This window comes from Gossypium hirsutum, chromosome D07 (genome assembly GCF_007990345.1).
Source record: "Gossypium hirsutum isolate 1008001.06 chromosome D07, Gossypium_hirsutum_v2.1, whole genome shotgun sequence".
NCBI classification, from domain to species: Eukaryota; Viridiplantae; Streptophyta; class Magnoliopsida; order Malvales; family Malvaceae; genus Gossypium; species Gossypium hirsutum.
In genome coordinates, this window is record NC_053443.1 from 54,028,126 (window position 1) to 54,100,214 (window position 72,089).

Here is a 72,089-nt window from a genome sequence, read left to right on the forward strand (position 1 = left end):
GGGTTAATTTGAAACAATTCTGGAAGTTTAGGGAAAATTTCAAAAATACCTAAAAATAGGGGTCACACGGCTGCATGGCCAGGCCGTGTGGAACACCCTAGACCGTTTGACTTTTGAAGTTGGGACACACGGCCGTATCCCAGCCCGTGTGTCTCACTGACTTATATCACACGGTCGTGTCACAGGCCATGTGTCAACCCATGTGTGTAACAGGCCGTGTCTCAGGCTATGTGTACCTAAATGTACCTTAAAACTCAAGTTTACCAAATTGTGTTTACTTAGACACTAAACAACCAATTCACCAATCATTTAACCTATTCAAAACTCAATTAAACATGCTCAAAACAAGCTAAAACAACCATCCTAAGTGCCTAACCAATGTAGCCTCATTGGTACCACATTTTATATCTTCAAACATATTAACAAAGCATCATCCATTCAAAACCTTCATTCATACCAAATTTTCCATAATTGGACTAACATTTAGCTACTTAGGTTACCAAACCTCAAGTTAAACACATACTAAACTTTAAGCTAAGCTATCATACCAAACATAACCTCAACCACAACCATATATACAAATAACCATCATTTCACTTGAAAACCAAAATATTATTACATATCAACAACATTGATCAAAAGACCTCCTAGGTACATGCCATTACAAAAATAAACATCACCACACTTGAGTACGGAATCGTTGCTTATTATTCAATTTAGTCTCTAAACTGAGACTAATTTTAATCTCCACATTTAACTTTATATTTTTATACTAATTTCACCCTAAGCTACATTTAGCTCCCTATTTTCAATTCTACCCTTTAATTTTAAATTATTTGTAATTTAGTCCCTATTACTCAAAATTAACAATTAATTTCACAATTTAGTCATTTTCCACTTCTAACTTAAAAATCTATCAATTTAACCCCTAGTAATTAAACTATTCAACAATGACAACATCTAAAATATTAAACAATACTAAAAATTATAACATAAGTCGGGTAGTTCTAAGTATCGGGATTCCAAAAACGTAAAAATTACAAAAAAAATGACTAAATTGCACTAACTAAATTTGGATTTGATGTCCAAACCCTCCTAAGACGTGAGTTACTTCTTTTCTTCTCCCTGTTGTTTCGAATGCATGTAAAAGAGAATGAAATTCTCTTTCACTCCACTATCAATTATGTTTTCGTTTATTTTATTTTAAAATTTATTATTATAATTTACACATATTAAATTAACATAATATATATTATATATATACATATCATAAATGTTTCATTATGACAGTCCATTAAAAGGAAACAAGGGTATATTTACTTATTTAGTCCCTTTAATTAATTTCAATATATAATTCAACTTTCAACGCCTACGCGATTTAATCCCTATACATTAATAGCTCTTTATTCATGAAAATTACTTGTCCAAAATTTAACTCGCCTCTAATATGACTCTGTAAATATTTAATAAAAATATTTACGGGTTCGATTTGTAGAAACGGAGTCCCAAAAATACACTTTCCAACACCCCTGACTATTAGGTTGTTACAAAAATATTTTACTAAAATTACAATTTAGTCCTTAAACTTTGCTTTAAAAATTAAATGAGCTTTACTTATCAGTTCTAGAATTTTCTTTCAATTATAATCCTTATTAAATTGTTTTATACCGTACATATTATTTAATTATTGAATTACGAATGTTACTAATGTCATATGTTAAATAAGAAATGAATATTAGACTTGTTGGTTTCCATGTATCTAAGCCATCTTATTAGAGTTTATTAAGGGTGAAATGAATTGAAATATTAATATTGAGATTTGACTAGGGATGTTAATTGGGTGGGGCAGGTGTGGGGGGTGCTACCCCTGTACCCATCTTCGCAAAAAATTTTCATCCCCATCCTCACCTCACGACCCACTGCAAGTACAAAACTCAAAACCATCCCTACCCCACCACCCACGTAGGTCCCCAGACCCACCTAATCCTTGCTATACCCACCCTGTAACCCACTTCACATAATATATTTATAAGTATCAGTCAAATAAATATAAACAGATAGTAGTAAAGTAGGAGATAAATGAGATAATGAAGTAAGAGCTTTAAGTTTGCAAGTTGTGGCATAGAGCAATGGTGAGTAATTTTAGGGTTTTCATGTGAAATAGAGAAAGTGAGATGTGTTAAAATTGGGTGAGAAACTATGGAGTGCTCTCCTTTTTTTTTTTTGCAACTCTGGTGGTTTATCTATAAATTATCTGGCAACTTTTATCTACAAATATGTTGTGCATTCACAACCATCTAGCAGTGTATTAACCTGTAACACTGGTGGTTCACCCACCCACATTCTGGCAGCTCTTATCTACAAATATGTTGTACATTCATAACCATCTGGCAACGTATTAACCTGCAACTTTTGTGATTTATCCACAACCAGATGTGTATGATGGACGAATTTTGGAGAACTCTTACTAGGGTGTGTAGTGGTGGGGTAGGATCTTTTATGTTAAACTGAAATTGTATTGCTTTCATAAACATGTGTATACAATTCTGAGATTTCTGAGATGATACATATACATATACATTATTGAGTTGATCTGATATACCGATATTCTAAAATTGCTATGGTGGATTATTCTATGTGATGTAATTTATGTTAATCGATTACACTGATTTGTTTGTGATGGAACTCACACTGAGCTTCATAGCTCACTCCCCTTTTGTTTCCATCTTTACAGATAACTCACCAGGTTAAGATGTAAACACGAAATTCGAAGGATCTTGTCTCAGTTTTAATTTATTAAAATGTTTTAGATTTATTATTCGATATTTTTACATTTTAGAGACTATACATGGGACTTAGGATTTGGGTCCTGCATGACTTTTAATTTGACCTTAAATATTGAAATATGAATCCTAATTATTTTTGCATGAAATATAATTTTTATTTAAATCAATTTAATTATCACTTTTTCGCTGCTAAATTATAATTAAAATTTGGAGTAATAAATAAATTAGTAATTAACTAAGTTTTCAAAAGTAAGTCTTCGTTACCTAAGTTGGTAAATTTAAATCGGTTTTTGACAACTTGAAAGTTTTCCGAAAATAGACCAAGTTTTCATCTAAAATAAAACAAATGTTTTAATATGATCGTTTTAAAAAAAATAATCTGATAGCTTATCGAGCCATTTCGGTGGCTAATGTAGTCTTCCGAATTTGAGTATAATGTTTAGGTCGGGTTCGGAGGTTGCATACACTCCGCTTATACAAGACATTTACAATTTTTCAATAATTTATTTAATTAAATAATTATTATTTTTAATTAAAATTTTATTGATTTAAGTAATTATTTACTTTTTTATATAAATTAATTTATCTAATTGACCTTAAGTTAGTAATAATATTATTAATATATTAAATGTATAAATCAAATTGAGTAGAATCATTTTAAATAAATAATTTAAAATTATTTTTAATGGATTGAATTTGAATATTAAATGAAATTCTAAATAAACCTAAAAAGAATTATTTTATTTAAAAACGTAAACAAGTTATATATAGATTAAAAATATGACTTTTATAATAATATTATATTTTGGTCCTAATTAAAACTAAAATTATTCTAATTTATAAAAATAATTATTTTTAAAATAAAATAACTTATTTTTCAAGTGAATAATGGACAAATATTAAATCGGCCTACAAGTAAATACATGGATTAATTCCATTAAACATATAATTTATAATTAATAAATGTTAGATGTAGTGGTAAAGCACACTGTACTTTTGAAATTTAGGGCCTATTTGGATGTGCGGTATGTTTATCTGTAGTTAGTGTAAAAATGGCGGTAGTGGTGAGATTAAATACTATAACGATACTGTAGCGTGAGACAAAAAAAAGCTAAACATACTGCATTGAAGGCAAACGTCCATTCAAAGGTACCCTTAGTGTTCTTCTTTTAATTTCAAGAATTTAACTCCACAAGGACCAATTAAAAATTAAAATTCAATTGGTAATACTTTTATTAGACTTTATTGGATTTGAATATATGACGTTTTAATATTCAAAAGTTTGATTTAAAAATTAAAGTTCAAATTGATAACTCTTATTTATAGAAGCCAATTAATAGTGTTACAATTGTATTTTAATTTTTAAATCAAACAAAATAAAAAGATTAAATTCCAAAAAAATTAAAAAAAGTAAAAGGACTGATGGATAATTAAACCTTTCTTTTCTTCCCTTCTTTTCCATCCACCAAAACAGAAAAAAGAAAAAGTCAATGTGTCGAAAATTAGAAGCAAAACTTCTGCAGTATCCTATGTATTTTTGTCTTTATATATAATAACATGGAAGAAGAAAAAGGAACCAACTTGCTAGTAGCCTATTTATGTATTTGAAAAAAACAACAGCCGTTAGATCTGGCAATTTAGATATAAATATAATAAGATTAAATAATTTTTTAATGATAATAATTAAATAAAAGGGTAAACTGTAAAAATAGCCATTTTTATTTGCTTCAGATTACAATTTTAATCACTTATTTATCGTTTTATTACGAAGTGGTCACTTTACTTTTAAGCTCTGTTACCTCCTTAACAACAGTCGTACGTGACAATCCAAATAGGTTTTAAATGTCAACTTGGATGCTAGTGACAGTCCGAATTAAATTTATTTAATTAAAAATATATTTTTATATCAATAACTGGACATACGAGTTGGCATTTAAAACTTATTTGAATTACCACATAGGACTATTGTTAGGGAGGCAACGAAGTTAATGATAAAGTGATCATTTCGTAACAAAACGATAATGTGCGTGATTAAAATATAATCTGAGACAAAAAAAGTGACTATTTTTATAGTTTACCCTAATTCTTAAAAAATTTATTTCTTTGACTATTTTCATAGACTATTGAAATTCAACCTTTCTAGAACATTACATTGGGTTCAAACTTAACACGCATTCAATTATTTGTGCACATTTATTTTTTCTGATTAAATAAATAATTTTGTTTGGTTCATCATGAAAAAGATATTTGTTTTTTGGGTTGTAGCTTGGAAAGAAAGACATTCATATTTGGATTACTTTGCTATAAATTCAAACTATCTGACGCCAAAATATATTATCTGATCCTTCTCCACCTTGTCTTTCTCACAGTTTTTCTTGATTTTTGCCTTTCCCAGACTTAAAAGCTTCGGTTTTTATTTTCACTTTGAAAAACGAAAATGGATAAGATTAAGAGTATGATGCGCGCTGTTCAGTACAGTAAATATGGCGGAGGAGTCGCCGATCTCAAGGTAATATACTTGCTTCTTTTGATTATGTTTATTTCTTGAGTTTAAAAGTTTGATTAAAAGTTTAAAATGGAGGTTTAATTAAAATTTGTGATTTAGTCCTTAATCTTATAGAGTTTTATGGATATAAGGCTGGGTGAAGGGGGGGGGGTTAATTAGCTAATTAAATTAGGATCGTTGATTTAATTTTGAGGTACCGACACCATCCGTAAAATCTTGAGATGTGCTGATTTTTCTACACGTGTCTACCTTGATGGCTCATCGTCACCTCCATCGGTGCTGCTCTTCTCATACTGCCGATTAAGACTTCGGATCTATACACTTCTTAATTCTTGAAATTTCTCAAGTTTTTTCTTTTAGGTTTTTTTCATGCTTTCTTTAGGATTTTTATTACAAGTGAAATTAAGATGCCTAGAATAGATGTTGTCTAAGAATCGAATCAGCGAAATGAAATATCGAAAATTTTGGTTGTTTATTAAAATATTAAGTTGGTTTTGAGGTTTGAGTCCAAAGCCGAATTGATTCTTTCACTAACATGGGAAAACTTAAATAATTTTGAGATCAAATTGTAATTTTATTAAACTCATGAAATGGATTCCATTAGCACGGGAATTCCAGTAAGAGTACGAGACTGAGAGATTGACGGCAAAGTCAACTTCTTTTTTTTTTTTTGCATATATGCATTTCCAGCATTTCTTTACTTTGATGAACTTGAAAAAAAAATTGCTAATGACCTGATTTTATAACGAGTGTGAATTTTGTGGGTGTTGCAGCATGTTGAAGTTCCGGTTCCCAGTCCAAAAAAGGATGAAGTTTTGATCAAAGTAGAGACAGCTAGTATTAACCCAATCGACTGGAAACTACAGGATGGGGTAGCTCGGCCATTTTTACCTCGGAAATTCCCCCACATTCCTGGTACTTTACTTTTCTCTGGATGGTTCAACTCTATGGGTTAATCCGAAGCATCAAAACTTTTCTTTCTGTGATTGCTTGTTTATCAATCATTTGCTAAACAACTTTTGGTGGAGCAGGTACCGATGTAGCAGGAGAAGTCGTACAAGTTGGATCAGAAGTCCAGAGTTTCAAAGTTGGGGAGAACGTTGTTGCCGTACTTGGTGTAAGTACTCATTCTTATTCTGAAGTTTGTTGCATACTTGCATGAGAGAAACATATGTATGTTTGATACATTGGACAGTTTGTTGCTTCAAGCTATACAACACTCAGGCCATAGATTCTTTTTCACCTTATTATTCATTTCCTTGTTTTATGTGTTATCTAGCATCATTTGTGTCCTGGTTCTTGCCAATATCTTATTATTTGAATATATTTTGCAATTACAGAATGGAGGTGCACTAGCTGAATATGCTGTGGCTAATGAAGGTTCCACAGTTTCAAGGCCTCCAGAGGTATCAGCCCGTGAAGCTGCAGCTTTGCCAATTGCTGGCCTCGCAGCTCACCAGTCACTCACCCAGCTTGCTGGGATCAAACTCGATGGAACCGGCCCAGAAGTGAATGTATTGGTTACCGCTGCTTCAGGTGGTGTAGGTCAATATGCCGTTCAACTCCTAAAGCTCGCTAATGCACACATTACAGCCACTTGTGGGGCTCGTAACATAGATTTAGTCAGGAGCCTGGGGGCTGATGAGGTTCTTGACTACAAAACTCCTGATGGGGTGGCTCTCAAGAGCCCTTCTGGTCGAAAATACGATGTAATCATCCACTGTGCACACAACATTCCTTGGTCTACCTTTGAGGCTAACTTGACTTCAAAAGGGAAGGTAGTAGATACCACTCCTGGTTTCGGCACTTTGATGAGTGTTGCTTTCAAAAAGATAACATTCGCAAAGAGGCAACTCATACCATTGTTTACCTCACCTAAGAAAGAGAACCTTGAATTTCTTGTTAAGTTGGTGAAAGAAGGAAAGCTTAAGCCAGTAATTGATTCAGTACATCCTCTAAGTAAGGCTGAAGAGGCTTGGGCGAAAAGCATTGACGGCCATGCCACTGGCAAGATTCTTGTGGAGCCATAGGTTATGAAGGTTACCTGATAAATTGCACTAGTTTTTCAGTTTCTCATTGAGTGGTGTAGCTCACCGTTTCTAAGTTCACAAAGTACTCAGTATCTTGAACAATTCCATGTTGGTGTGTGAGTTTCCTAATCTTTCTTGTATTTTGCTGGTGGTATAAACAATGTTGTGTGATATCTAATGTTACTGAGCACTGCGTTTTCTTGTGAAATTTAGAAATTTTTGTTTTGTTTTGTTTAATGTAATTCAAATTGCAGATGATTATACAGAAGAACAGAACTTTCCTTGTTTTTGAACCCTTTCGTTTTCTGTTTAATGCTTAATAAGTATACAAAAATACTGCAAATTAGCTTGTGTACATTGATGGGTTATGTAGAGAAGGTCGTTTTTAGCTTTTCTTCCGAGATATTTGGATTTAAGAAATCATTGGGGGTTAATTTTGATGCTCACAGTTTCACTGCCATAATTACAAAATCTAAACTTCATTTTATCATAAATTTTAAAAATAATAGTAATATATTAATATAATAATAATTTTGGGAAAAAAATTTGTGGGAGTCTCGTGATGAATAGTAATAAAAAGAAAAAAAATTGATTATGGTGAGTGTTAGAATTAAGTGATCCAAATCCTTATTTAAATAAAATACTGTGGTAAAATAAAATAAAAGTAGAATCCCTATAAAATTATACTTCTTTTATTTTATATTAGAATAAAGTTTTTTAAACCTTATTAAACTCCATCTATTTGATATTATTTGAATAAAGAGTTTCACTCCTATAGAATAAGGTTTACAAGCCTATAAATAGGCATAATTTACTCCTCTTGTAATTAATACGAATTCAACATAGTGAATTTTCTTCTCCTCTGCCCGTGGTTTTTTCCCGAAAGGGTTTCCACGTAAAATTTGTGTGCTCATTATTTTTTTATTTCTATTTTTCTTTGCGATATATTGTCATTACCGACATTATATTTTTCACAAATTGGTATCCGAGCTTCCGAGTTGTTCATCTCAATCACGGTAATGACGTCTTTGAAGTACGAAATTTCGCTGTTGGATCGCAATACCAGATTTGCGTTGTGGCAGATAAAGATGCAGGCAGTTCTTAAACAGATGGACTTAGAGGAAGCCCTATTAGGGGTAGATAAAATGCCTTCAACATTGACGGAGGAAGAGAAGAAGCGCAAGGATCAAAAGGCGTTAACACAGTTACATCTGCATTTGTCTAACGAAATTTTGCAAGATGTGATGAAGGAGAAGACCGCCGCTGGATTATGGAAGAGGTTGGAACAAATATGTATGTCGAAAACTCTAACTAGCAAGCTGCATATGAAGCAGCGTCTTTATGCTCATCGTTTGGAGGAATGTGCATCTGTGCACGAACACTTAACAGTGTTTAAAGAAATTCTCTCAAACTTGGAGGCCATGGAGGTTCAGTATGATAAGGAAGATCTAGGGTTGATTCTACTTTGTTCATTTCTCCCGTCTTATTCAACCTTTAGAGATACGATTTTATATAGCTGCAAGTCTCTCACAGTTGATGAGGTTTATGATTCTTTAACCTCGTATGATAAGATGAAGCATCTTGTGGTTAAAACTAACTCTCAGGGAGAGGGTCTTATTGTTTGTGGGAGACAAGATCGGAATGTTGATGATGATTGTGGAAGGACACATGAACGGAATCCTCGCAGTAAATCTAAGGGTAGATCAAAGTCTTTAAACAGAGGTAAAACTTGTAACTTCTGCAAGAAGAAAGGACACATTAAATTTGAGCGTTATAAGCTACAGAATAAGATCAAAAGGGAGGCTGCGAATCAAAATGGAAAACAAGTAGAAAATTTCGGTAAAGCTGATGTTGCAGAAGACTACAGCGATGGTGAACTTCTAGTCGCTTTTGTCAATAATTCTAAAGCGAGCGAGGAGTGGATCCTTAATTCAGGTTGCACCTTCCACATGAGTCCCATTCTAGACTGGTTTACAACTTACGAAACAGTGTCTGAAGGTATTTTTTTGATGGGAAATAATGCTTTATGTAGAATTGAAGGTGTTGGAATTAGAGTTAAGATGTTTGATGGAGTCGTCAGAACACTTAGTGACGTACGACATGTTCCAGAATTAAAGAGAAATTTAATTTCGTTGAGTACTCTTGATTCAAAAGGGTATAAATACACAGCTGAAAGTGGAGTTTTGAATATTTCCAAAGGTTCCCTCATTGTGATGAAAGGGCAGAGAAAGACTGCCAAGTTATATGTTTTGCAGGGTTCTACTATTATTGGTGATGCAGCTGTCTCATCCTCTTCCTTGTCAGATAATGATATTACTAAACTTTGGCATATGCGCCTAGGGCATATAGTGAGAATGGCATGGCAGAATTGAGCAAAAGAGGACTTCTTGATCGAACTGAAGTTCTGTGAGCACTGCATTTTTGGGAAGCAAAAGAGAGTTCGATTCACCAGAGGAATCCATAACATGAAGGGAATGTTGGAGTATATTCATTCTGATATGTAGAGGCCATCTAAAGTGCCTTCGAGAGGTGGAGCTAATTATATGCTAACTTTTATTGATGATTTTTCCAGAAAAGTGTGGGCATTCTTCCTGAAGAAGAAAAGTGATGTGTTTACCGCATTTAAGTCTTGGAAAACGGTGATTGAAAAACAGACGGGAAAGTAAATAAAATACCTCCGCACAGATAATGGCTTAGAGTTCTGTTCTGATGAGTTTAATAAATTGTGCAAGTCAGAAGGGGTTGTGAGACACTTGACAGTTCGTCATACTCCATAGTAAAACGGCGTTGCAGAACGAATGAACAGAATGATCATGGAGAAGGTTCGATGTATGTTGTCAAATGCCAACTTACCAAAGTCATTTTGGGCCGAATCAGCCTCTACTGCATGTTTTTTGATCAACCGATCTTCATCAGTTGCCATTAAGAAAAAGACTCCAAAAAAGGTATGGTATGGTAATCCTGCTGACTATTCTGATTTAAAGATTTTTGGTTGTCCCGCGTATGCTCATGTTGATAATGGAAAATTGGAACCGAGATCTATTAAATGTGTTTTTCTTGGTTATAAAGCTGGTGTATAAGGTTATAAGTTATGGTGTCCTGAAAATAGAAAAGTTGTGATTAGCAAAGATGTTGTTTTTGATGAAACTGCTATGCTACCTACCATATCTCTTAAAGACTCTTCCAATAAAGAAAATCAAAAGCAGGTGGAGCATCAGATTAATCTGGAATCTACAACAGAGTCGACTACTAAAGCCAATACAAAAATTTAAAATAGAGTTGCTTCTTCACCATAATACTCTATCGCCAAAAATAGAACTAAAAGAGAAATTAAACCTCCAAAGAAGTATGCCGAGGCTGATCTAGTTGCTTATGCTTTAAATGTGACTGAAGATATAGATGCAAACCAAGAGCCATCTAATTATTTTGAGGCGGTTAGTTGTGAAGACTCAGAAAAGTGGATGTTTGCTATGCAAGAGGAGATGGAATCACTACACAAAAATAAAATATGGGATCTTGTGAAACTTCCTAAAGGTAAAAAGGTTGTTCATTATAAATGGGTGTTTGAGAAGAAAGAGGGGACTCCAAGAGTTGAAGAACCCAGATATAAAGCAAGGCTTGTTGCAAAGGGTTACATTCAAATTTCAGGAGTGGACTTCACAGATGTGTTCTCTTCAGTTGTGAAGCATAGTTTGATTCGAGCTTTGCTTGATATTGTGGCCATGCATGATTTAGAGCTTGAGCAGTTAGATGTAAAAACTGCATTTTTGCATGGAAAACTTGAGGAGGATATTTACATGCAACAACCAGAGGGTTTTACAGTCTCAGAAAAAGAGGACTATGTTTGCTTGCTGAAAAAGTCCCTTTTACGGTTTGAAATAGTCACCAAGACAGTGGTATAAGAGGTTTGATTCCTTTATGACTTCTCATGATTTTAAAAGAAGTAGCTTTGACAGTTGTATTTATTTTAAGAAAAACAGTGATGGTTCTTTTGTGTATCTACTTCTTTATGTTGATGACATGTTGATAGCAGCGAAAGATAAATGAGAGATAAGAAAGGTCAAAGCCCAACTAAGTGAAGAATTTGAGATGAAAGACTTGGGACCAGCAAAGAAGATACTTGGTATGGAGATTCTCAGAGATAGAAAAACAAGTAAATTGTCCCTAAGTCAGAAGGGGTACATTGAGAAAGTTCTTTGCAGATTCAATATGCAGAATGCTAAGCCTGTTAGTACTCCTTTAGCAGCCTACTTCAGACTTTCATCAGCTTTGTCTCCACAATCAGATGATGAGATTGAGTACATGTCACATGTTTCATACTCTAGTGCAGTAGGATCTCTCATGTATGACATGGTTTGTTCACGTCCAGGTTTATCATATACAATTAGTGCAGTTAGCAGATACATGACGAATCCCGGTAAAGAACATTGGAAAGCAGTTCAGTGGGTTTTAAGATACTTACGAGGTACTACCGATGTTTGCTTACAGTTTGGAAGAACTAGAGATGGAGTCATTGGGTATGTTGATGCTGATTTTGCTGGAGACCTCGATAGAAGAAGATCTCTCACAAGTTATGTCTTTACAATCGGAGGTTGTGCAATCACTTGGAAAGCCACTTTGCAAACTACAGTCGCTTTGCCTACCACTGAAGCTGAGTACATGGCGATTACTGAGGCTTGTAAAGAAGCTATTTGGTTGAAGAGACTCTTTAGTGAACTCAATGAAGATCTTCAAATCAATACAGTATTTTGTGACAGTCAGAGTGTCATCTTCCTTACAAAAGATCAAATGTTTCATGAGAGAACAAAACACATTGATGTTCGATATCATTTTGTTCGTAATATTATTGCTCGTGGTGATATTGTTGTGAGCAAAATTAATACTCATGAAAATCCTGCAGATATGATGACTAAGTCACTTCCTATAACCAAGTTTGAGCATTGCTTAGGCTGGGTTGGTGTTCATTGTTGAAGATAAACCCTTAAGGGGTTTTATGGAAGAGGTGGAGAAACTTGTTCATTGAGAGTTCGCGATGAAGAACTTGTTCAATAAGAATTCGTGTCAAGGTGGAGATTGTTAGAATTAAGTGACCCAAATCCTTATTTAAATAAAATACTGTGGTAAAATAAAATAAAAGTAAAATCCCTACAGAATTATACTTCTTTTATTTTATTTTAGAATAAGGTTTTTTAAACCTTATTAAACTCCATCTATTTGATATTATTTGAATAAGGAGTTTCACTCCTATTAGAATAAGGTTTACAAGCCTATAAATAGGCATAGTTTACTCCTCTTGTAATTAATTCGAATTCAACATAGTGAATTTTCTTCTCCTCTGCCCGTGGTTTTTTCCGAAAGGGTTTCCACGTAAAATCTGTGTGTTCATTATTTTTCTATTTCTATTTTTCTTTGCGATATATTGTCATTACCGACATTATATTTTTCACAGTGAGTATTCAATTGGCCATTTAACTTTTAGGACTTTTAATTTTGGCCATTTAAGAAAATTCTTTTAATTTCGTTACTCAATTTTTATGATGTTTTCATTTCAATCACATAAGCGTTAAATTCTTAATAATGATTGATTGTACACACCAAATTTGTAACAGTCCGATTTTCAGTGGTTCCAAAAAAGGTAGTTTTGAAACCTCATTTTCATAAACCGGGTCTATAAATATTAAATATAAATATTTAAGGAGTTGGTATAAAAAAATATTGAAGTTTAGTCCTTCAATTTTGCCTATTAATTACTTAATTAAGTTATAATGACTAAATTGTAAAAATTTTATCTCCACAGATTTTTAATTAGTTAAAGGTTTCAAATGGTAAATAAACCATTTTGTTTCATCAATTAGCGGAGAAAGATGTTAATTAAGGTTTAGTTAATTGAAGTTTAATTAATTAATTTTGATTATTTAACTTTTAAATCAAGTATATAAATGTGAGATAGTGCAACATTGTCATCTTTATTTTTTCTTCTCCACTAAAACAAATTAAGAAAAGCCTAAGAAGCCATTTTTGGAAGCTTTCAATTTTGGATCCTCAATTCTAAGGTGATTTCAAGTCATTTTCTTGTAATTTTTTATGTTTTTGAGGTCATGAGAGCTTGATTTAGCTAGCTCGTGTATCAATTTAAACAAATTTTAAAGTGTTTAAAAGTTTCCGTTGTTTATTTTTTGAATAAATTGGTGTTAAATTGATAGATTTTAAGCTTAGATGTGAAAAAGGACTAGATTGTAATGTTTAATTGTTAGTTTTGTTTATAAGGACTGAAGTGAGTAAATTGTGAAATTGATGTGAAATTTTAGTAATAGAAGATAATAGAGGGTCTGTAATGATTTTAATTAAATTCAGTTTTCAAACCGAGGTTCAAAATTAAAAGATATAGTTATTTCAGTTTTAGGGACTAAATTGAAAAAAAATGTAAAACTTTAAGGGCATCAAAAAATGAAATTATATAGGTTCACACATTTCATGACTTAATATGAAAATGCTTGATATTGATGAATTGTCTAAAATAATTGTTAGATCGAGAATTGGATCAAATCGGAGATAATTGGATAAAAGCCAAAATTATCGATTTGTTCCTACAAATGCAACTTGTTTGCTATTTTGGATAAGTAAGTTCATATGGTATAATTGTATTTAAATTGTTATGTATTTGAATTATGAATATATGCATGTTTGGTCGAAATTTGAATTATCTGCGATTTGGTACAAAATGTGATATTTTGATTAAATTATAAAGAAATGCATATATATGTGTGTGTTGAAGATGTCTGGGTGAACTTAGTAAAGATTTTGTGCACACTTGTACAGATTGATTACCGATGATTGCTGAGATCCAACATTTGTTGCAGACTTGAAGATACATGTGACATAGGTTTAGCCTAGACTGGTAATCTTACATGTATATTTTTAACTTAGCCAAGCAATTGAATGTGTCATTAAAGGTTTAGCCTGGACTAGTAATCTTACATGTATATTTTTATCTTATCCAAGCAATTGAATGTGTCATTAAATGTTTAGCCTGGACTGGTAACCTAACAAGAATATGTATTCAGCTTGAACGAGCAATTATTGTACCGAAGATACATGTGTAACTGAATCTATTTATTAGAGTTCATCTGGCTTAGTAGCTAATGAAAATAAAATTTGAAATGAATTAATATGAGATTGATGTTTGAATGAATAAATGTGGAATTAAATAAGAGTATGATATTGAGATATTGATTTTGAAATGAATTGAGTTGATATATGTTTAAATGACATGATGGTTGATTATATGTTAAGCTCACCTTGTCGTTGTGACTTGTTGTGCTAGGCAAACTTTGTCAAGCTAATTAGTTTGTTACATTTAATAGTAAGATGAGGTAAGTTTTCATTTAAGTACCTATGAACTTACTAAGCATTCAATGTGCTTTTCCCGTTTTCCCTTTCCCTTGTAGATCTTTTTTGCAAAACGTGTCAAGCCGAATCAACATTCGAAGCTCACATTATTCTATCACGAATTGGTAGATGTTTGATCATTATGAACCTTGGGTTCGTGACATGTATATAGGTGTTTCGGTACAAACTTGAGTATATAAAAGTGTTTTGGTAAATTCATTGTAGTATAAGATGTTTTGATGATTTTGGTAATTTAAAATGTTTTGGTAACTTAGTTCATATATGGAAATGAATGCATTTGCATCTCATGCTTGGTGATGTATTAGCAAATAACCACATAAATGGTATAAGACAAAGAATTGAACTTGTTTATTGGTGACTTGGATGTTGGCATTGGTATGAAAGTTTGAAATGGATGATTTGTAATAGTTGAACTCATTTTGAATTGGCCTTGTTTTGGAATTGGTAAATGACATGTTTTGGTACTTAATAGTATGTATTTGGCAGGTTGAATGACTAAATTAGCTGGTTACTTGAAATTTTGGTTTGAAGCTTGAAATAGGTATCAAATGGCTCAAATTTTACCAAAAACAGAGTCCTCGTCCCAATAACCATTATCACAACATCAACCGGCAGTATGTGATGTTGCGACGTCGAGTGGCCTGACGTCGTGACGTGACAAACTGTTCGGTGATGTCTCAATGTGGATGTGATGACATCACGACGTTGGCTCTGACAGTTTAAAACTTTGCAATTCGGTCTTATTTCATGCTCAAGTAAACAAAAGAGCTTTCATAGCTCGATTAAGGATCAAATTTGATTGTTTAATATAATGTAAATGTGTTTAAAACATAGTTGCATGTTTGAATGATTATTTTCTGTAAATTTGACGGTGGTTGCTCTAACAACGAATGTAACATCTCGTAACTCGCACTTGGGGATTGTATCAGGCGAGGGGTGCTACATATATACTTGAAATATGTATGTATATAAAATTGCATGCTTAAAAGTAGATTAGCATAAGGAAAGTTGGTGTAGAATGAATTAGCGTATATTTGGTAATTGGCATTGATTTGTTGAAGTCTAAATGATGTATATGTATTGAATGTTTTGATGGAAACTTGAGCATGGTATGCTTGAACCTATTTAATATGTTTTAGGTAAGTTTTAAGTCTTTTGGAAATGATATGTAATACATCTTTTGAATGGTTATAGTTGGAGCATTAAAATAGGTACTAATTGGTTCATTTTTACCAAAAACAGGATGTTGAATCTGGTGTCATAAGTGTATTATTTTTGTCTAAGTACACTTGTAATTTTTTCAAACAAATTGATTAATAAAATTATTCATGAATTAAAGTAATATACTTTGTAGTATTGTCCTCAAATGGTTTTTGCGCGTAAATCAAGATAGAAGCAAATATTGCTCATTAGTTGTCTAAATGTTTAACTAATATTAAGCGGTATTACATGGTCGAATTGTAGTACAAAAAGACAACTTGTATTAGTAAACGAACCTAAACATTTCCTTAGTCTAATAGGAAATGAGCAAACTGATTCAAAGACTAATATGTCGTCTATCAAGTCTAATTGGGGAGATGCCTTATCTTGAGCATCGGAGCGGATGACTTAATTCATAAGATAAAGACATGGATGTGACTAACTAGACTGAACGAACATGACCCAAGCAAGATAGATCCTGAATCCATTTATGGGTTTATTCACTTATGACGTTCATAATGTGACAGACTTAAATCCTGAGTGGATGGCGGACTATGTATGTGTGACTTGTACACTTTGATGTAAGTAAAAGTCTAAGTTCAAATAAATAAGGAACTAAAAGCTGGTGCGTTGGGTGTACGACTTCTGTAGCATGTAGCATCATTCACAATAGTGAAATTTATAGCCCAAAACATGGGTAAATGATACCCTCTCATTGGCATTACATGGTTGATAAAAAGTAAACATTGTCACAGGTTACCCGTCTTTGTGATGAATGACTTGATCACTATTTGATAGTGATTGACTTTTCATAGAAAAAGATGTAATGGTTACCATGAGATAAAATAGGATCATATTGGGAGAATAGATATTATCCCAAAGAGATTAAGGATATCCTATGAAGGTGGCACATTTATGAAAAGGTCATTGGACGAGTAATGAGTAGTTGCTTTCGTAATAGTATGTCGTTGAGGAAAGCTCAGTCACGATACTATAGTGGAATGAATTCATGACTAAATGAGTTTATAATTAATAGGCGAAAAGTCAAAACTTAATTATAAATCATTTGAGCCTCAACTACATATGTTCAATCGATCCCTTCGCTAACTCGTTGAAATCAGAAATGAATTGCGTGTTTGAATAGAGATGAACGAAATGAATAAAAAATAGAAATGGGAAACATTCATGAATGTTTATGGTTTTCTCCGAAATGGAGAAATGAAATCATTTGCAAATGAATCTAGGTTTCCAAAACTGAAAATAAAAATGAAAATGGAAATTTGCAATCCTATATAAGATTACTTAAAAAATGATGGAATAATGAATTTATGTTTTTTGACTATTTTGAAACTCGAAAATGAAAATAAATCATTCGCTCATCATGAACATGGTGAGTTGTGACATATTGAACAATTTTCTAGAAATTTTATCGGAGGTAAAATTGTTAAAATTTTACTGAGGGGTAAAATCATCAAAATTTAAATGGGGTAAAATTGGGGTGAGAAAATTATTTAATATATAGATATTAAATTTTATTTTGGGAAATAGAAAAAATGAATCGGGTTGCATCATATTACAGATTATTGGGGTTAAAAAGATCCAAGAAGTACTCGTAATTGAACTCGATATGAGAGGCCCAAAACCCTTCATATTACATGAAGGGGGCAACAACCCTAGTAGAAATATAAGGGCGAGTCGTTCACCCCTCTCCTAAGTAAGATGTTTTTTTTATTTAAAATAAACCTTTATAATTGTACAAAGGTTATACCTTCTCTTCCTATAAATAAATGGCACCAGTAGAGCTATTAACATAATTTTTGAGAGATAGTTATTCTGTCAAAAAATAGAGAGAATTTATTCTCGACTTATAAACATATTTTTCAGAATAAAAAATTTACCGATTTCTATTAAAAAAAGAGAGAATTTTTTATTTCACCCTAAAAGAAAAACTTTTTCTAGTTCTGTGTTTTGATTCAATTTGTTCAAGCTCATACTCGAAGTAGTTTGTGGTACGAGAATAGCGAAGAAGATCATTTGGTTGAAAGCCAGAAAATATCAAGGATCCGTTTATCCAAAAACACATGTACGAATTCAGTTAAGGTTTATTGCTATAAATATCATAAACTGGATAGATTTTCAAAATTTTAATTTTCCGCTGTACAAGAAAGTCGTTTTCAAATCGGATTTTTTCCAACAATTGGTATCAAGAGCTAGGTTGTGCTATGTTTATAGTGTAAACCGAGACCGAATCTCTCTCTTCATCTTGTTTGATTAATATTTGATAAAATGTGGCATTCTTGTAATTATTCCCACATTTAGGGGAATTTATGTGAATGAATGCATTATTATATATATTTATTATATAATTATTATTTTTTACTAAAGTTGTGATTTTAGGAAATAGACCGTGGACTATTATCTCCACGTAGGATTATTTTTTATTTTTAGAATCTTGTGAGCCGGAAACATATATAGGACATAAATATAATTTTTTTTCAAAAGGAGTCCATGACGAGGAGAAGATGGAGTGATGACGGTTGAAGACACAATGAATGTCTTGTGATGAAAAACTATGTATTTTTTTATTTTTCATTAATTTTCTAGAAATAAAATCATGGAAATCTTGGCTGACAATTTTATTTTATTACTCATCTCTTTGTATATCTGTTTAATAATTATTTATGATATAATTGTGATATATATGTATGAGATTATCTATAGTTTATCTATTAAAGATGAGAAGTGTGGTAATGAGAAAATACTTCATGTTGACCATGTCAACAAATATTTAAAAAAATAAAAATACTAAAAAATAATATTTTTTAATAATTATTTGAAAAACCATGTTATGGATGTAGTTTTTTTAAATAATTATAAAAAATAGAAAATTAGTTAAAAATTATTAAGAATGATAGGATATTTAAAAATAAAATTATTTAAAATTACAATAAATATTTGAATTGCTAATCAATTATCATAATTGAATTACAATTTATTTAAATATTTAATAATTATTAACATGAATAACTATAAATATAAAAAAATTGAAATGACAAAAAACTAAAAAATAATGTAAAATTTAATGGAAGTGAAAGCTTTTGTTTCATAATTATTTGAATAACTAAGTCTTAGATGAACATGGACAACCATTGTCTAGGTGCAACTGAACACAGACAGTCATTTGTCTCAGTTTATTTTATACTTGATTTTTCAAATAATCACTTAGAAAATTTAATATTTTTAAAATATTTATTAACATAACAAAATATCATACTTATTGCACATAACATGTCACTACCTGCTCACTTTGTTATCCATATTATCACTTAATAGTGATTTTTTTGATGAATATAATTTACATTTTTTAATTTGCCTTTTGAAAAAGAAGTTATTGATATCATTGTGTCAACCTAGGTCAGTAGTCAAATCCTCAAGACGAATATTCTTAATTTATGGTTTAATAAACATTTGGTACTTGAACTTGAGATATTTTTCTAATTTGGTATTTAATTTTTTTTAATCCAATTTAGCATTTGAACTTGACACTTTTTTTTCTTAATTTGGTACATAGACTTGACATTTTTTTCTTAATTTGGTACTTAATCACTTTTAGGTCTAATTTGTACCTGAACTTGACTCTCTTTTTTTGTCTAATTTGATACATAAACTTGCCAAACGTTATACAATTATGCGACCAATGACATGATATTTCTTTTTGCATTTCAAATTTTAAATTTCTTTTAGTTTAATTTATTTATTTCATTTCATTAACTTAAAATAATGAATTTCTTTAATTTTGGGTTTTTAAAACTATTGTGTTCTTATTCAATATTAATTCGTTAAGTATAACTCAATGCATAACTTGTTAACATGAATTTTCTCTAATTCTGATTAATTCGTTAAGTAGAGCTCAATGCATAACTTTTTAACATGAACTTTATCTAATACTAAAGATGCTTTTGTAGCATAACCCGAATTTTTTAACACCATTAGTTTTTTGGGGTAATTTGCATATCATTTAATAAGCTTGGGTACCAAATTGAACCTAAAAGAAGTTTAAGTATCAAATTAGAAGAAAATGTAAAGTTAAATTACCAAATTAGATCCAAAAAAGGCTTATGTACGAAGAAAATTTATCAAATTTAAATACCAAATTGGGACAAAAAATGTTTCGGTACCAAATTAAAAAAAAGTGTCAAATTTAAGTACCAAAGGTTATATTAAGTCTTTTATGAATTTAGACCTGAATGAAGCAATGGGCCGGGTCCACAGTGTAAATCACACGCCCAACCCGCACTGAAAATTTCCCACGGACAAAAACACCCATATACTTTCCTTTAATGACGCTTAAGTCCCAGCAAACTTTATGTGCGCATTTAATTCATCGTCCACGTCACTATCCATCCATGAGGGACACTATCGTCAGAACACAGAAAAAACAATTCCGTAATATACCAAGTCGTTGAGGAATATTATAGTAATTCAGGCAAAAATAATATTGTATTACCGCTGGGACCACCGCCCTTCCCCTCCACAACCAAGCATTGTTCTTTGTTTCAATTTTCAAAAGTTTTTTAAAAGAATAAAATCTTTTTTTTGAAAAAAAATATTAATTATTAAATTATTAAATATTTTTCTTTCGTTTTCTATCTCCCCTCCCACTGCAGAATTCTCTTTAGTAGTAATCTGAATTCGATTTCTTTTCTGAAGGTTCTCTCTCTGAAACTCTTCCATTTTCCTTGTTTTAAATGAACATCGTTTAGACATTGGCGATCTGCTTCCATTTCTTGCTTCGTCGCTTTGGTTATCGGATGTGAGTTTCATCTCTCTCAGTGTCTTTCTTTTTGTCTTTATCTTTTCTTTGGAAAAAAGTTGCGTACTTTTGTTGTGAATGTTCAATTGTTGTTTCGCTTTTTTTTTTCTTTGAGCTGTATATTTCTTTCACATTGGAATGCACTTGAAGTTTTCGTCTTAATTCCCGATTGTTTTCCGAGAAAACAGAGAGGTAGAAGTTGCCGAAAGTTCTTTGATATTTCTTATTAATTTTGGTGCTCTTTTTAATGATAGAAGTGGTCAAAAGATAGAGACTGATTCGAATTCGGCTATGGTGTGTCTATGCGGTTGAATTTAGCCATGGCCGAGTGCTTGCGTTCGTATAATTATAATATCTTATTGTTGTAGATTTGTTATTCTGTTTTTCTTAATAAAAAGAATACGCGCCTTTCTCTTTTTTCTATTTTGGTCAAAATACGCGCCCTTTTCTCAGTAAGGAAATAGAAAGAAAGTATTGCTGAATATGTTTTTTTTGGCTAGGCGTTAAAGCATGGATAACAGTTTGCATTCTTGTATTATTTTATTTTTTTGAAAAAAAAGAAATCAATTGCAGGGATTTTTCTTTTAGTTCAGGAAAAGGTCCTCCATACCTCTTTTTTTTATTATGATTTATGTAATTATTTATTAGTTTGGATTTAAATTGATTTGGTTTTATCTGATTCGGCTTCAGTAAATCGAGGACTTCAATCAGCAAGCTGTTTTTTAAATGTGTTATATTTTTAAGGCTAAGTTGTTAAAAATAATGGATTAATGACTTTACATGTAGGAGAAATCTGATTGAATTTGCTGATGTATTTATTGCAAACTTTTCCTTGTTTGAAAATCCAGAGAGTTCATTTGTTAAATAACACATTGTTTAATGAATGAGTACAAAGAGGTAACGAGTTAAAGTCTTATATTAGCTTCAGTGTTTCTGACCATGTAAAGATTTACCCATGGCCTTCAGTCCACATTTCTTTCTAGGTCTAAAGCACCATGTATAATTTCTTTGGACAGAAACACAATTATGTTTTATACTTTTTCATACAAGCCTTATAAAGACCAATGGTGGGTTTGGATGGGTGCGGTGCGGTGCGTTTAGCTTACTTTTTGTCTCACGCTACAGTTTCGTTACAGTATCTAATCTCACCGCCACCGCTGTTTTTACACTAACCGCAAGTAAACGCACCGCCCATCCAAACCTACCCCAAGTCTAATATATTTGTCACTGCTCTTTCTTTACAATATGATTTATGACAAATAATTTAGTTGAGTTGTATTGTTTTTTGGTGATTGTCCAGCCCATCCCTGTTTTCTTCTATGGGGCATCATTTAAGCTGAGTGTAAGGAAATGGATTGATAGATGAAGTTCAACTCTTACGCTGGAGTTTTGTTGCAGGTCTCATAGACTCGTTGGTTTTAGATGATACGAACTGGTTGCAGCTTGTAGAAGCTGCATTTGAGGATGTTGATAATTTTCTGGGTGATATTCAATCATTCTTATAATGAGAAGTCGGTTCCTGACAACATGATACGTTTCATGCTACAGTTTATCAGCAGTAAACCGTGTATGCAAGCTAGTGATCATGCCTATGTCGATACAGTCGACATCTCTATTTGGAGGTTGTTAGAAGTACATTGACAAATTGTTGATTATTATCTGCTACAACTGCAATAATGGAAAGGTTAGTTTCTTCCCACTGCTCTTAATATCTGTAAGTTTGTCAAGTTCTCATTTTTTCTCGTGTTTTTTTCACTTAGGTATAAAATTTTAGAAGAGCTTGGAGATGGTACCTGTGGTAGCGTGTTCAAAGCCTTCAATATAGAGACATTTGAGATTGTAAGGAGCTCTTTCTCCCCTAGTTGCTTTTTATCTTTCAGTTTGAATAACCACCTTGTTTATTTTTATTTGTCAATAAGATATGTTCTTGTGCCCATTTTATACCTCAAATATGGTTGAATACATTGCAGATAGAGAATAATGAATATAGGATCAATTTTGAAATCACTTTGTGATTTTGAATCATTAAGTGAAGTCTGTATTGGTTACTTGGTCAATCGTTCATCTACCAGCAACTAGTTTTTGGGGTTTAACTTAAAATTTTTATCTGACTTCTCATTTATCTTAGGATATCTGAACCTCAGTTGATGATCCCTGTCTCTCTACCTACCAGGCTGCATATGCCTCCTGTCCCATCCCCTCCCTTGTTTGGGGGGGGGGGGGGTTGGCAAGCATTTTGATTTGTCTGTTAGAAGAGAAGTTAAAACGAGGTCTTAAGCTCTGAATTCTAATGGGGATGTAATGTATGAGATGGAACACTGTTCTTGGAACTTAGATTTTAAAGGAATAGAAAAATGGGTTGGCTGGATATATGCATGACGTGAGATATTATAGCATATATACATATAAGAGAAGTTCTTTATGTAGAAGCTTCGAGCATATACATATGTATATAGAAACAGGATTAGGAAAACCTAGGAGTTCAATAGAAGAATATTGGTCGGTTTACTCTTTTAAAAAGTTTGATGCATTTGGTTCTTTTTGATAATGTCATCTCAATGAACGTTCATCAACTTTGGCTATAATCTTTAGGAAAACCTTGGATTAGAAAAATGAACTCAGTCTATTGTGGATGGTTGTCTTTTATTCTTGTCTGTATTCCTTTTTAAGTTTTACCAAGATAATAGTGAATTTACAAAATGTAGAACTTACTTGAGCTCTGCCTCATTGCTTTTGTAAATGTTCCAATCTAGGTTGCGGTTAAGAAAATGAAAAGGAAGTTCTACTTTTGGGAAGAGTGTATGAATCTAAGAGAAGTCAAGGTATGCTGTGATATTTCCTTGAATGTTTTGCTTTTCACCCAAGCCTTCATCAAGAGAACATGTTCCATTTATTCTCCACCATTTATGGATACATGCTTTTTCTTGATGGTATCAATAATTTATTCTCCACAGGCCCTTTGTAAGCTAAATCACCCTAATATTGTAAAGTTAAAGGAGGTTGTCAGGGAAAACAATGAACTATTCTTCATTTTCGAGTACATGGTAAGGATGCTTTTCCAAGTTCACATTATTATTCAGTGGAAGCATGAGTTTGTGAAATTTTTTTCTTCTGCTTAAATAGTGTACTTTTGATCTCTGATATTAAAGTGTTATGTTCCTTTATTTAATTGTTTTTGGAAAATACAAAGCTGGGAATGTTACTATGATTAGAGACAGGGGCTAGGAACTTTGGAGAGGTCTAGTTCATGCCTTAGTTACAAATGCTAGTTTGTAACCATTTCCTAGCCAGAGGCTATGCTTCTAGGGGAATCTGTTTGTTGAATTTAAAATTTTCAATGTTTAAGCTTGTTCAAAATTTGGAAGGCTGGCCTTTGTTTAACCAAAACTACTATGGTTAATTTTTGAAGCATTCTAGAATTGATTTTAGTGCAAGACTTGTGCAGGTACTTGCTTCACCCCTCTCTCCCAAACAAACACAAAACCTCTAATTTAGTTATCTCTTTTCAACCAAACATCATGATTTCTTTTGAAAATAAAGGTTTCAAGTGACTGTGTTTGCCTGCTAATGTCAATGTCGATTGTGCTTCTTTCATTTAAACATAATGCTACATTAATTGTTTACTTCTGTATTGTTCATTATAAACTGTTATTTTTATCTTTCATTTGAAGTAATCAGTAGTGTGACGTACGATTGCTGGAATCAGGCATGAAGTTGTAGGAAACACCTTTGGGTTCTTTTTATGAGAGCTTAATTTAACTTCTTTCTAGGAGCATAATCTGTACCAAATCATGAAAGAGCAACAAAGACCTTTTTCTGAAGGGGAGATACGCAGCTTCATGTCTCAGATGCTGCAAGGACTTGTCCACATGCATGGGAATGGATATTTTCATCGAGATCTGAAACCTGGTAAATGTTCCTTTCTTTTCGGAGCATTCTTTAAGTCCTTTTTGCAATTGATGGTGGATATCTATATAGTAACCTATCTGTTTGTTTGTTTGTTTGTTTTTAAAGAAAACTTGCTGGTCACCAAGGATTTTCTCAAAATTGCTGATTTTGGACTGGCGAGAGAAGTATTGTCAATGCCTCCTTACACAGAATATGTTTCCACTAGGTGGTGAGTGATTGTGCAGTTCTAATTTCTCATTAAATTTGAGTTTGTGTTTGTTCATGTTCAGGCAATGTGGCAATGTGGGCGCAGTCTCACTGATTTCTTCGTAACTCTATCCTGTTTATGCAGGGTTAGTTTTCTCATCTAATGATTTTTGGGTTAATTGTGTTAGGTACCGTGCTCCCGAAGTCTTGTTGCAGTCTTCCTATTACACTCCTGCTATTGGTATATGGATTTAAGTCTCTGAGTGTGTGTACATTTGCATATGCACATTTTTATTTTCATTGAGTTTTGCTTTGTTTCCATTAATGTAATAGGTTGAGGTTTTATAATGCTTTCTTTAGCTTGAATGATGTCTGATAATGGTAAAACTTACAGATATGTGGGCTGTTGGTGCAATATTAGCAGAGCTTTTCACATTGTCTCCTATTTTCCCTGGTGAAAGGTGATTTATTATTCTAAGTTCTCCTCTTTTTAGTTTTGGTGGAAGATGGTATAAATTAAGACAATTCTTTTGTTCTTACAAGTATATATTTTCTCAGGCATAAATGAGCACAAGTGAGGCAAAGATTTTTGTGTCTTAACATATGTTGCCTATACCATGGACTAACTTTGATACATTCCCATGGACTAACTTTGATACATTCCTTTATATATATATATATATATAGAGAGAGAGAGAGAGAGATAAGCTGTGTTATATTCCTGAAGTTTTGGTCTTTATAAAATTTCCTATAATATATTGTTGGTATGATGTGACCCTTGACTCTGGTGATTCTGCTTGATCTTTAGTTATGATTGCTAATGTCAATAATTTCATGGATTGAAATTATACAATAACCTAATAACGTATGCCAAGGAAAATTTGTTCTGATGTTTCTGTTCTGCATTTCCATGTGGTCTTCAGATAGTTTTAACCTGAACCAAATTGATCCAACCTACATATGTGTATTTATTTTTGGGCTTTTCTGCTTATGAGCATTATGGTGCATAAATTTTCTTATATCGTCCTCAGTCCATGCCTCTTTTATCATTTTCAAATACTGTTATGTGTATGTACATGAAAGCGTGTGTGCATGCATGCATGGGTGGGGATTTACAACTATAGATACTGAGAAAGGTAAATTTCTTACCTTTCTGTTTAATAGTCTTGCCAGTGCTGTGGTCATAGGATGCTCACTATGCTACTATGTGTATGTACATGAATGTTCAGCCATGCATTCAATGTGGGGATGCATAACTATATATATTGAAGAAGGTATATTTGTTATCTTTCTGTGTACTTATCTTGGCAGTGCCGTGATCCTAAGAAAATTGCTTTACTTACCATGCAAGTTTCTTAGCGTGTTTGTTCACTATCTTTTGTTTTTGTTTGTTAATTCTGAATGCATAAGTTTTGTTTTCTGACTTTTACCACTCAAGAAAGAATGAGTGTACTTTTGTTTGCTAATTGTTCAGAATACATTAGTTTTGTTTTTTAACTTCTACCGCTGAAGAAAAGAAAGATATATATGAACTTTTAAGGATTTTTTCTTACGTTATTTCTTTCACATCCTGGCAGTGAAATTGATCAACTATACAAGATATGCTGTGTTCTGGGAGCACCAGATTGGACTTCTTTCCCTGAAGCAACAAATATCTCTCGTCTAATCAATATAAGCTATTCTGAGGTAAGATTTTTTTAATAAATATTTATTAGTTATCAATTATGTGCTATAGTTTGACCTTCTTCTTTTTTTAAAAAGTTTGCTGCCATTACTTTTGGGCAGATATCACTTACCAACCTATCAGATATCATGCCCAATGCCAGCTCAGAGGCTGTTGATTTAATCTCGGTGTGTAGTGCGGTTGACTAGCATTTAGCAAAGTGATATTTACTGTACTACAATATCTTACACCCCCTGCTTTGACTGCTTGTAGCAACTTTGCTCATGGGACCCATTAAGGAGGCCAACGGCAGAACAGGCATTGCAGCATCCTTTTTTTAATGTAATATATGTGTTATGGAGATTTAATGTTTCTACTTGTATTAGATCAATTTTACTAAAAGGTCCTGACAGGTGGATGTGCATGTTCCTCATCCGCTTTTGTGTGATTCACTTGAGCTGAGGCTAAACAACATGGGTAAGTTTTGAAGTTCAATACTAGTTCCCATGTTAGACTGTTTGATAATGCTTTCTATTCACTTCTTTTTTTCCTGGTTCAACCTATTAATATTTTGTTGTACATTGTGAAGGGACGAAACCAAATCTTGAGTTGAATCTATGGGATTTCGGCACTGAACCTGATGATTGTTTTCTGGGTTTGACACTTGCTGTGAAACCAAGTGCTTCAAACTTAGGTAATATGGTTGTAACTCCCATGTTTATAGTTCAGTGGACTGTTGTCGTTTGTATGAAGAACTAATAAATACATGTGGCATGGGCAGACATCCTTTTTTATCCTCATCTGGTGATTGTGGAGGAATAGTGGAGTGGTGTCTTAGAACTTAGGATTAGGTGTCTACCTCACGAGGCAGAGGTTTAGACATTCATGGACACATGGAATTAGATGAACTAGAAACATTTATCTGGTGTTTTGTCACTTAGCGAAGGATATTTTAGAAGCTATGTAATCTTCCTCTCTATTGGCAACCATCTTTGACTTTTCAAAGATGGATGGTGTCAGAGATTTGGCACCGAAAATCTAAGTATTTAAGGCATAGATTTTTGGGTTGAAATTTAGCTTGGGATAATTGCAATTTTGGTCCCTAATTGTATAGAGACTTTGCACGTTGATCCTTGAGCTTTAACTATAAATAGGCCTAACTATTTCTTATTTTCTACATCCCACATTTGTCATTCTCTACTTAAGGCAATTGTTCTCTCTCCTTATTTGTAAACTTTCACTTGTATTTTGGAGTGAAATATATTTGGTAGTGCCCGAGGCGTAGGCAAAATTTGCTGAACCTCGTTAAAATTCTTGTGTTCTTTATTGTTTATTTTGCATATTTTATGAGTGTGATTGTAGTAATTTATTGTGCTATTAAATTACGATAGAGGGATATTTTGGCTAAGAAAGACCTGGTACTTAAGCGATCCTCGTGATCCACCTTTCTTTCCTGGGAATTAAACTTAGTGTGATTTTTTAGTATAATAATTTTACTCTTTTACACGCTTTCGCATAACAATTGATATCAGAGCTAGATTCGTACTTGGGGAATACGACCGTTTACGATACTATTTACGTATACAGTATTGTTTATCCACGGCACTATTCACGTAGACGGTACTGTTCACGAATACAGTAGTTGGGATTAAGGAGAAGAATGGCAGAGGCATCGTTATCAACAAAGACTACCGTGACCAATGCAAAATTTGAAGTAGAGAAATTTGATGGTACCAATAATTTTAGTATGTGGCAATGTGAGATCCTAGATGTCTTATATCAGCAAGAGTTGGATATAGCCCTTAAAGAAAAGCCTGACAAGATGGATGACAAGGAGTGGGCCAAGATCAATAGACAGGCGTGTGGTACAATCCGCCTATGTTTGGCCAAAGAGCAGAAGTACTCTGTCATGAGGGAGACATCAGCGAAGAAGTTGTGGGATACACTGGAAGAAAAGTTTCTAACGAAAAGTCTTGAAAATAGGCTTTATATGAAAAAGAAACTTTTTCGGTTCACGTATGCACCCGGTATGTCGATGAATGACCATGTGAACTCATTCAATAAAATTTTAGCAGACTTGCTAAATTTGGATGAGAAATTTGAAGATGAAGACAAGGCATTATTGTTGTTGAATTCTCTTCCTGATGAATATGATCATCTTACCACCACATTGCTTCATGGGAAGGATACGATCACATTTGATGCAGTCTGTAGTGCGTTGTATAGATCTAAGACTCGAAAGAAAGATAAAAGAGATCACAGAGATACAACTGCAGAAGTCTTAACAGTAAGAGGTCATTCACACAGCAACAAACCTGGTAGGAGTAAGCCCAAAGGGAGACCCGCCAAAGATGAATGTGCTTTTTGTCGTGAGAAAGGGCACTGGAAAAAGAATTGTCCTAAGTTACAAAAGGGCAAGGCTATTTCTGATGCATGTGTAGCGGAGCATGATGAGGAGTCAGACTTTAGCTTGGTTGGCATGGCAATGACATGTCATACGAATGAGTGGATCTTGGATTCGGGATGTACTTACCATATGTGTCCTAATAAGGACTGGTTTTCTAGTCTTGAAGAACTAAAAGGTGGAGTTGTTTTTATGGGCAATGACAGTGCTTGTAAGACAATGGGAGTAGGTACAATCAAATTGAAGAATCACGACGGCTCAATCTAAGTCTTGACAGATATTCGCTATGTACCTAGCTTAAAGAAAAATCTCATCTCATTAGGGACCCTAGAATCTAAAGGGCTCACAGTCACTTTGAGAGATGGATTACCAAATGTAGTAGCTGGGGCATTGACGGTGATAAAAGGCACTAGAAGAAATAACTTGTACTATTTAAATGGAAGTACAGTTATTGGATCAACATCAACAGCTTTTGCGAAAGATGCAAATTCAGAGGCTACCAGGTTATGGCATATGCGATTAGGACATGCTGGTGAAAAAGCTTTGCAGACTTTGGCGAAGCAAGGCTTGTTGAAAGGTGTAAATTCTTGCAAATTAGAATTCTGTGAACATTGTGTTCTGGGCAAGCAGGCGAGGGTAAAATTTGGTTTAGCAATTCATAATACGAAAGGAAGTCTGGACTACGTTCACAGTGACGTGTGGGGACCTACTAAAGTGGATTCTTTGGGATGTATGCACACTATTTTGTTACTTTTGTTGATGATTATTCAAGAAAAGTATGGATGTATCTAATGAAAAGAAAAAGTGAAGTTTTGGATGCATTTCTGAAGTGGAAGAAGATGGTGGAGACTCAGACTGGTCGAAAGGTCAAACGACTTCGATCAGATAATGGTACTGAGTACAAAAATGATCCATTTCTACAAGTATGTCAAGATGAGGGCATTGATGTATGTTGTCCAATGCTGAATTGGGCAAGTAATTTTAGGCTGAGGCAGTTACATATGCGTGCCATCTAATTAACAGGTTACCATCAGCTGTAATAAATAGAAAAACTCCTATGAAGATGTGGACTGGTAAACCTGCTACTGATTATGATTCTTTACATGTTTTTTATTCCACTGCATATTATCATGTAAAAGAATCTAAGTTTGACCTAAGAGCAAAGAAAGTATTATTCATGGGTATAACTGGTGGAGTAAAAGGATACCGTCTCTGGTGTCCTGATACAAGGAAGATTGTTTTCAGTAGAGATGTGACTTTTGATGAATCAACCATGATGGAGAACAAGGATTCACAAAAGGATGACAAAACCAGTGGCACTTTGCAGCAGATGGAGCTTGAAAAGGTTAATGATGATCCAGCTAATATTGAAGAAACAAATGATGAAGAAGTTTCGACAAGAACTTCAACAGTAACAAGATTCAATTGCATATAGGAGACCAAGAAGAGAGATTCGTAAGCCTGCTCGCTTTGATGATATAGTGGCCTATGCATTTCCAATTGCAGATGATAATGTTCCTTCTACTTACACAGAAGCAATAAGTAACCCTGATGGTGTAAAGTGAAAGCAAGCTATAAATGAAGAAATGCAGTCTCTTCATAAAAATAGGACTTGGGAGTTGGTGACACTGCCCAAGGGAAAAAAGGCAATTGGATGCAAATGGGTATATGCAAAGAAGGAAGGATTTCCTGGTAAAAATGAAATTCGATACAAGGCTAGATCGGTAGTAAAGGGTTACGCTCAGAGAGAAGGAATAGACTACAATGAAGTGTTTTCTCCAGTTGTGAAGCATTCGTCTATTTGGATTTTGCTAGCCTTGGTTGCGCAATATGACCTTGAATTAGTTTAACTTGATGTGAAGACGGCTTTTTTACACGGTGATTTGGAAGAGGAAATCTATATAACTCAGCCTGATGGATTCAAGGTTGCTGATAAAGAAAATTGGGTTTGCAAACTGACGAAGTCGCTTTATAGATTGAAACAATCTCCGAGGCGGTGGTACAAGCGATTTGATCAGTTCATGAAAGGGCAAAAGTACACAAGAAGTAAATTTGATCATTGCGTGTATTTTCAGAAGCTACAAGTAGGAACTTTCATATACTTGCTCTTATATGTTGATGATATGCTAATAGCATCTAAGAGCAAAGTTGAGATTGAGAGATTGAAGACTCAACTCAATCTTGAATTTGAGATGAAAGATCTAGGTGAAGCTAAGAAGATTCTTGACATGAAAATATGTAGAGATAGAGCTCAATTAGTTTGTCTCAGAAGCAGTATTTGAAGAAAGTACTACAGCAATTTGGCATGAACGAGCAGACAAAACCTGTAAGTACTCCATTGGCCTCTCACTCCAAGCTTTTTGCACAACTATCTCCTTCGACAAATATAGAACAAGAATACATGTTACAAGTTCTGTATTCTAATGCAGTGGGTAGCTTAATGTATGCAATGGTGTGTACAAGAACCGACATTTCACAGGCAGTTAGTATAGTGAGCAGGTATATACATAATCTTGGAAAAGGACATTGGCAAGCTGTGAAATAGATTCTACGGTATATTCTAAAGATCGTGGATGTTGGATTACTATTCAAGCAGGATACCACACTTGGTAAAGGTGTTATTGGGTACGTTGATTTTGACTATGCCGGTGATTTGGACAAACGAAGATCAACCACCGGTTATGTGTTTACACTTGCTGGAGGACCAATAAGTTGGAAGTCTACACTGCAGTCTACAGTTGCGTTGTCAACCACAGAAGTCGAATACATGGCTGTAACAGAGGCTGTAAAGGAAGCTATTTGGTTACAAGGTATGGTTAAAACCTTGGGATTGGTTCAGGAGCATGTTAACGTGTTTTGTGATAGTTAAAGTGCTATTCATCTAGCAAAGAATCAAGTCTATCATGCACGTACAAAGCATATCGACGTACGATTCCATTTTGTGCGGGAAATTATTGATGAGGGAAAAATTCGTCTTCAAAAGATTAAGATTGCAGATAATCCCGCAGATATGATGACCAAGGTGGTAATAACAATCAAGTTCGAACATTGTTTGAACTTGATCAATATTCTGCAAGTTTAACAGTTGAAGAAGGCACTATCAAGTATTATTATCAAAGGCAGAAAGAATTGTGTGAAGATAAGATTATCTCAATCAAATCTTCAAGGTGGAGATTATTGGCAACCATCTTTGACTTTTCAAAGATGGATGGTGTCAAAGATTTGGCATCGAAAATCTAAGCATTTAAGGCATAGATTTTTGGGTTGAAATTTAGCTTGGGATAATTGCAATTTTGGTCCCTAATTGTATAGAGACTTTGCAAGTTGATCCTTGAGCTTCAACTATAAATAGGCCTAACTATTTCTCATTTTCTACATCCCACATTTGCCATTCTCTACTTAAGGCAATTGTTCTCTCTCCTTATTTGTAAACTTTCACTTGTATTTTGGAGTGAAATATATTTGGTAGTGCCCGAGGACGTAGGCAAAATTTGCTGAACCTCGTTAAAATTCTTGTGTTCTTTATTGTTTATTTTGCATATTTTGTGAGTGTGATTGTAGTGATTTATTGTGCTATTAAATTACGATAGAAGGATTTTCTGGCTAGGAAAGACTTGGTACTTAAGCGATCCTCGTGATCCACCTTTCTTTCCTGGGAATTGAACTTAGTGTGATTTTTTAGTACAATAATTTTACTCTTTTACACGCTTCCGCGCAACACTCTCGACCAACTGAATATGCTTTTCTGTGTTATATTTTAAAACTATGTTAGCACTAATCCAGAATGGGGTATCTGCTTTAAGCATCTTTGAATAACAGCACTGTTCATGAATGTCATTTGATTCTTATGTATAAACTTCAATTTATTGGAGCATGTCTTTTGTATCATTTTTCTTTGAATTCTATTCTGCCAGATTTATGCCAAGGGATTTACTTTTACTTCTTTTTCTTTTTTTTTTTTGGTTAAAAGAAAGAATGACTTGTATTTTATTTTCTTGCAGAAATGGTTCATACTGTCTCTCAAAGTATGGAGGAGGTAAGTTGTGCAGTGTAAACACAGAAAATTTGCTCTTTGCTATATATATATATATATCTTTGATGTGAATCAGATTTGTAATGGCTTACCGCTAAGCTTCATGATGTAGGATATACTATTTTGTCCTAGACTGAATGATCATCCAGAGCAATCAGGTAATTCATATGATCCTCAGTAGCTAAGGACCAAGGCTTTGCTTGGTATGACGAATGGAAAAGAGTGAGAACGGAAATTTTGTTAATTTAATCATGAAGCTGTAAAGTAGGGAAGTGGTTATGAATCTTAAACATTTTATTATCAAAACCTTCATACCGAACAAAGCATAAAGAAAGGGGGACTTGACAATTCTAGCCAGAAATTTGTGTGATCTTTGTCATGGATGATGATCTGGATCCCATGCTTTATATGAGTTAAAGCTACCAGCTTGCTTAACTTTGTACAAGCAACACAGTTCCCACTGGTTGTTTTATTTGTTTTTTGTTCTTCGTTTAAGAGTTTATAAACCTTAGTGTTCGCCACTAACGGACTACGGGTTCTTTTTGTTCTTAGTGTTTTGGTCATTGCTGACTCCTGATCAAAATGGAATTCACACGCCAGCTGGATCTTCATTGTCTCTCTCATTCAAGTGAGTCAATTCATTTATTACTTTTCCCAGGCTAGGGCTTCATGCTATCTATTCAACATGAAGTTTTCCTGGTGTTCTTAATTTGCTCTTCTGACTGCTTTTTGCTCATTCCCCATATTCTTTGCCCCATTCATGTTAAGATTGATGGTGTATACTAGCGTTAGGGGGTAGTAGGTCTATTGGTACCTTTAACTGGAAAATCATCCAGGCCCATGTAGTTTTGGTGTTACAAACTAACCTTTTTCATTTGAAGCAGGTTTTCCACACTAATTCTCACTAATAAAGAAACCCCTTTGATCTATTGAATTATTACCGTCATCCATACACTTATGAAATCTGCATCTGCCATTCTTAGCATTTTTTTTTTGTGCGAGATCATCATCACTTGATCTTTCTATGTCTTGACATTCGATATTTTGAATGGCAGTTCGATCCAGCATGCACCAATTGGAGTTCCACAATCTGCTGGGTTTGCAATCACATCATTGCAGTCTAACCTTTTAGAACGTCAATGGTTAGCAGTGCCAACCCCCTTTCAGCAAGCACATTTTACCTTGGACTGAATTGACTTGGTAAAATGGCTGTGGATGTAATGTAATTTCATTTGATTCTGGTAGAGTTCCATTTAGCATTCTCATAGCTGCTTCTACTATTTGTGTTATCCGTCACTCAAAGTCGGTTCCTTGGGATGGGGTGCAAGTTTTTTCAGATTTTAGTACTCAAGTATAGGAAATTAATTACTCCTTTTACAGTCAAAATATACGTGTACTCAAATCAAAAGAACAACTTTTCTCAGCTAGAGGCGAGTTTCATTTTGTGTTGCTAGGTTTGACTTTATTGGTATGCTTTAGCCATTGATTACGTGATGATAGTAGTAAGCAAAATTGTTTTTTCATTCACCTAAAAAATCAGACAAAATTCTAATTTTGGAGTCTCTAAGCACTGACTTCCAACAATTCAAATATTAATTATAAAACCTTCTATATAACTTAATTATAAAATACTAGATTATCTAATCTGTTTAAAGAAATTTAAATCTTTCAACTTAAATCACTTATCTATTTTTAGAATATTGTTTAAACTATTTAATTTTTTAAAAAAATGTAAAATTATAAAAAGTAAATAGATATTCATATAATGAAATATTTGTTATTCTTAAAATCTTTTTACAATTAAACCAGATTTCGGTTACCTAGTAACATCACTGAAGCATGCTTTTGCGCACACCCCTGGCAGTTTCGGCCAAGCCAAAATAATAATTTCCTGAAAGGTCAACCAAGCATTACATCGCCAAAATATTAGAAGTAGATAATGGGTCCAAAGTCCAAACTATTTAGTTCCTCACCATTACAGCAAATAAATATAAGAAATGAAAGTGAAAAAAAAAATTAAACCATTAAACGTGAATATATTTTTTATTTTCCAATTTCTAAATGGTGTTTAAAAATTTCAGTAACTTCCTCAGTACATTGAGATCTTTAATTAGAAAAAAAAAAAGTATGCCCAGAAATGTAATGGTGGAATTGAGGACTTACCCCTGGAATTCCCACAAAGGGATTTATATTAAAGAGAGAGAAAAAATTGTAAATAGGGTGCCTCTTCTGAGACTAAATGGAACTCCTTGCCTTAAATAGCCAAACTGGAGTTGGAACATAACCAGGCTCCAAGCTGCATTTTTTTGTAATCCATGGGCGTATACAGTATAAATTATACCATTTTTCTGCACTGCTGCATACTGGGTGAAAGCATTAACTGAGGTAAAGAATAACCGGATCTAGATCTGGAAAAGAGTACTATAATATTCGAGATGTAGTATCGTCTGGAATGCTCCGTAAAAACATAGCCCTAGCAGCCGGATCGGTTGAAAATCGTCCTAGCACTGCAATGGTAGCTGTGTTACTGCCGAACTTCTCAATCCCTCTAGAAATCATACAGGTGTGGTTAGCCTCCACAACTACCATGACATCTCCACCTAGGATCGATGAAACTGTTTCAGCTATTTGCCTGGTCAGCCTTTCTTGCACTTGGAGCTTGAAACCGTAAAAATGTACTATTGACTGCAAAAGGGACTTCCCAAGGTGATTGATTCCTTTAGGGCAGAAGTATCCAATATGGACCACACCATAAAAGGGAAGCAGGTGATGCTCACATTGTGAACAGAATGAGAGGTTCAACTCTGAATGCATCTGTTCGTTGTTGCGGGAGCTGATTTCCCCATTAGGTTTGAGAAGATCGGATATGCCACAAGCAAAGCCATTCAGCTTCATCTCCAACTTCGTATTTTCAAAGTTTATCAACCACCTCACAAAATGGCTAGGAGTTTCCACAAGCTCTTTCCTTAATGGATCTTCACCCAAAGATCTGAGTATTGATGCTACTGCAGCAACCATTTCAGGGTTGGCCGCTACAAGCTCGGATGAAATCTTAGCCATAGATGAAGAATTTGAAGGGCACCAACTTTGATTAACGGAGTCCCTGGTTAGAGTTCTATCCACAGTCACACCTCTGAATTTCAAAAGACCAAGAAAATCACTCCAAGCGTCAGCATTTTCATTTCCAAAAACCCCCGAACACGAAGACACCAGGACTTTTACCCATCCTTGATGCTTTGAGTCAAGGAGGACTGACTCCACATTCGGGAAATGAATATGCAAACACTCAAGTATCACAGCAACCCCTGCTGGCTTGATTCCATGGTGCAGAGCTGAACATATTTCATCTGCTAAACGCTGCGGGGCTTGCAGTCGTTTTGCAAAAACATCAGCTACTCTAGACAGTTTGCTTAATCCCACAACCCGCTGACCGGATGGCACATAACCTACATGACACTTAAGCTGAAACGGGAGCAAGCATGACTCACAATATGAGAACAGATCAAGATCCCTAACAATCACAAGCCCACCTACTCCTCCAGCATGACCAACTCCATCATGTAAACCCACTTCAGGGAATAAAGCTCCCTGAACAATATCTTTTACTTTTTGCTTGTAACCTAAGAAGGCAATAGGAAAGCCTTGGATCAAAATATGAGACTGCAACAACATATATAATCACATATACATGTAATGAGCAAACACAATCTTATATTCAATGGAGCCCAAAACATACTAAATCAACAAAGCCAAAAAAAATTAATACTTCAAAAGCCTTCAGCTTTTATTTTTGGCTTTTTCCTAAGTGGTAAGTCCCATTTAGCAAAGAACAGTGAACTAATAAATGAAAGCCATTTGCATGTAAGACGTTGGAACTGAACTAAACGAACCCTGTGCTTATTGATTGCAAAATATAAAAGGAAGAGCTAAAAACAAAATCTTTGAGCAAAAATTAGGTAATTAAGAACCTTCTTGAACCAAGTCTGCATATTATAAGCAAAGTAAAAAATACAGATCTCAGAAAATTTACTCTAATTACAATAATATTAAACTAGAATTTGGGATAAAACAAAAAAGCACCTCTTGTTCCTTCTCGAAGTGCCTTGGCAACACGAAGGGGAGTTTTCTTAAGGCCATCTCTGTTAACATCCTCACCCAAACCCTGCAATAGAACTTTCACAGCATCCTCAATAGCTATAGTTTCAGGCTCTTTCTCACTTACATCCAGCTTCATTCCATTCTCAATCTCAACACATAAATGGCCCTCATCCAAAGAGCCCATTGACAAAACCACACAACAAAAAACGACAATGGGAATCAAAGAAATTAAAAAAAAAAGCAATGAAAAATACCCAAACCTCGATTCGACCAAAAAAAGAAAAAAATCCACCACAGATTCGGAATGTTAATTGGAAACCCAGATGCAGAAAACGTAAAAGAGAAAGATATGGATAAAGACAGAAGGAGATAAGAGGCAGAGGAGGAGAGGGCGAAGCGAATAGAATGGATACGTAGGGTTGCCGTTGGTCCTTGAAATGTGTGGATCTTCTCCTACTCCTATGTTTTATATATATACATACACATATATATTATAAAATATTAAAAATTTTCATCGAAAAAAATATTTATATAAAAAAAATGTAAAACCAATACATTTATGTGGGGAAAAAAAGAAGAATTTTAATTGAGAACCGAAATCATCAATAAAGAGCCAACTTCACACAAAGACACCCATGGCGATGGCGGTGGCCCGCTTGAATCAAGCGATTGAGAAAAGAGAAGTTTTGGTTGTGACTGTGGAGCACCTTAAAAAATTATTATCATTATTATTTATACTACTAAAATTTCAAACATCCACATGTTTTGGAGAATATCATTTAGGTTGAACAATTTTTCTTTTAAATTATTAATAAATTTATCAATTAAAATTAAAATAATTTTTAACAAGATATAAACAACATCAATTATGAGCTAACATTAGGATCAATGTTGGATAACCGAAAACATCTATCACTCCGTATCTGATCATCAATCGAAGGAGGAACCACATGAAAAACTCTTGTGCTAATGGAAGAGCCTTTCATCAGGTTAGCTAAATTATCAGCAGTAGAGTTCACCTTTCTAGGTACTTGTTTTATGAGCACTCTCTACTCGTGCATGTGCAGTTCTTGAATACGCAAAATCAAATTTATATTTGAATGTCCTTTTATAATCTCCATGAACACCTTTGATAGCTAAAGCACAATCTGTTTCAATAATAACCTTTATCCATTAGTTAATTGAAGGCCATCATAAATGGCCTAAAACTTAGTTTGTAGCATACTAGATCTTCCAATATTTCTTCCTAATCCCTACATGTAACAATAATTAAAATAATTATTTGGCACACATTTATTCCACAAATGAGTTTTAGATTTTGTCACACGTTTATTTTTTTAATCTTTTAAAAATATAATGACACATTACAAAATCTCAATTCCACTTGTAGAATAAAAAATTCCTATATTAAATAATTATCCTTAAAATTCATATCAACACCTGATGGTTAAATACATAACACTCTAGAAGAGAATTTAGGTTTGAACCCTAAATATAATATTATTGAAAAAAAATCATAAACCCAGGGGTGAAATCAAAAATATTTTTCAGAGGGGACCGAAATTAAATTGTAATTCTTATGATAAAAATAATGCAATTCCACAATTTTAATAGACTATATCTTTATAATTATTAAAGGATTAAATCAAATTTTTATATTTTTAGGGGACCAAAATACAATTTTACCTTTACTAATTTAAATTTTAAAATTTTTAGAGAGATCATATAAAAAGTTTTTTATTTTAAGAGGGTTGGGGCTCCTGCCAGTCCTTGTTTCCCCACTGCAGAAACTCTAAAAAAATTTAATTATTCATTAACAAAACATAAAGGGTTTCTTAATCATACCATAAAAATGTTAGTTAATTTGGAAGATGAAGTTGAATTTTTCGTTTTTTTAAGGCTAAAAATTAGAGTTTAAATTTAACCAATTGATGGAAGTAAAAAGAGAGATGGGGAAAGGTAAAGGAGAAGTGTGGGTCAAAAAGGAAAGATTGATGGTTACCTATTTTCTTTTTTTTTAAATGATTGGGCCAAACCTAAATGGGTAGGAGAGATTGGGACGTCTCCCTCTCACCAACCCACCAACCCAATTTAAACAAACCTCAAAATAAATGAGAAAATAGTAAAATTTAATTTGATAAAGAACAAATTTTAGTAGTTTAAGCTACCTATCCCGTTTAAATAATTTGTTAATTAGTGGATTGAATATTAGTTCGATTAACATCGGTATTATTGTTAGTGTAGGAGAATGTGAGTTTGAGTGCGCTAAAGCACATTATCCTCCTATTTAAGGGTTAGGGAGAGGCTATAAGTAGTTTTAGACATTGTATCAACAAAAGTAATATGATAAAAACCTATAATGATATTAATTAGGGGTGAGCAAAATTTGATTCGAAAAAATCAAAAAAAAGTTTCAAATTTCGAGTTAATCGAATCGAGTTATTTGAATTATTCGAGTCAACTCGAATAAGAAATTTCGAATTTCGAGTTTGAGTCGAATTGAATTGAATTTTTATAACTCAAATAACAGATTAGTAGTATAAATACCCTTTTGGTCTCTCTCTTAACAAAAATTACAAAAAAAATCAAAGCAATTTTCAAATTTTGAAAATAATTTTTAAAATTCAAAATATTTATAAAAATTCTAAAATTTGTATTTTTAAAAAAACTATATATATATATTTTAAATCTTAAAAATATATAAAAAAGTTGAAATTTAAAAAATTTAAAAATTTTATAAAATAATAAATTTTGAATCTAAATAACTGATTATTGATTTAAGTTTATCATACTGAAATATATTATTATATTATTATTATTGTGCTTTAAAAATGTTTTTAAATATATATGGTTTCAAATTTATGTGCTCTAACATGAAAATATTTATATTGTAACAAGATTTTAATTTGACATTATTATTTTTTTAAATTTAACTCGAACAATTTCACTCAATTCAACCTAACATTTAATTCGAGTTATTCGAAAATCCAAATAAGAAAAGGTAAAATTATGTCGTTTTGATAAATGTTTACTTTATCTAAAATTAAAAGTCAAAACTATCAAATTAAAATACAAAGCTACATTGTTTTGATAAATGTTTACCAAATAGTCTTACTTTCCTTCCTGAATTGCCCCACTTTCCATTTTTCCTTTACTCAAAATTAATCTAAAAGTTTGTACTTCGTCTATTAGTTAAATAATATGTCCATTTAAATGCAACATTAAGTATAAATAATAAGATTCGTTAACTCGCCCGACTTGACTCGAAATTTTTTTACTCGATTCAAAAAAAATTCAAATTAAGTTCGGTTGCTAAAATAGGATTCATCAACTCGACTAACTCGAAATTTTTTAACTTAATTTGACTCGATTCGATCAAATACTCACCCCTAATATTAATGTTAAAAAAAATAATTTGTTAATTGAATTGACTTTTTTTTATTTATTAAATTACTATTTTATTCTAAAAAATTAGTCATCAAATGAGCTTAAACTTAATTTTAAATATATACATTGTGTAGAGGACTTACTGTGTCGGAGGAAATGGGATTTGTGTCTCCGATGAGCTCAGACCTACAGAGATAATCTTTTAGCTTCAAAATTATCGCAAGATTAGAAGAAATGAGGAAGAGAGTTTAAGATGAGTCCTCAACTGATGAACAGATTAGAGTGAAGGAGAAGGATAAGCAAGCTGCAATTTCTCATATCTGTGTTTTCTCATTTTTGGTTTCAAGTTTTGGTTTTTTGATGATTTTTTCTTCACCAATTAATTGAAGTTCATCAATCTTTTGTTCAAAAAAAATTGATTTAATCAAAGTCAATCCAACTTAATTATACTCGAACCAAGTTCAAAATTTGAAATTGACATTATTAAAGAGCTTTACTTGAATACCACTACAACTTAAACAGATTTATACCCAAGGATGGATCTAGGGGGCGCGGGTGGGAGGGGGACTGCCCCTTGGAATTTTAAGGTTTATGAATTTTATATATAAATTATCATGTATCTTAAAATTGGTGTCCATACTGTATAGCATTCGTTCCTTTGGCCAACTTGTATTTCATATAATTCAACCCCTTAAGTCATAAAATTATACTTTATATTAACAAAATATTTTTCTTTTTTTAATTATAAACTTTAATAGTAATAATAACCAAACATTAATGAATAATATGCTTTGAAAGACTAAACTCAGAAGCCCAAAATAAACTTTAAAGCCAAATTCCAAAACCAATTGATTTGGCCGATACCCATACATATTAGGTCAGTAACTTTCTTCCATTTTGATTTGTATATATTGCTAATGAATTATCTTCTTCTAATAAGTTGTTGACACTGTTGAGAGATAAAGAAATGAGTTTGATGCTGAGACTGAGAGTACAGAGTAAAAAAAATATAAATTATCTTCCTCTTAACTCCTTACGCAAAAACCTCTCGGTAAATATTTTTGCATAAATTATATTATTTGTTTGTTTGTTTTTTTTTTCCTTTTTTCCCAATATATTATTTAATATATTATTACAGTCTTCAAGTTTTTTTATTAAATTATGATAAACAAAAATATCGAATCTTTTTTCAAGAAAAAGGTGTCAGAAAACAATAATGATCAATCGATTTCTCAACCTTTTGTTATTAGTGGAGAAAAATCAAATATCGAACATTCCCAAGCTCTTGAACGAGATATCAGGTTTTCTCAATCTCAAGCTCCTGAACATTGTATCGAGTCTTCCCAAGCTCTTGAACGAGTTATTAGGTCTTCTCAATCCCAAAATCTTGAACGAGAATTTTTTTATAGATTCTATTATTGATAAGTTTGATCTTATGAAATTTTTAATACGATATATTAATACATAATGGAAAGAAATATTTAATTTTATATAATGCAATTTCTTTTAATTTTTTATAGTAAAATCATTTATGCTTTTTTTAAAAAATATTAAATTTATTTATTTAATAAGAAAAAAAAGATTTAAGAAGAATTGATATTTTGTTACGTAAAGAAACAGGTCGTTGAGATTTAGAAATTTTAGGTTGGAGAATAAAATCCTAGATCCGGTGTGTGTATGGTGAGGGCCAACTTGGGTGTCATGCTTTTAATATAATCATTGTCTGTCGCCAAGTCTTTTCTCTTTCATCAATTTGGGGGTATGTCATGAGAAATTAAAATAAAACTAGGACTTTGATTTAAAAGTTTTTTTTAAAAAAAGTGTCATTATTTGAATTTAATTAAAATTAAAATTATAATATTTTTAATTATTATGATATATAAATAAATATTACATAAGAATTATTGGTCATCTTTTATTTATTTGAGAAATATTTTTTCAAAAATATTTATAAAAAATTGAAACATTAAAACTCAAATATTTTGTAAAATAAAATCCAAAAGATTAAAACTCAAAATTTGTATATAAAATAAAATTGCAGATTAAAAAAAACATCAATCAAGAACACATCACATGGGAGTAACATGGAGATTTGTAGGTTTGATTAATTAATGATAAGAAAGAAAGAATTTTGGCTGCTGTTTCAATCACTCAAAGTGGTAGTATTGCCTTACCCTTTGCACCAATCGCTTAGAAGTAAAATTAAAAGCAACAACTATACTTTAAATTAATAATGATGAAGATGATGGAGATGGATATCTTTAATCAACCCAAAATAAATCAATGTTACAAGGAGGATTAACCCAAAGAGATTCATCTCCTTTTTTCTAATTTTTTCTCATCTAAAGTCGGTTCGAAAAATGAGAAGATTAGGCCTCGAGTAAAACTTTTTTGGTCGGTCTCGAAATTGTAAAAAGAAAAAAGTTTATTGTTTTCTTACTGTTTTCTCATTGTTTTGCTGTTATTTCACTATTATATTATTACTATTTTGTTATTTTTTTGATATTATATAACTCTTATTTTATTGTTAATTTTGCCACTATTTTAAAAACATTTACTTGTTAACTTGCACATACGTTAGTGTTTTTGATGTATTATATATATTTTAAAAATTATATAAAAAATTTAATACGGGCGAGCTGGACCGGATTGGGCTTGGACAAAAATTTAGGCCCATTTTCAAGTCGCGCCCAAGCTTAAAATTCTGTTAAGGTCCGGCCTGAACCTAGCCCGACCTACAATCCTACTACAAAAACTCCTATTGGAAAATAATAAAAATAAATAAAACAATAGAGGTGTGTTTAATCAATGAACACTTTACGTATTTAGAATATAAACGTGTATTTAAAAATAAAATACAATAAATAATGAAATATAATGTTTGAAAATAATAATAGTAGTTGTCATTTAGTAAAATGATATAATAGTTATTTCCTAATCGAGTACAACTCAATTAATCTGTGATATTAATTCAGTCAAAGATTTTATTAATAGTATAGATAAAGCTATACCGAACACTATCGATGTAGTTTTCTCAACAACTACTGTTATTATTTTTTTTTCTTTTTTAAATCTAATTAGTTTGGTAGGCAATTTAAGTAGATCGTATTTGACTTTGGGCCAAGATTTTTCGTTATGATTTCAAGTCAAAGTAGGGTGTTAGAGATCAATGAATCTTATAAATTCCATGTCAATTTAGATTGTTGTTGGCCAGTTGCCACCAAGTCCCATATAAGCACCACACCAACTCCTATGGGTTGGTGTCAAATTGACTACACCCACAACAAAAGTTTTCTTGATGAATAAATGGTAAAATATATCGGAGGTCCCTTTATAATAAGGAGAAATGCATTTTCGTCCTTTTATTTTATATTTGATGTAAGTGAAAATAACTGTTTAAACGTTAATATACAGCAGAAAAGATCGAACATAAATACCTCCAATCATCGCCTGAATCAAATGTCAAAATCCTAACGCTATAACACCATTGATCGAGCGTGTCAAACAACCGACGAGGACATTAAACTTAGCCAAATGGAAACATGAAAATCGAAAAACACCAAAATCTTCTAAACACTCGAAAAACCTCACTAGATGAAATTGTTTTCAAATTTTACTTTTTGATACCTAAAGATCTTATGCTTGGGGGTATTTATACCTGTGGTTCCCCATCAAAACCACCAACTCCACTATCACACAAACAGAAACTGTGAAAATAGTGGGCAACAAAATGTGGTCACGTGGGAGTGACCCTATAAAACATGGGAATGTGGGAGGTTTTCCCACGAACCAACTCCAACATTTGAAGCATTTTTTAAAAACATATTTGTGTGTTAGATATGAAGAAAACAAATGTAAAAAAAGTTCAAACTGTGTGAAAAAAAGAATAGTTAACGTGCTCGCATGTTAAAATCAATAAAATATGCTTCAAGTTGATGTACTTGTCGTATATTTGGAATTTAATTAATTTATTTTTATTTTTTGATTCAAAATTTTATAGTTAATTATTAGCACCGTTAAATTTATTGATGTGATATTTTGAAATAATAAAAATACTCATTTTGTAGTCATATAATAAAAGAAATGATGTAGTAATGGGCCCAAAATTAATAGAAAAAATTTAATAATATTAATAATAGGATTTGTATTTTTAAATTCAAATAGTTAAGGGATTAAATTCTTAAAAATAAAAATAGAGAGACTAAATTTTAAGTACATAAAAAGTACATGAACCTAAAATAAAATTTAACCATTTGTAAAATATGACATGGCTTAATTAAGTGCCATGATATAAAAAGAGAAGAAGAAAATTTGGTGTGTAAAATCTACTTAACCCAAGAACCAACCCAAACCTAAAAAAACTAAATCCACTGCGGAAACCCACACAAAACATATCTAAACCCACTGACCAAGATCATCTGATTGGGATTTCAGGATTTTCTTAGTGGGTTTCCAGTAGTGTTTTTGGGGTTGAGTTGGTTCATGGGTTAAATGGTTTTAATACAATATGAGCAAAGCCCACATCATTTGTGGTCAAATTTTAAATAAGGTCCCTATACTATGTTTTCTTTTGCAATTTTAGTCAATTTTCTGCTTTTCTAAACTAATAATAAAAAAAACATATTTCTTGGGGAAGTAAGAAACCCTTTTCCGAAATGTGCTTATTTTTTTTTAAAATCTAGGTGGAACTAATTTAAATTTATTTGTGTAATTTTGACCTAATAAAATGTCATGTTCGCAATTCACACACTACTTAATGGAAAATTGTATAACATAGATAACGAGATTAATGAAATGTGAAAATTGAATCAAAATTAAAGTTCGATGCATACAAATACATCAATTTAAAGTTGATGTATAACATTGCAAAATTTATTAAAGTTCATGGATAATTTTAATATTTATATATTTTTTATAGTTAGATAACTTTTTGCACATTTAAAAACAAAAAGAAAAGGAAAAAATAATATTTTTCATGTGAAAAGACGTGAAATTAAAGTTCAAAATTAGAAAAAAATAAATATCGGTTAAAATCGTTGTCAAACACTCGTTTAACATGAGTTTAAATCACATAATCTTGTTTCTATTTCAATATTATATAAAAATAATTTGTTTTAAAGATTCAAGATATTATTATAGCCACATGTTTTTATTTATTTATTTGAATAAAAATATCATCTAATTACAATTTTAAAAATTAGTGATGGGAACTTATTTATTACAGGGAGTTTAAAGAGACAATAGATGGTAATACAAATTTACAAAATGAAACTAGTAGTAAAGGAAAAGTTTTATAAAATAGGGGAGGATGGTGGATGAAAAGTAACTTTGAGAAAATTTTCAAAACTAACTTCCATGCTCTTCTTAGGCTTCCTCCACTCCCTTTTATAGGAGAAATTCTAAACTCTGTTTAATTTCATTTGAATCCCGCACAGCTTTTCTGATAATGATAATGTTCATATTTGATTTGATGATATTTTTTGTCCTGATGTGGTTGCTTTCACGTTACTTCTTTTTTTGTCTAGACATAGATGTGGTTGCTTCCACGCGTTGCTTCTTCTGTCTTTTCTTTTATCCTTCTTGGATATTAACTAGATTCATTTATTCAATTTCATCTAGATTTAATGAATCAATTGACAATCTTGGTGAGTTCTAACTTTTCCATGTATTTTTATTTCTTCAATTATGTGTGATGGAAAACCTTCAATCTCCATGCCAGCTATATTTTTTAATAGTTGAATGGATTCTTTACTTCTATCATTCTGGCGATATCCAACTCCAGCATCACATGCCAATATTCTTCTTCCATCAGTCCAAAAGCAATAAGTTTTTTTTGTTGAAGTAGATATTGGGCTTTGGTCATTAAATCTATTCCTGCTTGGATTTGATAATAACTGAGATTATTGTAACACTTGCCAATATTTTTTGTCAAGTGTTCTTTCTCCTTTTTAACTGCTGATAGGTTGGGTCATCCGATCATTTTTTAATGATCCATACTTGATATGACTGATAAAATTTTTCTTTTTCAGCTATACCAATAAGGCTACTAATTTCAAGATGAAAGCAATAATAAAAATCATCTTAATATACCATACGTAATAACACAGTTTTAATAAATGCAGGAAAATCTTTTAATAAATGGAAAGAAAAATTTTAAACTGTTATTTTCCTAACAAAAGCCAATTCGATATTGCTTATATTAAATGGTTCATGATTGAGTCTAAACTTGATAGTAGAGAATTTTTCATCTAAATCATTTGTAAAAGCATAAGCTTGTAGAAAGTATTCAAAAACAACTTTTTGAAATTGAGCTTGCTGGTTGAAAATGACTCTATTTAGTTTTGTAAATATTTCTACAGGCAGGATATTCCTAGCCTTATTATATAAACATAATCTAAACATTTTATTTATAACTGGGTTATTTGTTCCATTGTTAATAAAATATTGGAATATATTAAGAAGATTGTTTATCTCCTTAATATCTAAATAACTAATTTCTAGTTCTTCCCAATCTCGATAGAAAATAGATTTTAATAATAAATTTTGAGCTTCTTGTTATTTTGTTGTTTTTTCAACTAGAAATTGTGAAAGCTTAGTAAGAGCTTTTCTGAAATTAGCTCTTTGCTCAGTAATATGGGTTTTCCATATTTCATTAGTAAAATTATGTCATTCTAATGGTAAGTCTGGATTATAAAAATATTTTATTTCCTGAATTTGTTGTGGTTTCAACAAATTTTCTGTTGCACAAAACTTTTCTGCTTCTTTTATGATTTTAGCATAACTGGCTTAGTATGTTGAATTTAGATCTTGAGATCAAGGTAGTTGACTTACCAGATGTGGTGTAAATGATAATTGAGTTCCAATTGGTTGTCTTACCATTGGATATGGAACATAATATCCTTGATTAGGATAAAAAGGTACTTGAGAAGGAATTGTCACAAACCCTTGATTAGGATTTATTGATTTGAAAGTGTTCCCTTTGTTAGGCTTTTTATGAACAGTAGTCCATTCACCGGCTATTTCTAGAGGTTGTTTACCTCTATCTGTAAGGCCTGCTAAGATAATCAGTAATAATATTTTCAGTTCATTTGACATATAAAACTTCAAAATTAAAAGTACATATATAACACCCCAACCCAACCTAGACATTATGGCCGAATTTGGCGGTGTCACATGGTAGTGTTTTTCGAAAAATGAGTTGTCGTAAAAAATCTCTTATCTTAACCACCTCTTTGCACTATCTTATGCTTAATTCCAAGACGTGCCGATTAATTTCAACGTGATTTGTATTCAAAAGTTATTCTCTTTCAAAACGTTATTAATTTTCAAAACGTCACTTATTGTGGAAGTTTTTCAAAATAGTTTGCATGTTTGTGCGAATTTTGTTAAAATGTTTGATCCGTTTTGAAAAGTCAATTATCCCTACTACTAACAGTTGTAAATCGAAACAATAAAAACCCTAAATTAAAAATGAAAATCCAAATAGGCCATTATTATAGTAAAATACCCCAAAATAAAATCAAAATCATAATTAAATACTAAGTTGAACTAAATAGGCCGTGTGGCCACCATTGAATCCTCTGTCGCACCGATCTGCCTATGTTTGGGGATTACCTGTACAGTCAAATCAGAAAGGTGAGTTTACGAAAACTCAGTGTGTAATCCCATATAAAGCAAACAGTCAAAAGGCAATCGCAATCTGGGCCTAAGCCCATTTCAGTACAGTTTCAGTTTCAACTAGGGCCTCGACCCATTACAATACAGAAGTAGGCATGCATTTGGGCCTTGGCCCATTATAGTATCAATATTCAGTACAGTAACAGATATACAGTATCAAATCCTACCCAGCCAGCCTCTACACTCCAACTCCGTCCAACCCTACACTCTATCTGGGGATATAATTAACCTACCCATCCCTACCCTCCAAAAAGTACCGAATGCGGCACTAAACAGTAGTTCACAGCTGAGCTGCCAGTAACTTAGGCTCGAGGCCTTTCAGTACACTTCCTCCGAACATTATAATTCCCTAACCCAATGTAATGCAATATACAGATATAACATGTTGTAACATAATATCATGCATGTAAACAGAGCATACAATATCAAATCATTGGGACATCATCAGGCTTAATCATATCAGTCATACAGTCATTTCAGTCAATTAGGGGTCTAGGTAAACATACCGACCCTACAGTAGGTTCATAGTCGACTTGGGCGACTCGTGTAACCTTATCAGTCAAACATTGAAATTGGGCCTATGAGCCCATGAAGTTCGCCCGTGTGGCCCATATGGCCCAAATTGGCCTTGGCCTCTTGATCTATTTTAGTGTAACCTATGCTAGAGAACTATTCATATGTGTTTCCACTATTTACTTATATAATCCTTCAAAGCTGTCTACTTGAGTCCCTGTTATTAAATTATTTGTATCTTAAGCTACAGAATTCCGAATTAATATCCGTGAATTTTCCCTGAAACTAGACTCACATATCTTTTTACCATAAAATTTTTAGAATTTTTGGTTCAGCCAATAAGTACAGTTTATTCTTTAAAGTTCCCCTACTCTACTGTCTGGCAGTTTCAACATTTCTGCACTAAAAATGAATTATGTTCTCGTAAAGATTTTGGACGATGTTCCCGTTTGTATATCTTGAAAATAGTTTCATTCAAGATTTTAAACATATAAAATATAACCCATAATTATTTTTATACAATTTTTAATAATTTTCGGAAGTTAGGACAGGGGATTCTAAAATCATTCTTACCCTGTCTCACTAAAATTTCATTATCTCATAATATGAAATTCTTTTGGTTACTTCGTTTCTTCTATGAGAAATTAGACTCAAATAATCCCATATTTTTTTACCCTCTAACTCGATTCCCATAATTTATGGTGATTTTTTTAAAAATTAGCCTACTACTGCGTCCAAACAGCAAGCAATATCGGCTTTTCGCCGAATCCCTTATTTTTGTGTTTCGGGTACACACCTGGTATCGATTGATGCTACACCAATCCCCGAGCACTCCAGAACCTATAATTAACCAAGTTCGCTCAATTTATCACTTAATTGATCGAACTAAAACTAAATCCGAAAGGAGAAATGCATCCCTTAAACAAAAAAGCTTACCCCAGCACCTTGAAACAGTTGGTTACGCAATAGCATGATGAGACCCTTAATCCACACTAGATGTTGCTACCAAATGTCACAAACCCCCGAATCAAAGTTGGAAAAAAATATAAGTTAAAGAGAGAAAAAACCCTACTTACTAGAGCGTGCGACGAAAATTGACCCAACGGAACGAAGGTGTGGTAGCCAACAAAAGAGACAGAAACAGAAAGAATAATAGAAAGAAAAAATTTGGGTTTGACAACAGAAAAGCAAAAGGTGAAGAAGAAATGGAGAAGAGATGGCGTCAAAAAGGTGGGGAGTTTTGGGAAAATAAAAATTTTACAAAAAGGAAACGATAATGCTTAGAAAATCTGATAACCTCAAAATCTAATCCCTTAAATTCTCTCTACCAAACTCCCACTACTCAGATTTCCAATACAACTCAAACTCTCTAACAGACGAACAAATAAAAATATATTTGTCCTTACACTGACACAGGGATTCGAACTCCTGACCCTCTGCCAACTAACACTCCCTTTAACCACCAGACCAACAAGCTCATTCTGGTAAGTACTTACAAACTTTTAATTAAAAGCCTCCTAGCCAGAAATAGGGGTTAAGTAAAAAAAATACTACAATTTGCCAAAGTCAGGGCTTGAACTCAAGACCTCCCAGACTCACTCAGAGCACTTAACCACAAATGCCGATACACAATTGTGTCACATTTTCACAATAACAAAAAATAAGAATTTTAGGGCGTTACAAATCTACCCTCCTAAAAGAAAATTTCATCCTTGAAATTTACTTGGTCCGAAAATGTGAGGATACTAATGGCGCATCATATCCTCAAGTTCCCACGTAACTTCCTCAGTGCTATGATTACGCCACAGAACCTTAACCAACGGGATAGATTTTCTTCTTAGAACCTTTACATCACGCTCCAAAATCTGAACTGGCTCCTCCTCAAAGGTCAGATCTGGCCTAGCCTCGATCTTCTCAACAGGAACGATATGCGTGGAATCAGAACAGTAGTGCCTCAACATAAAGACGTAGAACACTTCGCGAATCCGATCCAATTTCGGAGGTAACTCCAACTGGTAAGCAAACGATCCCACACGTTTCAGTATGCGGTAAAACCCAATAAACCTAGGGCTCATCTTACCCTTACAACCAAACCTTAATACCTTCTTCCATGGTGAGACCTTGAGAAAAACGTAGCCCCCCACAAAATACTCAATCTCTTGATGCTTCAGATCGGTGTAAAACTTTTACCTATCAGATGCCGCTTTCAAACGATCCCGAATCAGTCTAACTTTATCCTCAGTATCAAAAACTAGTTCAGGGCTTAGAACACGTCGTTCACCCAACTCAGTCTAGCATGAAGGTGTGTGACACCTACGACCATACAAAGCCTCGTAATGTGCTATCTGAATGCTAGACTGGTAGCTGTTGTTATAAGCAAACTCTGCTAGCGGCATGTAATCCTCCCAACTACCTCAAAAATCAATTACACAACTTTTCAACATATCCTCCAGTATCTGAATCACCCTCTCTGACTGGCCGTCAGTCTGAGGATGAAACGCAACACAGAAGTCCAATCTTGTACCTAGAGCTTTATGTAGCTTCTTCTAAAATCGAGATGTAAAGCGAGGATCCTATCAGATATTATTGAAACTGGTACCCCATGTAGTCTCACTATCTCAGACACATACAGTTTAACCAGCTTCTGCAGAGAGTAGTCAGTACGAACTGATATGAAGTGGGTGGACTTGTTCAATCGATCTACGATGACCCATACATAATCATTCTTAGTAGGTTTGAGGGGTAACCCACTGGCGAAGTCTATAGTCATTCTCTCCCACTTCCAAAGCGGAATCTTGACTGGCTGCAACATACCTGAAGGTAAGTGATGCTCAACCTTAACCTACTGGCATGTCAGACACTTAGCCACAAATTCGGTAACCTCTCGCTTAAGACCTGGCCACCAGTATAACTCACAAAGGTCGCGGTACATCTTATTTCCGCTAGGATGCATAGCATAAGGGCTACTATGCATCTCTCGAAGTATAGATTGCCTTAATTTAGTATCTTTTGGTACATATATTCTCTCACGAAAATAGAACACTCCTTCACTATTCAGTCCAAAATCCTCAGTATTCCCACTCTCAACCTGTCGGAAACAAAGACACAATGATCTCCTCTATCTGTTTACCCTTAATTTGCTTTATCCACATCGGTTTAACTTGAAGTTCGACCAACAGACTACCATCACTAAATAAACTGAGGCGAGCAAACATTGCTCTTAGGTCTGTTTACCCTTACGTAGTAGCTTAGTCAAGGTGTTCATCTCTCAGAATAAACTGAGGCGAGCAAACATTTACTAAACTTGGCGTACAGTTGTTTCTCTCGTAGAATCTGTAAAACCACTCTAAGGTGTTCATCTCTCATCCTCAGTCTTCGAATACACTAGTATATCATCAATAAATACCACTACGAACCGATCTAGATAGGGCTAGAACACTCGGTTCAGCAGATCTATAAAAGCTATCAGTACATTCGTCAGTCCAATTCACGAGTCCTAAATGCCGTCTTATGCACGTCAGCCTCTTTAACTCTTAACTGGTGATACCTTGACCGTAAATCAATCTTAGAGAAAACTGAAGCCCCTCGGAGCTGGTCAAACAGATCATCTATCCTCGGTAGGGGGAATTTATTCTTTATGGTCAACTTGTTCAGTTGTCGATAATCAATACACATACGCATGGATCCATCCTTCTTTTTTACAAACAGAACCGGTGCTCCCCACGGAGACACACTAGGGTGGATGAACCTACGATTAAATAGCTCTTGAATCTGGGCCTTAAGCTCCACAAGCTCTTCCGGTGCCATTCTATAAGGGGCGATGGACACTGGAGCTATGCCAGGAAGGAGCTCAATCCAAAACTCTACTTCACAATTCAGAGGTAACCCAGGTAGCTCTTTAGGAAAAACATCTAGAAATTCTTTAACTGTCCTGATATCCTTAACCGAAGTGGCTCTAGAATCTGAAACATTGATGTAAGCTAGATACGTTTCACATCCCTTATGAACTAACTTTTCAGCCCTCAATACAAAAATCACATTCGATAAGTAGTTCCGTCGCTCTCCAATTACAATCTAAGCTTACTTGGTGTTTAACCAACCAATTCATTCCCAGTATCAGATCAAATTTTCAAAAAGGTAGTTCCATCAGATCAGCCAAAAAGATAACTCTTTGAACCTCTAGAGGAACATCTTTAAACAGTTTGTTAACCCTTATTGACTGCCCCAACGGACTCAGTACAGTGACCTCACTCGTAGTGCTTTCAACCAATATACCCAAGTTTTCAGATACGGTATAAGCTATATAGGAGTGAGTGGATCCTATATCTATCAGTGCAGTATATGGTACATTATAAATAAAGAACGTACCCGTAATGATGTCTGAAGCATCTCCATCCTCTCGGCGACGAGCAGCATAAACTAGAGCCGGCTGCCTCGCATCAGTATGACCGGTACCTCTGCCTGGTGCCCTCTGACCACGGCCCAAACCATTACCACCTCTGGCTTGACCCCGGCCTCTCGGTGGCTGATGAACTACCCTTGGCGGCTTCGCAGTATTACTACCCGGAGCTTGCATTTGATCGAACCTCTGTGGGCACTCTCTAATACGGTGTTCTAAAGAACTACACCTCAAATATGCCCCAGTTCTTTTCCAATACTCGCCCTAATGGCACCTACCATAGTCAGTATACAATGGCTGTCCAGTAGCAGTAATGGGAGCCCTAACTCTCATCGGCCCATCAAATCTGGCCTTTTTCTTAGGCCTCAGAATGAAACTCGAGGGCTCTGAATCCCTCTTATTCCTACCTCTCTCTCTGTCACGGTTCTGGCGCTTAGTGTGCTTCACTTTCTCGGCGATCTTCGCCTTATCAACCAAAACAGCAAAATCTCGCTCATTCTATGGAGCTATCAGAACCCTCAGATTATCCCTAAGGCCACCCTCAAAGCGAACACATCGCTCATACTCAGTCACTACTATACCGCACGCATAACTACTCACGTAAAAACTCGGCCTCATACTCGGCCATTGGTCTATCTCCTAGAATCAAATTTAAGAACTCCCTCCTACGGGCATTCACATAACTAGCCCCCACATATTTCCCCTGGAAAGTGGTCTTAAAGAATTCCCATGTTAGTCGATCAGGCTTAGTTCCCCCCTTAACAGTGAGCCACCACTGATACGCATTATCACGTAGTAGCGATACAACACCCTTTAATTTTTGCTCAGAGGTGTAGTCCAGGTCGTCCATAATTCTCTTTGTGGCCTTTATCCAGTATTCTGCCACATTAGGGGCAACTCCAGCAATACCCCCGAAAAGCTCAGCTCCGTTAGACCGAAGTCGTTCCGTAATCGACCTGCGGCCTCCAGCTCCAGTGTTGGGCCCAGTGACCCTCCCTAAAATCCTTAACATGGCTTGAGACAGTGCATCGTCCCTAGCCGCTTGGTCTTGTGACCCAGTCTCAGTGGCAGGCGACACTGGCGTCTCGCTAGTGTCTAGATTTGGTATACTACCCAGTGAAGAGGACTCAGCTCGAGCCCCTCTACGGCCTCTACCTCGGCCTCTAGTACCCCGTCTGCGAGTAACTCGTGCACTCATCGTCTAGTCACGCTTATCTGTATTAAAAGTTTTATGAATCAATTTACAGTTCAATAGTTATTAGCAGATGTTTTATGGAAAAAGTTTCAGTAGTTCAGAGTTTGCTTTCGTATGACGCAGTGTCTACTATTATTTATCGGTTTTATTACAGTATCAGTATACACTAACCTAAGTGTGGCCTACATGGCCCAAATTAGCATTGGCCTCTTGATCCATTTTAGGGTAACCCATGCTAGATAACTATTCATATGTGTTTCTACTATTTACTTATATAATCCTTCAAAGTTGTCTACTTGAGTCACTGTTACTAAATTATTTGTATCTTAAGATACAAAATTCCAAATTAAGATCCACAAATTTTCCCTAAAAATAGGCTCAAATATCTTCTTACCATAAAATTTTTAGAATTTTTGGTTTAGCCAATAAGTACAGTTTATTCTTTAAATTTTCCCCTACTCTGCTGTCTGGCAGTTTCGACCTTTTTGAACTAAAAATTAATTATCTTCTCGTAAAGATTTTGGACGATGTTCCCGTTTGTATATCTTAAAAATAGACTCATTCAATATTTTAAACATATAAAAAAATAGCCCATAATTATTTTTATACAATTTTTATAATTTTCGGAAGTCAGGACAGGGGATTTTGAAATAATTCTAACTCTGTCTCACTAAAATTCCATTATCTCATAATATGAAATTCTTTTGCTTACTTCATTTCTTCTACGAGAAAGTAAACTCAAATATATTTAATCGTATTTTTTTCACCCTCTAACTTGATTCCCATAATTTATGGTGATTTTTTTAAAAGTAGCCTACTGCTGCTGTCTAAATAGCAAGTAATATCGGCTTTTCGTCGAATCCATTATTTTTGTGTTTCGGGTACACACCTGGTATCGATTGATGCTACAATGATCCCCGAGCGCTCCAGAACCTATAATTGACCAATTTCACTCAATTTATCACTTAATCGATTGAACTAAAACTAAATCCGAAACGAGAAACGCATCCCTTAAACGATGAAAAGCTTACCCCAGCACCTCGAAACAATTGGTTACACAACAACATGATAAGTATCTTAATCCACGGGAGATGATGCTGCCAAACGTCACAAACCCCCGAATCAAAGTTCGAAAAAATCATAAGTTAAAGAGAGCAAAACTCTACTTACTAGAGCATGCGACGAAAATTGACCCAACGGAACAAAAGTGTGGTAGCCAACAAAAGAGACGGAAACAAAAAGAATAATGGAAAGAAAAAAATTCGGGTTTGACAAAAGAAAAACAAAAGATGAAGAAGAAAGGGAGAAGAGATGGCATCAGAAAGGTGGGGAGTTTTGGGAAAATAAAAATTTTACAAAAAGGAAACGATAATGCTCAGAAAATCTGATAACCCCAAAATCCACTCCCCTAAATTCTCTCTACCAAACTCACACTAATCAAATTTTCAATACAACTCAAACTCTCCAACTGACGAGCAAATAAAAATATATTTGTCCTTACACTCATGCAGGGATTCAAACTCGTGACCCTCTACCAACCAACACTCCCCTTAACCACCAGACCAACAAGCCCATTCTAGTAAGTATTTACAAACTTTTAATTAAAAGCCTACAAGCCAGAAATAGGGGTTAAGTCAGAAAAATACTAAAATTTACCAAAGTCAAGTCTTGAATTCAAGACCTTCTAGACTCACCCAGAGCACTTAACCACAAATGCCGATACACAATTGTGTCACATTTTCACAATAACAAAAATAAAAAATTTGGGGCGTTACAACATAATTCATTATACTATCTAATTCTTTTAGGTACAGTTTTTAAACTTTTATTAGTAAGGAAATGTTTAACTGTCTGATTATCAGTTTTTATGATAAATTTTTCAGGTGCTAAATATATAAAAAAATTTATTCATTTCTTTATAGCTAATAATTTTTTTTTTCATATACGACATAAATAATTTCATTCGGTTTAAATTTTCCCGAACTATATTCACATAGTAATTATTCGTTATTTATTGTTCTGGCTTTTAAAATATAACTCAAATAATTTTATGAGGCATCTATTTCTAAAATTAATTTATCACATTTTTTAGGTAAATAAACTTTTGGAATTTGATTGATTCCAGATTTAAATTTTTTTTATAGTTTTCGAGTTTGTTTTAAACCAAATAAAGGGTTTATCCTTTTTTAATTTTTCATATAACATATCCATTTTTTCAGATAAGTTAGGAAATAAATTTCTTCCATAATTTATAATTCCTAGAAATTGTTGAAGCTGCTTTTTATCTTCAATTTTTCCAGGAAATTTTTTTATTTTTACTATAATATGATCTTGTAGTTTAAGAAAATCTGCAGATAATTTTAATCCTAAAAATTTTATTTCTATTTTTTCTAGCTCTATTTTCTTAGGACTTATTATGGTTCCATGTTTTATGAATTCTTGAGACATGATATTTAAATGTTTTCTATGTGATTCTAATGTATCTAAAAATATCAAAATATCATCTATATAAACTATACAAAATTTTTTATATTTATTAAATATAGAATCCATCCATCTTTAAAAGATTTATGGTGCATTATATAATCCAAATGACATTACTTTTCATTGATAATGTCCATTAGGTGCACTAAAGGCTGTCAAAGGTTTTGACTCTTTTGTTAGTATGATTTACTAGAATCCTGATTTACAGTCAATTTTACTAAAATATTTCGCTTGTTTAACCTGATTAATTAAAACATCCTTTCTTGGAATAAAATAATCATAAAAAAATAATATTTTGATTTAATATTTTATAATTAAAGACCATTCTAGTTTTTTCTCTTTTTATTTCGGCATGATTTCTAACCATAAAGACTCTGAACTAGAATGTGAATTATTAGTTTTTTCTATTAATCCTCTTTCTAATAATTTCTTAATTTGTATGTCAAATTCATCTATATCTTGTTTAGTATAGACCATAGATTTAACTCTAATAATTTTATTGGGATTTTCTAATTTAATATCACAATATTTAGGGCTATTTTGCCATAATTTTAATGGTTCTTCACTAAAATTATTATCTAATATTTTAAACAACCAATGAATTGTTTCAAGTTGTTTAATTTGTTCTTTTCTTGGTGGTGAAATTTTTTTATCACATAAAAATTTATGATTCTACTAATGGTATTCCTATAGAAGTTTTTCTATAGATAAAATAATTAAATTTCTATCAATAGAAAATGACAAATGTTGATATATAAAATTATTACCTAATAATATATCTCCATGCATTTATGGAAAACATAACATTTTAGGTATTACAAATCTTACATTGTTTATGTAAATTGGCAGGTTTCTAGCTTTATATTGAATTATAATTTTGTTACCATCTATACTTATAGCTCTTATTGGATGCTTCAAAGGTTCCCATTTTTCTAAAGGAATCACATTTTTTCTGCAGCTACTAGTTGTAGCTCCAGTATCTAGTAAAGCATGTAAAGATTATGTTTTATATTCTCTAAATTGAAATATAATTTCAAGAAATGTGTAATATTTCCTGGATTGGAAATTCGAAAATGTAATCACATCACTTGTTCCAAGTTTCATTTGTTGGAGTATTATTGAAGTTTGTATTTCTTCCTTTTTAGTGTTTCTAAAATATACAGAATTTTCATTTGGTTTAGTGGGAAAAATATGAATATGAACTGTTTTCGTTCCTATTGGTGTTGAAGATATAGAACTTCTACTTGGATTTTCCTCATCTTTCCCTATTTGAGTATTTGAGAGTAAAACCAAATTATCATTTATATTTATTATTTTTGTATTTTTAAAATATAATTTATTACCAGACGATACATACTCTATTCTACTTACTGGTTTAAAAGTACTTGCACTATTTATCCTTTCTATCATCCAATCTCTTGATATTGATAGATCTATTAAATGTAATAATTTTGGTTGTATTTCAATAGTGATTTTATTAGGTTCAAAGAGTTTAATAATTTTATTACTAATTTCTTTGATTTCTACTTCTACTGTATTAGTATATTCATTAATAGAAGTCCAACTGATTGCTAAATCTTTCGCTAAATCATTGATTTCATAATTTTTTGTCTGAATTCTAAGACATAAACATTCTTCTATTAAAGGATCTATAATAGATATAAAGTAATTTGGTTTAACTTTAAATCCTATTACTTCTCCATGCAAAATTGATTGAATTCCTCCAATGAATACTTTTATTGGATTTTCAATTCTTTTGTCTAATAATACCGCTATTACTGGTATATCATATCCTTTTCTAAACAGTGCTCTTATAGTTATCATTATAATTCCTAAATGTATATATCTAACTTAGGAATATTTCTTTTTAATCCTCTTAATTTTGTCTTTAGTAAATAGTGGGATTTCTGTTAATTCGGCTCTAGTGTTTTTGGCAACTGTATTACCACTTATTTTTGTTTATGTCTTTGACACCAGATTTTATATTTAGATATTTTATAAATTTCTTCTTTAGAAATATGATTTTTATTAATCTTTTCTATCATTTCATCAGAAAAGTCTTTTTCTTCTCCGATTATATTGCTTAATATTATATCTTGTCATTTATTCATAGGAATTTCTTCTAACTGATTATTAGAACTACGTCCTATATTAAACATAAATATATATTCTTCAAAATCCGTACCAGAATCTGTTTTTGATATTAATTCGTATAATATTTCCTCAATATTTACTTCCTCTTCTAAACATATTTCTAAATCTTGTTCTTCAAGTGTTTTAATCATTTTTCTTGCACTTTTTCCCTTATTAGGACAATTTGGTGCTATATGACCTTTTTCGTCACATATGAAACATTTACATTTTAGTTTTTTTAGGATTTTTAGAAGTTTTTCTTCTAATGAATCTTTTATTATTATTATTATAACCATAATTTTTCTTATTTCCTGGTTTCTATTTAACTAGCTTATATCTTCTATTTTTCTTTGTATGTTTTTTATAAGTATTTGGACGTACTGATTTACATCCAAATTCCCATTCATTTTCTAGAATTTTTGTACAATGCTTATTACTTAGTTTATGCTTAACTTGTTTAGAACCTTTACTTTGTAAGCAATAACTAGTTATTATTTCTTTTACAAAATTAATTCTATTTCCTATAGAATCTATAGTTTCAGAATCCACTCCAGATATTTTACTGTGTTTTTCTAAATAAGAATCGTATTTTTTATACAAATCTCATCTCATGGTGGTGGTAATTTATGGAAATATTGTTTTTTTTCCAAAAATTTATATTTTCATTTTTTAGTTTTTGATATTCATGAAGAAATTTTTTAGAAAATTCTTCTAAATATCTAATATCACATAATTTAATTTTTGACAATACATAACTAGACAGACTATCTTGATCTTTTTTATTATTATAGCCACAAAATTCTGTTTTTATAATATAAGTTAACCCTTTTAATAGATCTTTAGAAGTTTGAATCTGGTTGATTAACTGCCCTTTTTGTTCTTTTCATTTTTCTGATTCTTCCCATCTTCTTAGGAATTGTAGAACATCTCCTTGAAATGTTCCAACAAAATAATTTAAATTTTTTTCTTTTGGCCACATGTTGTTAACAACTATAGTTGTTGACTGTGCCCAATCATAGTCTGCTTTAGGAATATTAGTTAGATCTAAATATATTCCTCCTTAAGCAACATTTCTTTTATTTAGATCATCTATCCTATGTGCAATAGGTTGAGTAGATGATTATCCTAAATTCTCCTAAATTTTTAGATTTTATTAAAGGATCTTAAATAACAATCTTTTAGAAGATCTAACTTTAGTTTTCTTTTTCAATGAGGATCTTGATTTGTTTGATCAGTATCCATTAGTTCTGATATTTCTATATTTTTTTCTTCATCTGTTGAAGTATTTTTTTCATCAGATTTGTAACTTGTAACATTTATATCTTCTAAGTTTATAGAATTATCAGAATAATTAGAACTACTACTACTGTTTGAACTACTACTACTGTCTGTAGTGCCATGCTTCAACATATAATGATAATTGAATAATACAAATAGGCCTTATGTTTTTAGAAGTAATATTTATTAAACTATTAAAACCTTTACTAAGTGATGAAATATTCTTTTCAGTTTTAGAGTCAATATGCATAGCATGATTGCAAATTTTATCCTTATATAGACAATCAGTTTCTTCTATGAAATTTATCTTGGGTACCTAAAACCGTCCATTATCTTTATATTTTCTTACTTTTAAACGCCAATAGTCTGACCCAGACATAAACAGCTATAACAAGATAGAATAACATATATATGGGTTTTAAGATAAACCAATATGAAATAAACAGAACTAAAAATAAAGTATAAGAACTTACAAATGAATACTACGATATTGTTTCTCCAGAAAATATTACATTGGGGCTCTGATACCAGTTACAGGGAGTTTAAAGAGAAATAGATGGTAATACAAATTTACAAAATGAAACTAGTAGTAAAAGAAAGGTTTTACAAAATAGGGGAGGAGGGTGGATGAGAAGTAACTTCGAGAAAAATTTCAAAACTAACTTTCATGCCCTTCTTAGACTTCCTCCATCTCTTTTTTTAGGAGAAATTCTAAACTTTATTTAATTTCATTTGAATCCTGCACAATTTTTCTGATAAGGATGACGTCTCATTTTAACCAAATATTTTCCTATAAAAATACAACTACAAAGATAGTAAAAATGAAAAAACACACACTTAAAAAAACCATGATTGAAGTGATAAAATGATTTGATTAATTTAAAAAGAAAAAATTATCAGGTTGAGTCTCAGCTCGATTAGTATAGTTATTATTGTCAATACAGGAGGACGTGGATTTGAGTATTCCGAAATGCATTATCCTCTTATTTATGGGTTAGAAAAAGGTAATACATTATATATCCCATAATAGGTCCCATTCTTCTACCCTTTCTGGGGAGTCGATGACTTTTCATAGCAATTACCTTGACACCAAAGAATAGTTCGACCCAATGCTTTATTTCTGTCCTAGTTTATCTTAATTCAACATTAGAAGTAAATTGATTTTTCACTAACAACCAACTACTACTTATTTGATTCCATCCATAAATCTATTTTCTTCCCTATGAGTTCAATTTTCGATAAGAATACTAGTTCTTACTGTTCATATGTTATGATATGAATATACCATACCAATTCGTTATATATGGATGATGAGATTTCATTAATACAGAGCCAATTCCAATAGTCTTGTTGAAGGGTTCTAGAGATTATGTCAAAAAGAATATATACGATCAAAATCTATAATGAGATTATTATAAAAAAATAGTAAAACTTAGGCTTCGTTTTTTTACAGTGTTTGTTTGTTAAAAAATAAATTCCTTTAGGAAAACATTTTCCAAAACATTGGTAAGAACAAATGTTTTTTTATGGAAAATGTCTTACCGATTCTATTCCTGTAAGACATTTTCCATTCTCTTCACCCTTATCACAGCAATCCGTTCTCACTTCCACTCTGCCCATCAACCTCCGCCTCTCCTCCTCATCTCTGTTCATTGGTCTAACCTCTGAATCTTTGTCTCATTATCTCTATTGGTCTCACATATAATGGTCATAATGTAAGGTTTCGAGTGATTGGATCTAGATATTATAAATCAATTGAGACAATTCATCATTACTTTAGGGTTGTATTGATAGCTATTTTGGAATTGTATAAACTAGTTATTAGATTACTTAATGAGTCAACTCCGAGTGAAATCAGAAACATTCCAAGGTTTTATCCTTATTTTAAAGATTGTATTGGAGCATTAGATGAAACTCATGTTCGTGCATCCGTTCCACTTAGCACTCAAGGAAGATTTTGTAGCCGTAAAGGAGGGACGACACAAAATGTATTGGTTGGGAAGGTAGTGCACATGATTCTCGTATTTCAAATGATGCACTTTCACACCCAAAAGGATTAAGAATTCTGAAAGGTAAGAATTAACATTAAATGCCAAATAGTTCAAGTAAGCTCATAATTTATTAATAATAATAATTATGTTTTGTAAAATTATAGGTAAATATTATCTTACTAATGCTGGATATGGCATCCGAAATGGATATATTACCCCATGTCGTGGTGTCTAATATCATTTAAAAGATTTTCGTGCTCAGGGGCCAGAAAATGCAAAGGAACTCTTTAATCTTTGTCATTCATTATTGCAAATCACTATTGAATGTGCTTTCGGGATTTTGAAGAAACGATTTTGTGTGTTAGATACTGAACCATTTTGGAATTTTCAAACTCAAGTAGATATAATTTTGGCTTGTTGTATCATTCATAATCATATAATGGAGTTGATCCTAGTGATTTACTTAATCAAGGATTATACGAGGAGCTTGAGTCTGATTTGATAATACCAACTCGTACAGATCGAGAAGAAAGAGAATGATTTGCTAAGAGAGAAGAAATTGCACAAACTATGTGGACTGATTATATGGCTAGAAATATTAAGTAGGTTTAGGGCTTAGGATTATTGCTTCTATGTTATGTATGTTTTAGTATTAAAATTGTTATTTTTTAATGTTGGTAGTGTAACAGCCCAAAATTGACCCTAGTCGGGAAGTGGTTTCGGGACCGCTAAACCGAGTCACCGAAAGGTTTGAATGTGATGTTTATTGTCTAGAATATGTAATCATGAATGTGTGAAAATTTCAAGCTTCGATTTAGTCGATTGCATGTGAATTTAGTCAATAGGACTTATATGAGAAAATTTTAAAATGTGATAGGTCAATGCATGAGGACCTATTAGTGCATGTGGAAGAAAAAGGGGACTTGCATGTCAAATTCCCCCTCCCTAATATGTAGTGGCCGGCCATGCTATGGGTGGAAACATGTTGGGAACATGTTGGCTTAGTGAGGTATGTAGGATAAAATATAATAAGAAGTATGGGGAATAAAGAAATGGAAAAAGGAAAGGATGTGTGTAATTGTTTCTTCCCCTCCCCATTGCCGTGAAAGTAAGAAAGAAAACAAAGAAAAAAAAAGTGTCCATCTTTCTTCATTTCCCCTTGGCCGAATGTTCTAAGGAAGAAAGAAAAACAAGTTGTGTTCTTTGGTTCTTCTTGGCCGAATTGAAAGGAAGAAGAAGGGAGTGAAGCAATCGGTCATCTTAGGTCACTATTAAGGTAAGGAAGTTTGTACTAGCTTTTGAAATTTTAGTTGATATTGAGTGAGTTATCAAGTGATTTTTGTAAACCATGTTGAAATTTCGATTTTGGGGGTGAGTATGGTTTTCGGCTATAAAAGATTAATAAGGGTGATGATTGTGTTTCATGCTAAACTTAGATGAATAATGGTAGTTGCTCACATCTTGATATCTATGAGTTCCTTTCTTGGTTCTACCATAGACCCCCAAAGTATATGTTTATTGGGTGTTGTTGGAGGTTTATGATAGAAGCTAATGAGTGAGAGTTTGATAGGTACCATGAGGTTAAACTTCATGAGATTGTAAGCTTGTAAGTTGGATGATGAAATTCATGCTTTGTGAAGGTAAAAGGAGTAGAAGGAGCATTCGGCCATGAAGAAAAAAAAAGAGAGCAAAGGGGGAAATTTATGATGAATTAAGTGTTAAATGGAATGAAAATGATATTATATGGGGGTATGTATATTCGGCCATATGAGTGAATATATAGATGATGTTAAATTTGATTATGTATAATGGGCATTAAGATGTGGAACATAAGAAATGTAGTATATGTGGATCTACATGATGTTATAGTTGACATTGTGCATATACACATGCATTCGGCCATCTAATTGAGTATGAAGGTGGTGTTAAATCTAATTGTGATGCCCATTCCGAAGTATATATATACATATATATATATACATAAGTATGCCATTCGTGATGTTACCTTTAATTATGTGTGTAATCGACTAAATGGGTAATTAGTGTGGATGGTTGCCGAATATACAAACATACATATGCATGTGTAATTGAATTATGAATGTTTAACAAGATGGTTAAACTAGTGAATTATTGATTAAGCTCAAGGAGCTAAAGGAGGAGAATCAAGCAAAGGCAAAGAAAAGATCACTGAGTAGCCGAGCTGGAACCGTCTTACCCAAAACAAGGTAAGTCATTAAGCATGTAGTTGGTATTATTTCAAATGGTCATAATGTTTATGTATTGATGCTGAATGGAATGAATAAATATACATATATATATATGCATGTACGTATGTGATGATGAAATTGTTGAATGAAAAGAAAAGAGGTAAAATGTACTGAGTTGTTGATCTCGGCACTAAACGTGCGGATATAACCATTTATGACCATGAGATTGGCGCTAAGTGCACAGGATTAAATTGTACAGCACTAAGTGTGCGATTTGACTATGTTGCACTAAGTGTGCGAAATGAATATGATGCACTAAGTGTGCGAATTGACCATGCGGCACTAAGTGTGCGAGTTTGACTATGTAGCACTAAGTGTGCGGACTCAATATACATTCGTGAATCATTATGGACACTACGTGTGCGACACTATTGAGTCGATCGCGGACAGCGGATCGGGTAAGTGTCTTGAGTACATGGCTAATAGGTGCTATGCTTATACTTGGTGTTGAGCTCGGTAAGTTTGAACCTATGTGACAAATATACTTGAAGTCACGTACATAAAATTTATCGTAGGATGGGTGAAAGGCCGTTTAGTCGTTTGATTGTAACGAAAATAAATTGATTTATGAAAATGCTTCAATGTCCTATTGATGAGTATATGGAATGTGAATGCATGAATTGATATGAAACTGAATCGATAGGTTGGAGGAACTATGGTATGGTTCGGTATGGATGGAGTAAATTGTCTCGTTCCATTTTGTTTCCTCTTGTGATAATGTTATTGATGGATGGTAGTGCATTGCTTATGACTTACTGAGTTATAAACTCACTCGGTGTTTCCTTGTCACCCATTATAGGTTGCTTGGACTCATCTATTTTTGCGGGGTCAGGCCGTCATCGAAGTCATCACACCGGATAGCAAGTTTTGGTACTTTCTTCTTAGTTGGCTTAGAAGAACATTTTGGCATGTATAAGCTATTACGTTGTGTTTGAACTTTGGCATGTAAACTTTAAGCCATGCGAAAATGGCACGAATGTTCGATTGAGTTGGATCAAGGGTAGGCATGAAATGGACCTAGTTACTTTCGTAACAGATGCTGGCAGCAGCAGTGTCATGAGATTGAAAAATCACTAAAAATAGTAGGAGTGGAATTAATTGATGAATAAATTATGTAATCGAAGCTCGATCAGTCTGTTTTCATGAGGAAGTAACGAAAAGATCATATAGGCAGTATATTAAGAGATAATCAGATTTTTGTGGGACAGGGCCAGAACGGTTTCTGGATTCCATGCTAAGAATTTGGAAATTCATTATAAATTAACCAGAGATAATTAGGGGTCATACCATATATGTACAGATTCCTCTCTGAGTCTAGTTTTCATAGAAACAAACGGCATCAGTATTTAAGCCCTGTGCAGGGAGATATCCAAGTCGTAATGGGCAAAGGTCAGTGTAGTCGACCCCTGCAACATGGGAGACTTTGACTAATAAACTGTTCTAATTGGCCTGACCAAAAATTCTAGAAAAAAATACATAAATGGGCACGTGAGTCTAGTTTCTGGGAAAAATTACGAAACTGATTTTTGAGTTACGAAACTCAAGATATGATTTTTAAAACGACTAGTACACAGATTGGGCAGTGTCTGGAAAATAAATTTTATAAGGGGTTAAAGTCAGTTAACACCTCGTGTTCAACTCCGGTGTCGGTTTCGGGTTCGGGGTGTTACAGGTAGGATATTGATATTACAATTAGTTTGTTGGATTTTGAAAATATTATGTTTTAAATTTGTTGGATATTGAATTTATTATGTTTTACGCTTGTTGGATATTGAAATGATTAGCAATGACAATTATTAATGTAGAATGGGTAAGGGCAACAAAGAAGGGACATCCAAGCAATTCAGGTGGACAAAATCGATGGAACATTTTTTTTCAAAATTCTAGCAGAGGAGCCTAGAAAGGAAATACGCCTTATAACACTTTCAAAGAAGTTTCTATTAATCGGGTTGTCGTAGCTATTTCTGAAAGATTTCAAGTTCAATGCAATGCGAAGCATGTGGAAAATCATTTGAGGACTATAAAAAACTAGTGGCAAATTATATGCACAATTCGGGCTAAAAGTGGTTTTGGATGGGATGATAACATGAAAATGATCACATGTGATAAAGCGACATATGATGCAGTAGTGATGGTAATATATGTATATATATGTTAAGTATATTTCAATTGTTTTTTACTTGTTATTCTAATTGTGTATAATATCTAACAGGCACACAAGAAGTATAAACCATTTTTGAATAAAAGCATTAATCATTATGATGAAATGGCTTTGGTTGTTTGCAAAGATATAGCAATGGGGAGTTTTGCCAGAACATTTGCTGACATAGACTTGGATGATGGTAACCAAGATTCAGTGCCTATAGACCGCGACAATGAGGAGATTGAGGAGGTAAGAACAAAAGTATCTTTACCTGGCACATCTAAACATAAAAGAAAAAATGCTCAATAAAGTGTCGTTGATGAATAAATTAAATTTGTGGGTAAACAACTTGGTAAAATTGCTAATGCTTTAGAACAATTTACTGCGGATAAGACACCACATCTTAACAAAGAAGTGATGTCGATGGAGGTAGAAGGATTTGATGACGACTTCCTTTGTAGTGTGTCTGATTATCTTGTGGGTCATGAATCCGAGGCCAAAGTTTTTTTAGTTAAAAGTAAGTAGCATAGAAAATTTTGGCTTCAAAAATTTTCTCGTTGAAGATATTGATACCTTAATGTGGTGCAATATTAGTTATGCACTTGGACAATATTGTTGTTATCATGTGGTGTACTACTAATTATGCACTTGGATAATATTATTAGTTTCTAGTATTAATTGTGGTTTGGAAGCTAATTTTTAATTATTCAATCTTTTTTTTATAACACAATTAAGAACAATTTATCTGCTTTGGTTGTTTTCAATTTATGACGGTTAATATTTTAGCTTAATAACTGAGTATTATTATATATTTAATTTATTTATAAATAAATCATTACAATATATGTAAAAACAATGTAAAATATAAATTTATTAATAGATATAAAATAAACTCAAATAAACAATGAAAAGATAATAAATTCTATCAAACAATAAAAAATATTTACACAAATTCATCTAAACATCAAATATACAAATTATTTTTTAAAAAATATTTTACTGACAAATAAACGGAGCGTTAATTTGTTGACAAATAGAAAACCACACATAAATAGCAAAATATCTAACTCAAATTCACAAAGTGAATTTAAAAAAATAATGTACCAAATCAGCAGCACCCAAAATAGGGAAGCACCAATTTCGGTATAAAGTGAATTTTCATAGGTTTTAAATGGTAACATATTAAATGCTATTGCCACATATAAAAATCTCTAGTCTTTACCTACTGCATGCGCTCTTCGTGTCTTCCCCAAACCCACCATCTCTTCTCTCTTTCCCTCTGTCTCTGTCTCTGTCTCAAGCCTAACAAAACCCCTCTCTTTTAAACCTTACTTTTCTTTTCTTTTTCAAAATCCCTGTATAAAAAAAATGGGGAGCAAGAGAGATTCAAATTCTGCAGTGAAAAAGGTGTTTGAACGGATAAGGAAGCAATCGAAGAAGATGAAGATCTTATTTGCAGTCATGGCGATGCTGTTTTCTTTAGTGGCATTGAAGCTTACGGCGAAATATCACAATCACTTTTTTGTTGCCTCTGAGTCCATCCATGCGGCTGGGATTCTGGTTTTGATTTACAAGCTTACTACCAAGAAGACATGTTCTGGTAATACATACATACATTCATTATATATATATATAAATGATATGATTTTCAATATATAATGACTAGATCAGTTTGTGTTTTAATTTTTAAGGGCTTTCGCTCAAGTCTCAAGAGCTCACAGCAATATATTTAGCAGTGAGAGTAGTGTGCAGCTTCAATTTGGAAGGTGACATTCATACATTGCTAGATTTCGCCACCTTCCTTTTCACTGCATGGGTTATATTTATGATTCGATTCAAGTTGAAGTCCACCTATATCAAGGAGCTTGATAACTTTCCCATCTATTATATGGTAAATGCAATAATATTACATATATATATATGTAACCCATTAATACATACACTGTGTTATACATAAGATATGTATATGTAATTTTCAGGTGGTGCCTTGTGCTATACTTGCTATGTTAATCAACCCACGTACTGCACATATATACTTCAGTCATGTTCTTTGGGCCTTTTGTGTTTATTTGGAAGCAGTTTCAGTGATGCCACAGCTTCGTATGATGCAGAATGCAAAGGTTTCAGTTTTGAGTTTTGACAGTCTGTGTATATATTTATCTGAGATAATTATTTTACTGATGTTTTATTTAATTTTTTCAGATGATTGAACCATTTACAGCCCATTATGTGTTTGCACTTGGTATGGCCAGATTCCTAGCCTGCGCTCATTGGATTATCCAGGTTCATTTTTTACTCCCTACATAATCTATGCTGGATCTGTATATATAATAGGTAAATTTAACAAGTGGATTATCCAATTTACCTAAGTGTTTTGCTTCGTCTGAATGTGTACAAATATAAAATATGGCACACTGTTTGACGTGTGTGAAAAAAATTATTTAAAAAATAAATAAGATATTAATTGAAATCATATTAGTTGGTAGGACTTGTTGGATCGAGAAACAATTAGGATACTGGTCTAGAATAAGGGGTTGGATCTCTTAACCCACGAACTAGACTAAAAAATTGTTTGAGTTAGTTTTCTCTTCTTTTTTTTAATAATATATTCGATTTAATCAGACAAATTGATTGGACTGAAAATTGGTGGCCTGACCAATTCAACCACTCGTATGAGCATGTTGAAATGGTAAAATTGAGACTTTGGAATCCATAATGTCTCATTATGTTTGGGTAAATTTTTGTATAGATTATATATATACTTCTATATAATCTATACTATTATTTAAGTGTATGATTGTGTTGGTGTCACGAGTCGACTCTAACTTAGTCAATGAAATTATTAAAATAACTTTACATAATTTAATTAAGTTATATTATTATGATGGTATTTTTATCTTTTCTTTATTAAAAAAAACAAAAAATAATGTTGCAAATGTTACGATTCAAAGGTTAGGAGTGAGCATTTAATCGAATCGAGTCAAAAAAATTTCAAGTTAATTAAGTTGACGAGTCTCATTCTATCATCCTAGTCTCATTCTATCATCTTAACTCGATTTGATTTTTTTTCGAATTGGGTTGAGTGAAATGAAATTCGAGTTAAATTGTTTGAGTTAAATTAAAAAAATAAACTTGTCAAATTAAAATCTGGTTACCATATAACTAATTCTATTTTAGAGCATATAAATTTGAAACCATATATATTTGAAAACTTTCTCAAAGCAAAATAAGAGAAAAAATAAGATATTTTAGTATAATAAACTTGAATAATTAATTTACTCTTTGAAATTATTATTTTATATTTTTTAAACTTTTTTATATATTCTAAAGAATTTCTTTTAGAATTTTTATTTTTTTATTTTTATGTATTTTTTAAGAATTATAAATTTTGGAATTTTTATAAATATTTGGATTTGTAAAAATTATTTTGATTTTTTAAATTTTTAAATTTTGGTTGAGAGAGACCAATTTTCTCATTTTTCAAAATTGAGTAGGTATTTACACCAATTTGTTATTTGAGTTTCTCAAATTATTCGAGTTATTTGAATTATAAAGTTCAACTTGACTCGAATTACTTATTCAAGTTGACTCGAAAAAACTGAATAACTCGATTCGGTTAACTCGAAATTCAATTTTTTTTTTTAATTTTTACAAGTCGAATGAAGTTTTGCTCACCCGTAATTCAAACCCATGCTTCCAAAATCCATAAAATCATTTCTTTACCTTTTTAACCAAAACTTTATTTTGATATTTTTATACGTTTCAAATTTATTACACAAATTGTTTCACCACATTGTTTGTATATATTGATCATGTCATTGATTGAATTGGTATTACTTCCTTTTGCTCGCAATTTAAATTAATTTTTTTATTTTAATTTTGTACATGTTGCATATATGTTATTATTATTATCAAACCTTAAGTTTCATTATTTATTATATATTTATTATGATTTCATTATATGTTATTTTTAAACATACACCTCTGATCTAAATACCTAGTTTTCGCATGCATACGCATATGATAAAATTTATAGTATTATATTTAAGTCCCTAATTGAGTTTGTGTCACGAGTCAAATTAAGCACCGCAATTTAATTGAAAAATAATTAAAAATCCAAAATTTTTAAAAAATAAGGAATTTTATTTTTATATAAATTAAAAGAATTAAATTGTTAATAATGATTAAAAATTATTGTTAACTGTTGCTATATTATATTGAATGAAAGGTGTATGAGACAGGAGGGAGGTATCTGTTCTTGGTGGGATATGGTTACCTTTGGTTTCCCATGGCTATACTTGCAGAAATTGTTCAAACATTCATCTTGGTTGACTTCTGTTACTATTATATTAAGAGGTAATATCCCATTTTTCTCCCTCTCCCTCTCCCTCTCCCTCTTACTCAAACTTATGATTTTAGATCTTCATTCTCTCTCTCTCTGTATGTATGTATGTATGTATGTATGTATTGATTTTTTTTTTTAATTTCTTTTGCAGTTTCATGCAGGGCCAACTGATAATTAGAATGCCAGTTTAGATGTATTGAAATTATGTTAGACAAAGACAATCTGATTAGATACATAGTTTCAGTCCATCTGTTTTAAAGTTTACAGCCATAACGTACTTCTGTAGTTCAAATTTTCTGGTATTCTATGGAAGTGATTTTGATGATAGTTTACATATATATTGAGACACAGTATTGTTGGTTGCTGAAATGAAATAAATCAATATAAAAAAAACTTAACATCATTTAGCTACATAATCATATCTATTTTCTTATTTTTATCCTTAATTATTTTTATCTCATGAATTATCATTTTCATTCTAGATTATCCTAAAATAAAAAAAAAATTACCAATAAAATTATTAGGGGTTAATAATTTTTGAGTAAATGGGACAGAATCGACAATTTAGGTATCAAAATAATTTATTTGCAACATAAGAATCATCAATCCTCGTCACTGCTAATTCCTTGCTCCCGTTTTCTATCGCTGTTTACTCCACCGCCACCTGTGCTTGTTCTCAGATTCCTTCTCGAAAAAAAGTGGACTCACTGATTTACTATCTCCAAGTTCACTGAGACTCAATTTTAAAATTTCAAATTTTAGAAACTGGGTTATTTCTGAAAAGCTTCAGCTAGGCAGACAATGTTATTGTAAACTTGTTTGTTAATTAAAGCTTTGGGGGTGAGTTTGTGGGAATTTGAAAGCGTGATGCTGTATGGTGCGGTGGTATGGGACCCTTTGCTTATTTTAGCCAAAATTGTTTACCTCAAGTGTTTATTCGACCTTACACTTCTATGGTGTGAGGGTGGCAGAGTGAGGAGTGATAAAGATGGAAGTAGGGATGGACAGTGATGAGGATTAGTGGCTTTTATGGTAGGTGTTGGATCGGCCAGACAAGTAGTTTTTGCTATTAGGAAAAGAAAGCTTGCAAAAGAAAACACGAACTCCACTTATACCTCTTGGAAATTTTAGTGCCCTGATTCCTATGTTGCGGGGTAAGGCACCACCTGTCCTGATCTAGAATTGCCGCCATAGACGACTGAGCTTCCTCAACCCAAAAGCTACTGCCTCATTGTCCAA

At 32.7% G+C, this 72,089-nt stretch overlaps 5 protein-coding genes across 13 annotated transcripts; 3 read left to right on the forward strand and 2 right to left on the reverse strand.

Annotated features, from left to right (window-relative positions):
* The first annotated feature begins 4,913 nt into the window (after positions 1-4,913).
* LOC107954963 (chloroplast envelope quinone oxidoreductase homolog) lies at positions 4,914-7,615 on the forward strand. Its single transcript, XM_016890658.2, has 4 exons — positions 4,914-5,295; positions 6,066-6,207; positions 6,324-6,409; positions 6,633-7,615. The coding sequence occupies exons 1-4, from the start codon at positions 5,224-5,226 to the stop codon at positions 7,320-7,322; spliced, it is 990 nt and encodes a 329-aa protein (XP_016746147.1). The 5' UTR covers positions 4,914-5,223; the 3' UTR covers positions 7,323-7,615.
* A 12,857-nt stretch (positions 7,616-20,472) lies between these two features.
* Positions 20,473-34,363, forward strand: LOC107954961 (serine/threonine-protein kinase MHK). 8 transcript variants are annotated; one of them, XM_016890653.2, is made up of 18 exons: positions 20,473-20,745; positions 22,144-22,429; positions 22,506-22,584; positions 23,499-23,567; positions 23,700-23,789; positions 24,516-24,654; positions 24,760-24,862; positions 25,029-25,081; positions 25,235-25,301; positions 26,418-26,526; positions 26,626-26,691; positions 26,777-26,845; positions 26,917-26,980; positions 27,093-27,197; positions 32,909-32,943; positions 33,053-33,098; positions 33,493-33,568; positions 33,996-34,363. In XM_016890653.2, exons 2-18 carry the CDS (start codon positions 22,422-22,424, stop codon positions 34,129-34,131), a joined length of 1,314 nt encoding a protein of 437 aa, XP_016746142.1. In that variant the 5' UTR covers positions 20,473-20,745; positions 22,144-22,421; the 3' UTR covers positions 34,132-34,363. The 8 variants fall into 8 exon arrangements, 7 of the variants coding, with proteins under 7 accessions (XP_016746142.1, XP_040953791.1, XP_040953794.1 ...); XM_041097856.1 differs by having other exon boundaries at positions 20,480-20,745; positions 22,046-22,429; positions 26,602-26,691; XM_041097855.1 differs by having other exon boundaries at positions 20,480-20,745; positions 26,602-26,691.
* Positions 34,364-34,677: 314 nt separating this feature from the next.
* On the reverse strand, positions 34,678-37,743 carry LOC107954960 (GTP cyclohydrolase 1). Of its 2 annotated transcripts, XR_001699776.2 has the most exons (3): positions 37,021-37,726; positions 35,104-36,560; positions 34,678-34,831 (listed from the first exon to the last, which is right to left on the reverse strand). XR_001699776.2 is itself a non-coding variant. In XM_016890652.2 (2 exons), exons 1-2 carry the CDS (start codon positions 37,220-37,222, stop codon positions 35,362-35,364), a joined length of 1,401 nt encoding a protein of 466 aa, XP_016746141.1. In that variant the 5' UTR covers positions 37,223-37,743; the 3' UTR covers positions 34,957-35,361. The 2 variants fall into 2 exon arrangements, 1 of the variants encoding a protein (XP_016746141.1); XM_016890652.2 differs by lacking the exon at positions 34,678-34,831 and having other exon boundaries at positions 34,957-36,560; positions 37,021-37,743.
* Positions 37,744-53,606: 15,863 nt separating this feature from the next.
* On the reverse strand, positions 53,607-54,212 carry LOC107956239 (uncharacterized). The gene is made up of 2 exons (XM_016891958.1): positions 54,170-54,212; positions 53,607-54,109 (listed from the first exon to the last, which is right to left on the reverse strand). The coding sequence occupies exons 1-2, from the start codon at positions 54,210-54,212 to the stop codon at positions 53,607-53,609; spliced, it is 546 nt and encodes a 181-aa protein (XP_016747447.1).
* Positions 54,213-67,746: 13,534 nt separating this feature from the next.
* On the forward strand, positions 67,747-71,186 carry LOC107955399 (ER lumen protein-retaining receptor erd-2.2). The gene is made up of 6 exons (XM_041097861.1): positions 67,747-68,105; positions 68,197-68,396; positions 68,485-68,625; positions 68,708-68,788; positions 70,734-70,861; positions 71,002-71,186. The coding sequence occupies exons 1-6, from the start codon at positions 67,874-67,876 to the stop codon at positions 71,039-71,041; spliced, it is 822 nt and encodes a 273-aa protein (XP_040953795.1). The 5' UTR covers positions 67,747-67,873; the 3' UTR covers positions 71,042-71,186.
* The last annotated feature ends 903 nt before the right edge of the window (positions 71,187-72,089 follow it).

Excerpts from the sequence above, each read along its gene's own strand:
- LOC107954963 (XM_016890658.2), top strand. The coding sequence starts at position 5,224 with ATGGATAAGATTAAGAGTATGATGCGCGCTGTTCAGTACAGTAAATAT. Across the intron at positions 6,208-6,323 it reads GAAATTCCCCCACATTCCTG|GTACCGATGTAGCAGGAGAA; the intron begins GTACTTTACTTT and ends TTGGTGGAGCAG. Across the intron at positions 6,410-6,632 it reads ACGTTGTTGCCGTACTTGGT|AATGGAGGTGCACTAGCTGA; the intron begins GTAAGTACTCAT and ends TTGCAATTACAG.
- LOC107956239 (XM_016891958.1), bottom strand. The coding sequence starts at position 54,212 with ATGAGTGCACGAGTTACTCGCAGACGGGGTACTAGAGGCCGAG. Across the intron at positions 54,110-54,169 it reads ACGGGGTACTAGAGGCCGAG|ACACTAGCGAGACGCCAGTG; the intron begins GTAGAGGCCGTA and ends TACCAAATCTAG.
- LOC107954960 (XM_016890652.2), bottom strand. The coding sequence starts at position 37,222 with ATGGGCTCTTTGGATGAGGGCCATTTATGTGTTGAGATTGAGAATGGA. Across the intron at positions 36,561-37,020 it reads ACTTCGAGAAGGAACAAGAG|GTTACAAGCAAAAAGTAAAA; the intron begins GTGCTTTTTTGT and ends TTGCCTTCTTAG.
- LOC107954961 (XM_041097856.1), top strand. Across the intron at positions 25,302-26,417 it reads CCTATTTTCCCTGGTGAAAG|TGAAATTGATCAACTATACA; the intron begins GTGATTTATTAT and ends ACATCCTGGCAG. Across the intron at positions 33,569-33,995 it reads TCATTGTCTCTCTCATTCAA|TTCGATCCAGCATGCACCAA; the intron begins GTGAGTCAATTC and ends TTTGAATGGCAG.
- LOC107955399 (XM_041097861.1), top strand. The coding sequence starts at position 67,874 with ATGGGGAGCAAGAGAGATTCAAATTCTGCAGTGAAAAAGGTGTTTGAA. Across the intron at positions 68,106-68,196 it reads TACCAAGAAGACATGTTCTG|GGCTTTCGCTCAAGTCTCAA; the intron begins GTAATACATACA and ends TTAATTTTTAAG. Across the intron at positions 70,862-71,001 it reads TGTTACTATTATATTAAGAG|TTTCATGCAGGGCCAACTGA; the intron begins GTAATATCCCAT and ends TTTCTTTTGCAG.